The 72,089-nt window shown below is 39.2% G+C and overlaps 3 protein-coding genes and 2 long non-coding RNA genes across 8 annotated transcripts; 1 reads left to right on the top strand and 4 right to left on the bottom strand.

Annotated features, from left to right (window-relative positions):
* Nucleotides 1-1,691: 1,691 nt before the first annotated feature.
* On the bottom strand, nucleotides 1,692-17,473 carry LOC117289971 (steroid 17-alpha-hydroxylase/17,20 lyase-like). 3 transcript variants are annotated; one of them, XM_033771175.1, is made up of 9 exons: nucleotides 17,093-17,473; nucleotides 12,151-12,330; nucleotides 10,049-10,142; nucleotides 9,074-9,232; nucleotides 7,187-7,395; nucleotides 6,233-6,358; nucleotides 5,052-5,291; nucleotides 2,312-2,410; nucleotides 1,692-2,059 (listed from the first exon to the last, which is right to left on the bottom strand). In XM_033771175.1, the coding sequence occupies exons 1-9, from the start codon at nucleotides 17,256-17,258 to the stop codon at nucleotides 1,782-1,784; spliced, it is 1,551 nt and encodes a 516-aa protein (XP_033627066.1). In that variant the 5' UTR covers nucleotides 17,259-17,473; the 3' UTR covers nucleotides 1,692-1,781. The 3 variants fall into 3 exon arrangements, with proteins under 3 accessions (XP_033627066.1, XP_033627067.1, XP_033627069.1); XM_033771176.1 differs by having other exon boundaries at nucleotides 5,052-5,294; nucleotides 6,236-6,358; XM_033771178.1 differs by lacking the exon at nucleotides 17,093-17,473 and adding an exon at nucleotides 12,591-12,668.
* A 5,106-nt stretch (nucleotides 17,474-22,579) lies between these two features.
* LOC117289970 lies at nucleotides 22,580-27,701 on the bottom strand. The gene is made up of 3 exons (XM_033771174.1): nucleotides 27,524-27,701; nucleotides 25,266-25,520; nucleotides 22,580-24,727 (listed from the first exon to the last, which is right to left on the bottom strand). The coding sequence occupies exons 1-3, from the start codon at nucleotides 27,627-27,629 to the stop codon at nucleotides 23,178-23,180; spliced, it is 1,911 nt and encodes a 636-aa protein (XP_033627065.1). The 5' UTR covers nucleotides 27,630-27,701; the 3' UTR covers nucleotides 22,580-23,177.
* A 6,411-nt stretch (nucleotides 27,702-34,112) lies between these two features.
* On the bottom strand, nucleotides 34,113-36,312 carry LOC117289969. The gene is made up of 3 exons (XR_004519012.1): nucleotides 36,277-36,312; nucleotides 35,596-35,654; nucleotides 34,113-34,217 (listed from the first exon to the last, which is right to left on the bottom strand). It is a non-coding gene; the product is annotated as an uncharacterized LOC117289969 (long non-coding RNA).
* Nucleotides 36,313-36,496: 184 nt separating this feature from the next.
* On the bottom strand, nucleotides 36,497-53,175 carry LOC117289967. Of its 2 annotated transcripts, XR_004519011.1 has the most exons (5): nucleotides 53,036-53,175; nucleotides 48,517-48,575; nucleotides 47,018-47,139; nucleotides 45,605-45,751; nucleotides 36,497-36,562 (listed from the first exon to the last, which is right to left on the bottom strand). It is a non-coding gene; the product is annotated as an uncharacterized LOC117289967 (long non-coding RNA). The 2 variants fall into 2 exon arrangements; XR_004519010.1 differs by lacking the exon at nucleotides 36,497-36,562 and having other exon boundaries at nucleotides 45,514-45,751.
* A 7,296-nt stretch (nucleotides 53,176-60,471) lies between these two features.
* Nucleotides 60,472-62,239, top strand: LOC117290211 (fibroleukin-like). The gene is made up of 2 exons (XM_033771470.1): nucleotides 60,472-61,306; nucleotides 62,223-62,239. The coding sequence occupies exons 1-2, from the start codon at nucleotides 60,472-60,474 to the stop codon at nucleotides 62,237-62,239; spliced, it is 852 nt and encodes a 283-aa protein (XP_033627361.1).
* The last annotated feature ends 9,850 nt before the right edge of the window (nucleotides 62,240-72,089 follow it).

The raw sequence follows: 72,089 nt of genomic DNA, 5'->3' as shown, positions 1-72,089 counted from the left end.
CAAGAAGTTATATTGTTCTATTATAATAAGCTAAATTTGAACTAAACAGCAATGTTGTTATTTTTATCTCAAGTTCGTTCACAACACTCCTTTATGGCTATCACTGGTTTTGCCAAGTCTTTATCATCGTTGAGGCTGTGATAAACCACAAATGCCAAAGCCAAAATCCGCACAACCTACTACGCTGTAAACCCTTCTCTAGAAACCTGTCTAACCAATGGATCGCAGGACTTTGCAGGCTTTCATATACTAAGTCAATCTACCATTCTATAGTGAAGGATGCTGATGAATGGGCAGACAGTAGAAGGGTTAACTGTGTTTTAATAATAATAATAATAACCGTATTTATAACGCGCCTTTTGCCAAAGGATACAAAGCGCCAGGTATTATTACTGCAAGGAGTGGGGGCGATTTTTGAGATAATATAAGACCTAATCCTTAAGCACAATGTAATGGTTTACAAGGTGCTGTGGCGCAATATGCTGCCAATCCAGCCAGGAACACCGGGGCGAACCCCTTCTCTTTTCGACAAGTGCACTGGGTTCTTTTACATGCGTTTAAACAACACATGGGACCAACGGCTTTACGTCCCATCCGAAGGACGAAGCAATGGTAATGTGTCTTGCTTAAGGACACAGGTGTCACGGCTCCCCTCACCTGGAATGCACTCACCATCTCAATCAGGGAATCTGACTCTCTACGCACATTTAAGAAGTATATCAAACATTATTTATACCCAACCTAATGCGCTGCGCTCTTGACGTAGTGAGACTTTACAAATGCCTTATATGTATGTATGTATGTACATTGTATGTACTGTGTAGATGCAATCACAACATTATATCAAATTGCAAGCTTGCTTGGTTTAAACCACAGTGAATGATATTGACTGTTTGTTTAGTTTAAAGATGCTATGTCAGATTTTTGGCCCCAAACATTAAAAAAAAAGATTTGTTGGGGTGAATGGTATTTCAAAGAGTATCACCCGCTCTAACGAAAAAAAGTATAACTTTTACTTTTAATGGTCAGGAACCATGACAAAAACTGAAAACGTTTCTTATAAAACACATAAGAATTGGTCACTTGATATATTGTCGGGATCCCGACAAAAACTAATTTTGAGCACTTTTTTTCACTGCTACTAATAATTGGCGGACTTTTTCGAGCAATGGCTCAAATGAAAGCTTGTAACTTTCTCGACCCCCATCAAAATACCTATTGAATTTTAAACCAAAATTTTTGGGTAAAATCGGCAAAAAAATCTGACATAGCATCTTTAAATGATGATAAAAAACACAAATTGAACTTTGTATGTGGGTAAAAGAATTATAAGCTGGTAGGTTGTGTAGTACAAAACAAACTGTATAGAACTTGTGAGAAAAACAATTGTATATATACTGTGCATGAAAGATAATCTGTTAATCAAACTTCATAATCATAATCTTGGTTCCAAAACAATATTCAAATCTAACATGCAAGTGGCTTATTACCAGTTGTTACAGTGCTGGGCACTATTGGTAACTACTCAAAGTAATTGTTAGCATTAAAACTTACGCAACTTGTGTGACAAAGGTGTTTTTTTCTTCCATTATTCTCTTCCAACTTTGACGACCAAATTGAGTAAAAATTGTCACAGATTTGTTATTTTACACAAATATTGGGATAAATCAAGTGAGAAGACTGGTCTTTGACAATAACCAAGCGTGTCCAGTGCCTTTAATTTAAGCTCTTCGAAAGTCGCGCCTAGCAAAAAAAAAAAAACAGGTCAAATTTCCATCACACTATTCTACAGTCTCGAAGCGTTTCTTAACACACACCTCAATCTCATCAAAAGGTTGGTGGACAAAGCCCGAGGCCTCTGTGGGCTTCATCAGCGAATCTGCAGCCTCCTTCCCAGGTACTTTGTAGAAGGTGTACCGGCTGAACAGCCAGGTGAAGATAAGGAAGAGCTCCTTCTTGGCGAAGTCTTCGCCGAGGCAGACGCGACGGCCGCAGCCGAACGGGAGGAAACTCTCAGGCAGTTTAGCGAGAAGTTGCCCGTTATCATTCAAAAATCGCTCTGTTGTATTAAAAAATAATAAAATTAAAAAAATGGGGGTTAGGGTTATCATTAGCTTTCTACTCTACCAGCAAGGCTTCTGATGGATGATACCCAAGCCTATACATATGAATTGTATAAGGGGTAACCCTGTTACAGCCAGATGAGTAGGTGGCAGCAGCCCCTGGAAAAATAGTTGATTTGTAGCCCACACCTTGAAGTGGCCTTCAGGCCTTGTGTGTCTGGCTCCTTGCACAAACAAATCTAACTGACCTGGTTTAAACTGCTCAGGCTGGTCCCATGCCTCCGGGTCAAAGTGAAGACCTCTGTGGTTGATCATCACTGTCGTTCCTTTCTGAATATTGTAACCATCTAATAACGAAAAAGACGAGAATAATTTAGCTGCACAAAATGTACTTACTTTAGGTAATACTCCACTGTTTGTACACCTAAGACTGAACTAAGTGGACACTACTGGTACCAGCATAAAACCTCATTTGGTAACGAGTAATGGGGAGAGGTTGATATAGTATAAAACATTGTGAGAAACGGCTCCCTCTGAAGTGATGTAGTTTTCAAGAAAGAAGTAATTTTCCACGAATTTGATTTTGAGACCTCAAGTTTAGAATTTGAGGTCTCGAAATCAAGCATCTAAAAGCACACAACTTCGTGTGACAAGGTTGTTTTTTTCTTTCATAGTTATCTCGCAACTCCGACGACCAATCGAGCTCAAATTTTCACAGGTTTGTTATTTTATGCATACACAATTTGTTGAGATACACCAAGTGAGAAGACTGGTCTTTGACAGATACCAATAGTGTCCACTGTCTTTAAACTGAAACACACTTGGTTCAGTTGGTGACAAGCAATGTTGAAGCCAAACTACATTGTACCACCCTGCACAGATTCCCTCTATAGAGTAAATCAAACTAGTTCCCATTGTGCATTGATCTGAGAAACAACTAATGATAGGGAGTATCACACGTCACCAGAGCCAGAACACAGTCAAATGGCCATTCAACTTTTTTTGCAACAAATGGCCATTCAACCTTTTGCATGGCCCCATTAAAGGCAGAGGACACTATTGGTAATTACTCAAAATAATTATTAGCATAAAACCTTTCTTGGTGACGAGTAATGGGGAGAGGTTGATGGTATAAAACATTGTGAGAAACGGCTCCCTCTGAATGAAGTGCCATAGTTTTTCGAGAAAGAAGTAATTTTCCACCAATTTGATTTCGAGACTTCAGATTAAGAACCTGAGGGCTCGAAATCAAACATCTAAACGCACACAACTTCATGTGACAAGGGTGTTTTTTTCTTTCTTTATTATCTCGCAACTTCGATGACCGATTGAGCTCAAATTTTCACAGGTTTGTTATTTTATGCATAATGTTGAGATACACCAACTTTGAAGGCTAGTCTTTGACAATTACCAATAGTGTCCAATGTGGGTTGCCCTAAAATTTAAATCGTTCCATAGTCACGCCACACATCAAACATGTCTGCGCCCAGGGTGGCTTCAAAACGCAGAGCAAGTTAGCGCTCTAGTCAATATATATAGTTCTACGGTTTAGCCATACGATTGATACAATGAATAAGATTTAGAATAGGGTACCCGCTTCCAAAACATAGGATTCGAACTGCCTCTAGCTCCTGGGCAACCTCGATAGTCCAGTTGGTAAGGCACTGCTCTAGAAATGCAAGGGTCGTGGGTTTCGCATCCCACCCAAGTAATATGACTGTGATGTTTTTTTACAGGACTCTGGGAAAGTACTGAGTATACAGTGCTAACACACATTGATGTAAGGGTGAAACCAAAATCCAATGTACACATAATGCTACCGCAAAACTCACCTACTTTGTATGGGGAGGGGGTAATTAGGGAGAGGGGAGGGGGTTTAAATCAATTTCTTTATCCCTGGATTTTTGCCAATGGAGAAGCAAAAGGCCTTTTCGCACTATAAAAAATCTCTGTGTTGGAGACGGATACTATCCGTGTAATGTGGACCGACCTTTTCACACTACAACTTTTCAACATGGTGTCGATCTGGATAGAGTGCTGTATCCCAGCTAAGGAGGTGGGTTGAGATATCTTGATCCGAGTCAAAAATTCCAAACACGCATCAAAAGCCGTAGTGTGAACACCTCTGGGTTCATTCTCATTTTGTGTTGAGTATTTATGACGCAGTAGTTGATAAGAATCAGTGTTGTAGCTACGGTAGGCGTTGCTGGGTGAGCGTTGCTGGGTGGGACTGCCCAGAACCAGCAGGTTTTGGCCAGCACTCTGAGCAAAATACACTGTGCTGCCCAGCACAGATTTCCCCTAGATTGCACTTCAGCAATGATTGGCCCCATATCTAAACATGAACAATGTTGTTGAACCATCTTCCCTTGGTGGACTAAATAGGATTTAGAGCCCACCACTAAAATTGGTCTAGCTACAACACTGATCAGCTGGAAAAGAAATCGCTGCAAAGCATCACAACGCATCACTATGAATCAAGATGCACCGTGATTCATCACTTCTCGCTGCGTCCCACTTAGACCAGTCTAAGACCTTCCAATGTGAAACGACCACATAAAACACAGATTCACAGTAACACGTGTTACCTAACGGCATATTTCACGCAGAGCTAGTGTGAAAGCGTAGTAGTTTGTATCCACGTTGAAATTTTACCAAGTCAACCTGGACTCGAACCGGATAAGTTTTGACACGGATCGAATATTGATAGTGTGGAAAAGCCTATAATGGGTGCGTTCGATTAGCTTCCCCGAGTCGACCCCGGTACGCTCTAATAGCTTTGACGTCATTCCAGGGGCTCCCCCGGGTCAGCCCCAAGTACCCTGCTTGTGGAACGGTCACTTAGGGCTAGGCCAGGTGCATGACGTCACCACGAGAGGGTGAGTGATTGTTCGATTAGCTCTTGTCAGGGGCTCATCCGAATGAGCACCGAGGGTCGGCACTGGGAAGCTAATCGAACGCACCCATTGAGGTCAATTGGATACTCACTCAGGGAGGTATCAGTCAGCACAGCATGTGGAACACCTAGTGGTACTACAGAACCATAGCGCAAAAGCTCCAGTAAGGTAGCCTCTGTGTACGGCAAGGTGCCTTTATCGTCAAGAGAGGGCAGTCTATCGCGACCTATGACGTCATCAATCTCCTGGGCAATCCTCTCTTGGATTTCGGGGTGCTCTGCAAGCGCAGCGACTGCCCAGTGAAGAGTTAAGGTGGTTGTCTCTGTTCCGGCTGTTTGGAAACGAAATAATAATAATGATAATAACAAAAATAACAGTGGCTATTTATAAAGAGCGCATATCCGTCACCCAGTGAGGCTCCTGGCACTGTAACACAGTTTTTCCTGCGAGGTATGAGGGACTACGTTTCAAGGTATGAGGGCCTACGTTCTCCTCCTCATTCCCCCCCCCCCCCCAGGGAGAACAGTGTTTTTACACTGTTGGGACTACCCTGTATAAATAATACTTAATAATAATAATAATAATAATAATTATGAGACCTAATCCTCAGCACCGTGTAATGGTCAACAAGGTGCTGTTGAGAATATGATGCTGCCAATCAGACCAGGAACACCAGGGACGAACCCCTTCTCTTTTCAGATAAATGCACTTGGTATTGTTTCACGCTTTACACAACACACAGGACCAGCAGCTTTTATCCCATCTGAAGGACGAAGCAATGGTTAAGTCAAACCCACACTCTGCTGATCAGAAACACCAGAGGTTGAATTCAGTGCTCTTAACCGCTCCGCATCGACACTTCTACAAATTATTATTATTATAATAGGTTGCTCTGATTCTGTAGAGTGTCGCGACCGAGTGGTTAAGAGCATCGAATTCAAGTTCTGATGCTAAGTCACCGGAGTATGGGTTCGAATCCTGGTCGTGACACTTGTGTCCTTGAGCAAGATACTTTACTATAATTGCTTCTCTTCACCCAGGGGTATAAATGGGTACCTGCGAGGGTAGAGGTTGATATTGTGAATGAAAAGCTTTCGGAGCGCCACGGCAGCTCGGGGCTGTATACTCCCTAATGGGAGCTGAGAAAGATTAAAGGGATGCTTATTGGCCCAATGACCAGGGGAATGTAAAGCGCATTGATACGGTTTATTGTGAAATGCGCTATATAAGAATTTTTTATTATATTGTTATTATTATTCTATTTCTTTTTACCATCAAACAAATCCATGACAGTCTGAACGAGGTGGGTGTCTGTCATTAGCGTGGCCTCTTCCTCCCCGGCTGCTATGGCCTCCTTCTGGGTCAAGATCAGGGTGTCTAAGAAGTCCTTCACATTCTCTGAACATTGAAAAGCATAAACAATTTTACAAGTTATTTTATATAAAAATATAAATAAAACCAATAAATAAAAAAAACTATACTCAAAGACACTAGACACTATTGGTAATTGCTCAAAATAGTTGTTAACATAAACCTTACTTGGCAACGAGCAATGCAGAGGTGTTGATAGTATAAAATATAGTGAGAAACAGCTCCCTCTGAAATACAGGGATGTGATAGCTCGCTTAAAAGAAAGCCTGAAAATAAAAAAAGTCTTGAAAAGCAAATAACAATTCAAAAAGACTTTACCAGGGGCAATACAGAAATGGTCATCGCTTTCATTGCCAACAACCTACATGTACATTACATTTAAGAAGATATTCTTTTTGTTTCAAAGAAGATACGCTTCCGTTCCCTCAATATATGCATTAAACTCCATCAAGGCTTAAAGACAGTGGACACTATTGATAATTGTCAAAGACTAGTCTTGTGCATAAAATAACGAACCTGTGAAAATTTGAGCTCAATCGGTCATCGAAGTTGCGAGATATTAATGAAAGAAAAAACACCCTTGTCACACCATGGTCACACGAAGTTGTGTGCTTTCAGATGCTTGATTTCGAGACCTCAAATTCTAAATCTGAGGTCTCTAAATCAAATTCATGGAAAATTACTTCTTTCTCAAAAACTATGTCACTTCAGAGGGAGCTGTTTCTCACAATGTTTTATAATATCAACCTCTCCCCATTACTCGTAATCAAGAAAGGTTTTAAGTTAATAATTATTTTGAGTAATTACCAAAAGTGTCCACTGCCTTTAACACACTTCCTCTTAGCATCCCTTTACCTGGGTCAAATTTTTCACGGTGACTTTCAAACTCGACGTAAAACAGCTTGAAAAATGTATTGAGCATCCCCTCAAACTTTATGTCATACGGCAGTTTGATGTACTCGAAGATCGGAAAGAAATCCGACAGAAGACCGTTTCCTAAAGCTGCTGTAACTTCATTGTTAACATTGATGAATTCCAACAGATCCGGATCATTAGTTTCATATCTGTAGGAAAATAACGCAAAATGTTTTTTTGCGATTGATTATTGTTTAATAGATGAAAGATTAAGTTTTGACCCTGTTTACAGTACACTAATGTGTGATAGCACTGTACATTATACTCAGTACTTTCCCAACCTCTGTGGAAATAATCACAGGCATATTACTCAGGCGGGATCTGAACCCATGACCTTGTAATTCTAAAGAAGTGTCTTACCAACTAGACCACCAAGATTGCTTGGTAGCTAGAGGTAGTTCAAATTTTAACAGCGGGTACCACAACGGTTCAATCTTGGTGGTCTAGTTGGGAAGACACTGCTCTAGAATTAAAAAGGTTGTGGGTTCGAATCCCACCAGAGTGATATACCTAAGATTTTTTTCACAGAGCTTGGAAAAGTACTGAGTATACAGTGCTTACGAACATGGGTGTATGTGGGTAAAACCAAAAATAATATTCTTTATCCCTGATGCAAACTTTGATTCTGGTTAAAGCCACTGGACATTAATGGTAATTGTCAAAGACCAGTCTTCACAGTTGGTGTATCTCAACATATGCATAAAATAACAAACCTGTGAAAATTTGAGCTCAATCGGTCGTCGAAATTGCAAGATAATAATGAAAGAAAAAACACCCTTGTCACATGAAGTTGTGTGCTTTCAGATGCTTGATTTCGAGACCTCAAATTCTAAATCTGAGGTTTCGAAATCAAATTCCTGGAAAATTACTTCTTTCTCGAAAACTACGTTACTTCAGAGGGAGACATTTCTCAAAATGTTTTATACTATCAACAGCTCCCCATTACTCACTACCAAGAAAGGTTTTATGCTAATAATTATTTTGAGTAACTACCAATAGTGTCCACTGTCTTTCATATGAACTTGGAAGATTCCAGACCCCGTGTTTACACAAACGTCTTCCATTGACTTATAATAATGGCTTCTTATATAGCGCTCAGGTCCGTCACGCAGTGACGCTCATGGCGCTTCAACATTATTACCCCTGGTCACTGGGCCTTAAATCATTCCTTAAACCATCTCAGCTCCCTGGGGAGTATACAGCTTGTGCCGCCAAATATGTAGCGCAATCAAAGCTAACCTAAGAACACAAGAACCAACTCTTCCCTCACAGGTACCCATTTACTCCTGGGTGGAGAGAAACAATTAGAGTGAAGTGTCTTGCTCAGGGACACAAGTGTCACGACCGGGATTCGAACCCACACTCTGCTGAACAGAATCACCAGAGCTTGAATTCGGTGCTCTTATCCCCTCGGCCACGACACCCTGATTTTCAAGTGGAAGTGCCCTTTGCAAACTGAAAAAGGCATTGCCCTTTCAAAGATGACATTCTTGAGCTGAAAGTTCTTTGTAGCAAAATATGCAGACCATACTTTAAATGTGACACAATCAAACGATTCGGGTTTTTGAGATAAAATTGCTCTTGCACTTGTTTAAGACATTAAATTTAACCTGAAGTCGGGTTCGAGACTTGTAATTCTTCCCCCAGTAATATGCCTGTGATTTTTTCACATGACTCGGGAAAGTACCGAGTATACAATGCTTACACACATCGGTGTATATGGGTAAACCAAAATGAATATTCTTCACTGTTATTTATAGGTATGTATTTTTACCCAACAGGGGATCTTTATTTTTTGTAAACACCATGAAATATCCTTAGCCTTACTGTTTTCCGAAGCACATTGTCGCAAGGATATTGTAAACTGCTTGCCCAATGGTATACTTTGGTGCAAAAGGCTTGTCTCCTTGTTCGTCCAGAATTTTACCCACTTTTGGAGTCACTGCGAACACCAGCTTTTCCAAATCTTCCTTGCGGGTGAATCGTCTGGAAAAAAAAAGAGAGATAAAAAATACACTGTTAATTCTATGTTTTAAATTTGTTTATGCAATTTGCCTTACACACAAGGTTTCGAGGCCACTTTCAGGTGTGGGCTTCAATCAACTTTTTGTCCGGGGGGGGGGGGGGGGGAGTTGCCACCTACATGTACTCCAGGGGCTGCAACAGATGCCTGCCTGGTAAAGCAGACAGCACTACCTCAACAAATTTACAGAGCAATCACGGTTAAGTGTGTTGCTTAAAGACACTGGACATTATTAGTAATGTCAAAGACCAGTCTCCTCATTTAGTGTACATAGCTCAACATATGCATAAAATAACAAACCTGTGAAAATTTAGCTCAATTGGTCGTCGAAGTTGCGAGATAAAAATAAAAGAAAAACACCATCGTCTCACAAACTTGTGTGCATTCAGATGCCTGATTTTCTGAACTCAAATTCTAAATCTGAGGTCTCAAAATCAAATTCCTGGACAATTACTTCTTTCTCGAAAACTACAACACTTCAGAGGGAGCCGTTTCTCACAATGTTTTATCGTATCAAACTCTCCCCATTACATGTTACCAATAGCAGGTGTTATGCTACTAGTTATTTTGACTAATTAGGGCCTACCAATGGTGTCCACTGCCTGTAAGAACACAAGTGTCCTGACTGGGAGTCAAACCCACACTTTGCTGATCAAGCACCAGAGCTTGAATCCGGTGCTCTTAATCGCTAGACCATGACACGCCACTTGCCATTGAAAGTTTTCTTCACATGTTTGCTCCCTAAAATTATTTGAAAGAGACCAGGGAGAATGTCTTACCGGACTGCAGAATGAGCTATCTTTCGTTGGAACTTCCACTGTGGACCATAATCCCCTAAAACAATATCCTTGTACCCCTGTGAGAACAATCTAACTGAAGAAAAAGAGAAGAAGTTAAGATTACACTTTAGTTTCTTCCTTTGGTTTGTCTCTTTAAGTTTGTTCAAGTCTTTTGAGTTAAGTCTCCAGTGCTTCAAGTCTTTAAAGACACTGGACACTATTGGTAATTGTCAAAGACCAGTCTTCTCACTTGGTGTACCTCAACATTTGCATAAAATAACAAACCTGTGAAAACTTGAGCTCAATTGGTCAGCAAAGTTGGGAGATAATAATGAAAGAAAAAGACCCTTGTCACACGAACGTGTGTGTTTTAGATGCCTGATTTCGAGACCTCAAAATCTAATTCTAAGGTCTCTAATAATCGTTTCCTGGAAAATTACTTCTTTCCCGAAAACTCTGTTACTTCAGAGGGAGCTGTTTTTCACAATGTTTTATACTACCAACAGCTCCCCATTACTTGTTACCAAGTAAGGTGTAATGCTAATCATTATTTAAAGTAATTACCAATAGTGTCCAGTCCCTGAAGGTCAAGTCTCAAGTCTTTTGGGTCAAGTGCCAAGACTTCCAAGTCTGAACAGAGTCTCAAACTAGTCTTTCAGGTTTTAAAGGGTCTGTATTACGTTTGGTAATGACTCTGAAAATAAATGGCAATATAAACTTTTGTGGTAAGAAGTAGCCCTACAGCAGCTTTGGATAGTATGCATTTTGAGAAACATTTCGGGGGAAAATATCACTTTGTATCCCCAAAATTTGAATAAAATGTGTTTTTATGTGTATTTCTACAGGAATATTCTTCCTGCGTGGACATATTTGCTCTGGAGTTGCAGCGATATCTAACAAACGTGACCACCTTTTGGTATGAAATTCTCACACGTTAACTTTTATTGTATACAACTACATGTACATACTATAGGACTAAAATAATGGAACATTTCCAAAAACTAAAGGTACATGTATGCATTGACTTTAAGCCTCATGTGCATGTATTGTCCAGCAGTCTCGTCTCAATTGTTTTATCTCAAGTCTCAAGTATATTATAAGTAATAATATTCATTAACTTAAAAATAAAGACAATGTAAACAAAAAAAGCATCAGGTCAAGTCTCAAAGATTTTTAGATGAAGTCTCAATTTTTGTTTAGGTTAAGTCTTAAGTCTTTAGGGCAGAAAGTCCAACCCCAAAACAATACAACTAAAGTGAGGCCCAAGTACGACTTTGAGTCCCAGGGCCTTGTCTCATGAGGTAATTTTTGTGGGCAACCTGGAGCAACCAACTGCAGTAATGCATGCTCAAGTGCCACTTTGATGCAATGAGCAATGGCTTTATAATAACAATAACTTTCGATTTATATAGCGCCTAATAACTAACACTTAATTCTCTAAGCGCTTTACATTAGTGCCCTGGTCATAGGGCCATCAACATCCCTTTTTTTTTTAATGGTTCTCAGCTCCCTTGGGAGTATACAACCTGGGCAACAGTTTATATCGCTCCAAAGGCTTTTTCATTCACAATATCAACCTCTACCCTCGCAGGTACCCATTTATTCCCCTGGGTGAAGAGAAGCAATTATAGTAAAGTATCTTGCTCAAGGACACAAGTGTCACGACCGGGATTCGAACCCACACTCCGGTGAAAACGCACCAGAACTTGAATTCGATGCTCTCAACCACTCGGCCATGACACTCTACTTTTCACTATTTTCTCTTGATCCTGGACCCAATTTCATAGAGCTGCTTAGCATAAAAATTTGCTTAGCATAAAATTTATTCCTTGATAAAAACAGGATTACCAACCTAATTTCTACGTGATTTTCAGGATGAGCAAACAACAGCTGAGTAACAGTACCAAGCAATATGCAACAAATGGAAATCTGGTTGGTAATCCTGTTTTTATCAAGAAATTTCATGCTATGCAAATTTGTGTGGTTAGCAGCTTTATGAAATGGGCCCAGATGGCCAATCAATCTCAAAGTTCTACAGGTTTGTCAGTTTATGTATACATGTATGGTGGATCACATAAAGTAATTTTTATAGAGAGACTTACCAGAATTTGACTTGGGTCTTCCTGCAAACTCCACAGCCTGTTTGACCATTGCTTCTTTGACAACATCAATGGTGTTCAATATCACGACATTCTTTGAGGCAAACTTGAGTGAAAAAACGGTGCCATATTTCTTTCTCAGATCGATGAAGACGTCATGAAGTGTCCTTTTGCTCATGAAGGCTGTACAAAGGAAAGAAAGAGTGTTCATTAGATTTCAATTTGAACATCAAAAGTAAATTTTCTGGTAGTTTTTACAAATTGTTTGGTCAAAGATCATCTATGTCATGGTGTACATGTATGTGTTGACCACTCGCACGCATGTCACATTTGATTCTCACAATGCAATACAACAGGCATTACCACATCACTTTCACAGTAGGCTACTGGCATGGGGAGAAAAAAATCCCCAAACAAAGAAGACAAGAGAAAATTTGGGTTACCAAATTCACAGTGCCATTTGTACTGTTGGGTAAGCGCGCCTGGCGACTACGACCCAGTAAGTACTATCTGACTATAGATTGTGTTGAATAACCCCTTTTTTTCTTGTAGGGCAAACCGAATGCGTGTCCAAACGCGTACATGTACATCAATGAAGCATGCAGCACGCAACATTTCCGGTTTGATTTCTACAGCACATGCACGCACACATCCAAGTACACATAAGCCATGTTGTAGGGCAGATATTTGAATGGTGACTTCATATTCAATGCGGTCTATAACAGAAATGTAGAGAAACACAGCACTGGGTTGTTGTGTGCATTGTCTGCACACCAGCCCACTGTGCAAATGACCTTGGTAGACATGAGTAGAATTGGGCATTGTACATGTAATAGGCCTACTGGCTAGAAAAGTAAACATCCTTTAAGTGTTTTTTGTGGGTGTATGGGAATTTTTGGCTGCTGTCTCAATAGATTTTATAGTCTGCTCTGTAAGCCTGGGCTACTAGTGTGACTTTAGTCTTAAGGGGTGATGTGATCCCTTTGGTGCATAAAATTTGACTAAACTGGGATGGTGTGGCATGGCATCACAGCCGTATTAAAGGCAGTGGACACAATTGGTAATTACTAAAAAAAATTATTAGCATAAACCTTACTTGGTAACGAGTAATGGGGAGAGGTTGACAGTAAGAAACATTGTGAGAAACGACTCCCTCTGAAGTGACGTAGTTTACGAAAAAAAAGTAATGTTCCACGAATTTGATTTCGAGACCTCAAGTTTCGAATTTTAGGTCTTGAAATCAAGCATCTGAAAGCACACAACTTTGTGTGACAAGGGTGGGTTTTTTCCCATTATTATCCTCCCAACTTCGATGACCGATAGAGCTCAAATTTTCACAGGTTTGTTATAATGTTGAGATACATGTACATGTACATGTACACCAAGTGAGAAGACTAGTCTTTGACAATTACCAATAGTGTCCAGAGTCTTTAAAGGCACCTGGAAATAGGATTTGTTTTCTTTTAAACATAAGAGTATATATGTTTATTAACAATAAAACAATTTTTTGAGTTATTGTTTGTCACGATTTATATGTTAAAAAAATTAATCAAGTGCTTGGGGGGGTTGACTCCGCCTACCCCTTTTGTGACACGATTTTTTGTTGGAACCGCATGCGATTCACCGTGCGTGCAGGTCCTATGTGACCGTCCGCACATTATACAGCAGCCATAGTGCGTGCGTGCAGTCTGCTCCGTGGCAGTATTTCTATAATAATACGTAGGCAGACCCACATCTTACAACCCATTTGGTCACTAAAAAGTCGCATAGTTAAATAAAAATAGCAGCAATAGCTTTTTTAAAAACCACTAGGCGTTCAACATTTTAGAGTTTCAATGTACGTATGTGTGTAAAATCGTGTCTAAATTTGTTTTGATGTGCCATGTTCCCAGACGTAATGTACTGGGGCCTGACTACAAATAATTTTCTCTTCAAATATCGCGCCTTGAATTACGTCACAAACAGCGCCCTCTCGAGTCGGGGCCTACTCGTAAATTTGTAAATACAATCAAAACTAATATTTTTAAACCTTAGTTAACTTTTTATTCACATTCCTCTCATAAAAACACATATTTTAGTGACAAAAGCTTTATTTAAAAAAAATACCACTTCCAGGTGACTTTAAGGTGCAAGTGAAGAAAGAAAATAAACAAAGTGGGGGACAAAAAGCACAAGAAGTTGACAAAATCCAACATACATTGTAACTAGGGTGCAGGTTAAAAAGCTAGTGTTGAAGTCGCGTCTATCCTTGAAGTCATGACTACTGTTTTTCAACTGCTCTGTTAATCGTTCCACCACAATTACTACAAAAATAATCATGACTTCCTGCTTGGTGAACCAATTGTTTTGGCGGCAGCTCTTTAGAAATTGTGAAATTTCTCCGGGTATCCTCCCTCACTTTTACCCTTAAAAAAACGAATGAAAAGGTGTCTGTATCCTGCAAACTTTTTTTTCACGTTTTTTGTTTTAAAAATTAAATAAATTAGTAGGATAGGCTGGTATCAAAATGGGTGAAAAGGTGGCTGGTTGCCATTAAATAATATAATAGTTATAAAAAAAACTGAAAGTTTTCAGTTTTGTCAGGGAGTTGTGGCCAAAGAGCATCGGACTCAAGTTCTGGTGTATTATCTGGATGTGGGTTCGAGTCTGGTCGTGACACTTGTGTCCTTGAGCAAGACACTTAACTATTGCTTCTCTCCACCCAGGGGTAAATGAGTACCTGTGAGAGCAGAGATTGTTTTAAATGTGAATGATTGGCTTGGAGCGCAGTTAGTAACTCGCAGCACCAACTGCACTCCCCAGGGAGTTGAGATGGTTGAAAGGCACTGGACTCAAAATAATTGTTAGCATAAAAACTTACTTGGTAAAACAAGCAATGGAGAGCTGTTGACAGTATAAAAAATTGTGAGAAACGGCTCACTCCATGTAGTACATATAACACAGTTTTTGAGAAAGTAGTAATTGTCCACTAGAATATTTAAATTTGATTTCGAGACCTCAGAATTAGATTTTGAGGTCCCAAAATCAAACATCTGAGAAAAGCACACAACTTAGGTGATAAGGATGTTTTGCTGCAACTATTATCTTGCAACTTCAATGACCAATTGAGTTCAACTTTTCACTGGATTGTTATTTTGAGTATTATATGTTGAGATACACCAAGAGAGAAGACTGGCTGTTGTAAGCACTTTGAGATGCCCTGTGGTATGTGTGTGATAAAGCGTTAAATTTATTATTATACAAACTTATTACATTATTTTCCATTTGATTCACAGTTGAGTTGAAGTTCATTGTGGGCCCTTGAAGTGTTTAGTCTCATCTTGGAGCTGTATTTGATTTGATTTATTTTATTTTATTCAACATCCAACGGCAACAGCGCAAGCGCCAATTACAGGTCGGATAAACAAATTAATATTCAAACACATTAAAAACGGTAAAGTATAACAATAAATTAAGGAAGTAAACAAAACATAAAAATACACACATGGCAAGAAGGGAAAACTCCCCTTAAAAGAACCAACAGAAAACATGAAAGACCCAGGGGGAGGGCTGGGGTCGATTTCACAAAGAGTTAGGACTCGTCTTATCTCGAGTTAGGACGACTTAACTTAGGATTAATCTTAAGGTCTGCATGCTACAGTGCAGGGTTGGGACTCGTCCTAAGTCCTAAGATTAGTCTTAAGTTTAGGAAGAGTTTTGTGAAATCATTGGCTGGAGCACTTGCTTGACTTGGACTTTGAATGCAGAGATGGATTGGTGAAAATGTCCATGGAAGGGTTGTTTTGGTTTGGGTGATTGAATTATTTAACAGGAAGGTGAGACGGTGTATGAAGCCCTTTGTAGTGGCATTTACCCTGTTTTTAGGGACAATGAACAGACCAGGGTAACGGAGGTTATGACTGGGGACTTAAACTTTGGGGGAAAAGTAGCCCCACTTGTGTGGCCAAGGCTAAAGGATTCAGCTAGCATTTTTGCGAAACGGGTCAACTCGTACCCAAGTCAACTCGTAACCAAGTCAACTCGTACCCAAAATATTGTACCCGAGTCAACTCGTACCCAAGTCAACTCGTACCCAAAATATTGTACCCAAGTCAACTCGAACCCAAGTCAACTCGTACCCAAAATTTTGTACCCAAGTCAACTCGTACCCAAGTCAACCCGTAGCCAAGTCAATTCGTACACAGGTCAACTCGTACCCCAGTCAACTCGTACCTAAGTCAACTCGTACCGTATAGTAGGCATTGTATGCCGAAACGGAGAATTTCCGTGAGGCGTGATTTTATAAGCGGTAGGAAATAAATGATGTTCTATACTATAAATAATAGGCTCACGAAATTTGTTTTAAATTTAAATGTTAGATGTTCATCTCAGACTGGATTAAACTTTAAAGACATAAACCTAAAAAGGGAAAATGTCATGGTAAAAATTCATTCAATTCTAATTCATTTGCGTATATAATTATCGCTTTTCGATTCAATCCTTAATCAATTAAAAAACTGACATTGTTTCATTACTTTTTCCAACCCAATACAAATTTGCGTAAGTTCTGATTATCTTTTTCCGAAAGAAAAAAATTCATTCAAACAAGCCAATCGCAATAGACCTTATGCACATGACGTCATTTTAGTACGGCGCCCCCGCATTGAGTTTGAGGTCAAAAGGAGATTGTTCATTGGTCAATCTATGTGCGTTTTGATTGTTTCGTCACCGTTTGACCTCAAAGATGGCGGCTGGATGACGTCAATGCATAAGGTCTATTAATTTTTTTTCTTCTGATAAATTTTCCCCACAGTAGTAAAAAAGAAAACATTAGGCCTTCATCGGGTTGGATACGTCTACGAGTTGACTTGGGTATGTGTGAGTTGACTTGCGTACGAGATGACCCGAATTCACACAAGAATACACACAAGTGAAGTAGGGCGAAGGGAAAAGAGAAGTAACTTACTGGTAAGATTTCCAAGGATTGGCATTGGGGTCGGGCCAGGCGGTGCGCCGGCAGGCCTCCGAGTGCTCCTGTACAGAGCAATGGCAACCAGGGTAGTCAACCCAACCAAAACGGTGGTGATGTTCAAGAAGTTCGTGTCGGTACTAAGCTCCTCAGTGGAGGCCATCTTCAGTCAGTAGTGTTGCGCTTCAAACTTCGCGAATGACTCGACATTTGCTGTTGCTCTGAGCTGAGAATCTTTTGTTACGTGGTGATGAATCCCAGTCACGGGATTCAGTCACGGGATTGCACATCCAGCCAGCAGTCGTGTGTACACGTTATAATTGATCCCTAAATAAATAAAGATTATTTCTGACAATGGCGCTGCATATCCATTAGGGTTAGGAGAGGGGGAAAGAGTGCATGCGATGTGCCCGATGCAACAAAAATAACAACATATGGATATTAAACATGGAGGGCGCTGTGACCAGTGGTTTTTTTTTTTCAACCGGCCGCAGGTGGTTTTCTGCACTACGAAATGACCCCTGTCGTACGCGAGTGCTTTTCAACTGAGAAATTGTTTCTTCTCTCGTCGTAATCGATTAAAAAAGGAATCCTTAAAAAAACACAAGTTTCCCTTTTTTGTTTAGGATGGCAATTTTAAACAGCAGAAGAATGTGTTCCCGAAACCGGCCATTTTTATATAGGCCAGCATTCATGCAATGGTTGTACTTGAATTGAAACGGAATGCCTGATGGCTGAAAATATTCGATATAAATCTTCAAGACGAGGCTAGTTGAAAGTGAGAGCCTTGAAAAAGTTGGTTTTAGTATTCTTGAACATTAATTAGTATTGTTCTGATTGCTATGAGTATTATAGCGTAGTGCGCCCTTTTGGCCGCTTTTAAAAGGACATGTTGCCTTGGTTCCGGCGGACGGCCGGTCTTTGAAAAGCGTTTATAACCGTTGGTTATAAAACGCTAAATGGTTGGAAAGAAACACTTTTTTTATAGGGAAACATTCTGTATTCGTCCTTTTTCTCGAAATGTCATTTTTTTGAGTTAAGCTAATCTGCAATAAAAAAAAGTAAAGAAAGTGTAAAAGAAGACCAATGTATATTTTAATCACTGGATCGACTTTGAAATGTCACGAAAAGCGCCCTTAATTCACCAAGAGCACCCATCTCCCAAAGCACACAGTGCAAAATGCTAAATATTCAAAAAATACACAAAAAATACTTTAAAAGTCTCACAGCTTTTAACTTGAAAGGGAAAATTATTAATTGACTCTTGAACTTTTATTCTCTGCTCAATTTTATATGGGGAGTCCCTGGTCCCGTCAAGTTATTTTCCCTCCAAGTAAAAACACCCCTTCACAGGTCTAATTTTCAAAACGTCCGGGCATCAATCTTGAATGTCCCTACACCTCTCAGCAAAAAAAGAACCATTTATTTCAGGGCCTATGTTATCCAAAATACCTCAAGCTGGAAGTCAACAACCCCCAGGTCACAATTGGGCAACATTTTTACACTGAAACACTTTCTGTGGGCTCTCAAATCTGTCTATAGAATATTTTGAGGGCCTACAAAATATTAATGAGCTCGACGCTCTGTTTTCTCCTATTTGGTGGGGTGCACCCGTCGCCGGTAAGCATCCTATAGCCTGAACATCTGAGCCACACTTCGAATAGCGGCCTCTCTGGGTATCCTTTCCAGGGTAATTAGCAAAACTTCCCAACGGCTGCTGGCCTACCAAAATTGGAAGGAACAGTTCAGTTGTCTGAAAATATATCTGGAGGCTGAGAGACTATGAATATTATGTTGTTGAATATTTAGCAAAATTTTTTGATCTAATGACAACTGAGGGTATTATTTAAAAAATAAATTAACTACAATCAGGATTTTATTTTGATAGCTTTCTGTTTATTTGCAAAGTTACTTCATAGCTTATTAATTGATCCAAAAGTTACCAATGAAGTAGAAATAGTTCTCGATACTTTTTAGTAAAATTTATAAAACTTGCTTAATTATAAGTGAGTAGGCCTACCAATGTAAAATAGCACTTCGGATAGGCTAAATGCTGTAAACTTGGGTAAATCTCCTTGGTCTTCGCGAAATCTGTAGCAAATTATTACAAGACACTGCTACATATTAGTCGTGCTGGTATGTATGTTTACACACAATAATAAAATTAATGCAAACAATTATTTCAAAAATCACACAATTTAACATAATATCCTTCCTCTTGTACAGATGCACACAACAAACAAATAAAACAACAAAATTGTTGGGATCCCCAGAACACAATTTAAGACACACTACGGGTACTTCATCATAATTAAGCACAACACGTGTTATGATAGGTGTCAAGGTGTAGCCCTCCCACCCATTGGTGCACCCTCTTTTATGTGTTCTAGTTATCTCAAATATTTTAAAGGCAGTGGACACTATTGGTAATTGTCAAAGACTAGTGTTCACTTGGTGTATCTCAACATAATGCATAGAATAACAAACCTGTGAAAATTCGAGCTCAATCGGTCATCGAAGTTGAGAGGTAATACTGAAAGAAAAAAACACCCTTGAAAAGCCCGGTTCATACTTCCTGCGAATGCAAATGCGATACGAATGCTGACGTCACAAATTCGCAACGAAAAGTTCGCAGCAGTTGCCCTCCGCTCAACTCACCTGCGAATATCGCTGCGACAGGAGGGTTGTGACGTCCCATTCACGTTAAATTCGCTTCGCATTCGCATTCGCATGAAGTATGAACCGGGCTTCACACGAAGTTGTGTGCGTTTAGATGGTTGATTTCGACACCTCAAGTTCTGAATCTGAGGTCTCGAAATCAAATTCGAGGAAAATTACTTCTTTCTCGAAAACTATGGCACTTCAGAGGGAGCCATTTCTCACAATGTTTTATACCATCAACCTCTCCCCATTACTCGTCACCAAGAAAGGTTTTATAATAATAATAATTGTTATGAGTAACTACCAATAGTGTCCACTGCTTTTAAGGGTTTCGAGGGTCGAGGGGAGTGTGTTAATGCAACATTTGTTTTGTTTTTTCAAGGGGGGGGGGGGTCCAGTGACACAAATCAAGCATAACACTTACAGTTTATTTATACAATGTAATTATAGTTCTAATTAATCTTCGAAATAAGAATTATATTCTTTAGAATTAAATATATAAGTTCCCATAATAAACGGTTATGAAGTACACTGTTGTACACTTAAATTAAAAGATATATTTACATACACCACGATACATACAATTGCAAAGAAACGGGTAAATTATAGCTAGGCTTAATACCCCGTTGTCACACAGCACTACGAAAAAAAATTAGCAACTCGTTTTGGGGCACTATCAAGTTTTTCTTTACTTTTTCCCCACAGATTTGGGTGGGAGAAATGTTATGCATAATGTTTGACGTGATGAAGTGTTGGCCAATAAGAAGACGCAATACCCACGACACACACACACACACACATAATGGGTGCGTTCGTTTAGCTCCCCTGGGTCTACCCCGGTGTGTGGCGTGTTTTTTTTCCCAGACGTGTGCAGATAATTACCCACGTACGTCATGGGAAAAAAAACCGCCACAAACCGGGGTTGACCCAAGTAAGCTAAACGAACGCACCCATTGGTGCACTAAAAGGTCACGTGATAAGGACAACTTATAGAAGGTGCATATATGAATAACTAATTAAATAAACGAGTTGCTAAAGGCGCTTCGCGGCTTCGCCGCTCGCGCTTGTCTTTTTTTTCGTGCGTGATATCTGGGGGTGCCGCCGCCGCGTGCGCCTTGATTAAAGGCTAACCGCACCCTTCGCTCGTCCCCAGCGCCTTGCTTTAACCAAAGGCGCTGGGATGGGCAAACGTATCATGCACGCTCATTGGTTTAACAATGCGCAATCCCATCATGCATTACACTCACACTGCGCCATATTTCTATGCCCTGTACGCATGACGTACTTAGTGAACAAGAATCTGTGCAAGCTGATTAGCCCATCCCAGCAGTCCTGGATAGACTGGCCGCTGGGGCCAAGCGAAGCCGCACCCACGTTTCCTTTAAAATGTTTTTTTTTTTTTTTGTGGCCACCGAGTACCATCGTCATCGTTGGACCAGCAGATCAATACATAACATATTATAGTACATTCAAATAATACACATTGCAGCCTTAAAATGCAAACCTACTACATAGCCTAATGAAGCATAAAATTACGGTACATAAACACATTTATTTCTAAAAAGCAGATACCCTCATCCCTTGAGACACATAGTATTAAACACACAGTAAAGTAAATTTTACAAAGAGTAAATTTTTTTTAAACTCAATAACCAAATACAGACTAAAATGCCTCCCCAAACAAGCGAGATTCTTATAATACTAGTTTTGCAATAGCCCACCCCATGTTCACCAGTTGACCTCATCACCAAATCGCAAACCCGAGTCCCGCCTCTCAAATAATAATACAATGCAGCCTTAAAATGCAAACTTACTACATAGCCTAGTGAAGCATAAAATTACGGTACATAAACGCATTTATTTCTAAAAAGCAGATACCCCCATCCCTTGAGACACATAGTATTAAACACACAGTAAAGTAAATTTTACAAAGAGTAACATTTTTTTATACTCAATAACCAAATACAGACTAAAATGCCTCCCCAAACAAGCGAGATTCTTATAATACTAGTTTTGCAATAGCCCACGCCGTGTTCACCAGTTGACCTCATCACCAAATCGCAAACCCGAGTCCCGCCTCTCAAATAATATACATTGCAGCCTTTAAATGCAAACCTACTACATAGCCTAATGAAGCATAAAATTACGGTACATAAACACATTTATTTCTAAAAAGCAGATACCCCCATCTCTTGAGACACATAGTACTAAACACACAGTAAAGTAAATTTTACAAAGAGTAAAATTTGGTTATACTCAATAACCAAATACAGACTAAAATGCCTCCCCAAACAAGCGAGATTCTTATAATACTAGTTTTGCAATAGCCCACCCCATGTTCACCAGTTGACCTCATCACGAAATCGCAAACCCGAGTCCCGCCTCTCAACAAAACTGTACATTAGTTTTAATACAGAATGTAAATGTGTCAGAAATCAACGCATACAACCATATCCTGCCAAACCTCCATATTGAAGTAGTGCCACAGTAACAAGATTTTTTGTCTTTAAAGAGACTGGACACTATTGCTAATATTCAAAGACCAGTCTTCTCACTTGCTGTATCTCAACATATACATAAATAGCAAACCTGTGAAAATTTGAGCTCAATTGGTCATCGAAGTTGCGAGATAATAATGAAAGAAAAAAACACCCCAGTCACACGAAGTTGTGTGCTTTCAGATGCTTGATTTCAAGACCTCCAATTCTAAATCTGAGGTCTTTAATCAAATTCAAGTAAAATTACTTCTTTCTCAAAACCTGCGTTTCTTCAAAGGGAGCCGTTTCTCACAATGTTTTGTACTATCAACCTCTCCCCATCACTCATTACCAAGTAAGGTTTTATGCTAATAATTATTTTGAGAAATTACCAATAGTGTCCACTGCCTTTAAGCGCCTAATAAAGAATTAGGTAACGACAATGCTACGACGACTTGTATAGTCGCTCTTAATCATTTTCTATAGCAAAAGATGAATTACACGAAAAAATGCTTTAATAATATTATTAATGTGGCCTCTTATAAGCGCCCAGGTCCGTCATGCATGACGCTCAAGGCGCTTCACAAGCTAAATTTATACAAATACAAAAGAAAGTACAATAATTGAACGAATCATTATTATTCATGATGGCAGAGTCGCACATGGTTCAAGCGCTGAGTATAGGTCAAGGTACGGCTCACTCGCGACGTACTAAAAGTTCACAAAATTGATCGAGTCCTTTTGTCACGTATTTCCGTATTCTTAAAATGGAATCACCCTACCCTAAAATGAAAAAGACATAGAAAGAAATGAACTTTCTCCGTAAGAATAGAGTAGGGCCATATGAAAGTAAAGTCCTCGGCAGTTCGGATGTTCTTTAGAGATATAATTTGCATTTGGATGATATCCGGTCTATATTATTGGTTATATCACATAGTAGTAAACTATATAGTGTCCCACTTCTTTAGTTTGCACCATTGGGCGAAGTGCTTGCAGTTATTTAGTACCAAGGAGTACTCGTAAACACGGTGCGCACTCTTGGACCTAGCCCTTTCAAGAACTCTGTCGGGTGGGAAACAATCTTGGTCATTGTATATTACTCTATACACGGGATCACGGAAATCAACCTCTTCCTCAACTATACCTTTCTCGTATGTACTGTGGATAACCATGACTTTCTTGGTTTCTTGATCGCATGAGACAACTATAGCATGGTGTCTCGGATGGAAGAGATTTGTGAATATAACAATTTGGTCCCCCGGGTTCAGGTCCACGATGCGCACGTCTGTGTCGTCTGTACCAATTGCCCTGGCAATCGCACGACCAATTGGAGGTCCAATGAAGGAACCAGCTGATTTGACTGCAGTTTTACTAACTGAATCACCAACAAACCATCCAATAAACCCTCCTATGCTCATTGCTAAGCCCGGGAATTGGAACGTCCAACCATCAGCAGGCCCTGCCACACCCCCGCGACCCAAGTATACAGCTAGTCCGGCACCGACCAACGCTGCAGACACTTTAAGTGTGACGATTTGGGCGAAGTCTTTCAGGGACAACTTATCTTGTTTCCTCTGTTTATAAGACTCACTCAGGTCCAAAACGCACGCGAAACCTGCCATTGCTATAATGATATAAGCTTCCGTTTTGTTCAGTGAGAGTCTAGCCAAAGTCTCTTCCAGCGTGATACCAACTTGCCTCTTTGCATTCACAACCTGCTCTACTAATTCCCAAGCAGCCAAGTTTCTCACATCGCCAGAAATATCCCCAATGTGTAACAATACATGCCCTGTAATTGCCTTTATTGATTTTTCTGCCACTTCTTTTACCCTGTCATAAAACCATTTTTTCTGTGAGCTCTCTGCCACACCTATTTTACATTGAGAAGCAAATGATTCGCAGTTATCGTTTGCAACACTGTATCCGTCATCACCTACTCTGCACTTGGCACGAGCCATGACGAGCTCTGTTGGGTTAGCATTGGTCATTTTCTCCCCATACTCGTGGCGATGTAGCTTACCTTTTTGATCGTCCAAATGTATCTTTTCTTCCATTATTTGTTTTGTACAGCATCCACATTTTACCTTATTCCAGTGAATCACACTGATAACTCCAGGAGTGTCTTTATTAATTCCCGATACTATGGCATGATGCCATATCAAGTATGGACGTTCCCATGCGATGTGGTCCCCTACCTGCAAGACATCTAACAGTCCGATTTCCTGCCGAAAACCATTTTCCGGAAATATCGGGCTCTCTTCTACAGGTACTTTAAGCTGTTTCTTGAGGGTTATTCCATCTACCTCAACACTTGAACGTTTATTATTTAGATCTGGATGGAACAGGTATTTATCTTCGAGCCATTCCTGGCCGCAAGGGACGCAACAGATGCCAATAAGTGGAAACTGCTCATTTTGACGGTAATCGAAGTAACGCCTGAACTTCAGAGATTTAACATTACCACACGGGCAGGGAGGATTTTGCTGCAATGGTTCTGTAAAGTGCGAAAGCAAAGTTAATCACAACCAGTCAAAACACATAATATTGTATTTGTTTGTTTGTATATTGTGATTGCTGTTTGGGAGTATCGTGATTCGTACTCAGAATGTAGTCACGATGTTCAATATTTCAGACTAGGGATTCGGACTCAACGATCAGGACTCTGTATAAGGAGAATGAACGGGAAAGACTACAAATACTTTTTGTTTCCATTGTTTTATAATAAACCAAATATCAGGTTTCTGTGGCCCAAATGGCTCGGGACTCGAACTCAACCCAAAGTTATTTAGACTTGGAATCAAACTCGACCCTTGGGACTCGGGACTTAGAACCGAACTCGACCCAACGTTATGGGGACTTGGAATCAAACTCGACCCAAAGGACTTTGGAGTTGTAATTGTAATCGAACTCGACCCAAGCTACTCTTGACTTGGAATCGAACTCGGACTCAAATTTGCACTATATGACGACTCATAAAAATAGTTTTCAAAAGTTTACACAATGTTTCCTCTTAAATATTTTTAGGATCTTACCTAGTTCTGGTGAAAGGTCAATACCAACCGCTAAGCCAGTTCTCCATAAGAACCTTACAGGGTCCAGTCCGATGTATGTCTGCTTCCATGCTTCTAACATCTCCATAGCCTGATCAAAAGGGTCATCCTGTGAGTCAACTGAATATTTGGTGACAGTTTGAGCATTAAGTTGTTCGGCCATATCCCTCAAAGTTTCCTTCCCAAATTTTCTTGCCACTTTTTTCATGGTTTCATCATCATCCAGAACTTCTACGGCTGGAGGTAAAACAAAAATAAATGTTGGTTTTATCCATATCGATGCGTGTTAGCACTGTATACTTAGTACATACCCAAGCTCTGTCAAAAAAATAACAGGCGCATCTCGGGTGGAATTCGAACCCATGACCTGTGCAATTCAAGAACAGTGTCTAATCAAGTTGCATGGATCTATGTGGTGGATAAACGCCTTCCGAGTCAATATTATTTCCTTCACCACGATGAATGAATAAATAAGGGAATAAAAGTGTAGCGACGAGTTCTTACACGGCCGTTTGAAGCCGGCAGGGTCATTGCCGTGTGATAAAGGCCCGAGCCGCAGGCGAGGGCCTTTAGCGCACGGCAACGACCCTGCAAGGTTTTCGGACGTTTAAGAACGAGTCACTACTCTTTTTTTCTTCTTCTTTTTTTTCTTATGAGTGTAGCTCTAAGACTCCGTCCGTTTATTCGTCACCAGTGAAAACAAAGTACAAACAACTTCAGTGGAACATTAACACATACTGTTAGATAAATACATTAAGGATACAAGAGGCTAGTTAAAAGACAACGAACAAAGGGTGATATTACATACCAAACAACAAGGACATCAAAACATGATAAAAAGCAAATTTAAAACGTTAGACTTAAAACGAACGTCAAAGACAGTAACTGGGAAGATGAAATTTGATTTAAATCAAAACGTAAATTTTGGAGTCTGGTCTTCATTGAGGACACACAGAGATTTGTACAATTTGCCAAAACTACTTGTTCTGAGCCTACTTCTCTCCCTTAGTAGAAATGATCTGAGGGCTTCTTTGTAGATATTGATGGTATTATTTGTGAAAACTTTGCCCTCATTGAAGACCAGATCACACCGGGTTCTCCAAATAACATTGATCATAACGCTGACAATGGACCGATCCGGCCTGTCAATCAAACTGTGCGCGTTCACCCATTTTGACCAATCACAGCAATGATTGTGGTCGGACAAACTCGGTCATGCGTGCGCGTATATTTGGCACGCGCGGCAGAATCGTGCAGAATGTCATTGGGAGTGCTCGTACACGTGTCTTGCTCACGTGTGCGGTGGGCGGAGCTTAGTGGAAAGCCGGAACAGTCCATTATCATAGATACAAACGACAAATTCATACACAAAATTATAATACAATCGCTTAAACAAAAGAAACGGCAGCCAGTTTGTTTACTAATTAAAGATTCTATGTATAACCAGGGTTGAACCATCTTGTTACAATATAAAAGCAAATGTTCGACCGTTTCTGTGTCGGACTTACAGAAAGGACATTCTACTCTTTTATTCCCATTCATAATGCCCTTTTGTAAAATAAAAATAAAAACGTTAAAATATACAATTACAGACACTTTGACAGTTGAAAATTCGAGGTTTGAAATTTATTTGTTTCAATAACTTTGTGAAATAGATTACGCGCTGTAATAGGAAATTACAAGAGAATGTTCACACGAATGTCATGTGTTTGTGCACGGAAAGTGTGGTTTTACATTGCCCTCATTCTAATGATTTTCCTGCCAATTTTTTCTAATAAAAATCTCATTATGAAGCTGCAAATCTTTTTATTTTCACCCTCAATATATTTGATTTGAAGGGGTAGGCCTAGCTGTCAGCTATACGAGTCGGACAACTTCGCGATCTCCCTTATCACAGCCTAACTTCACGCCGTGCACAACGCAAAATCCACGGCGCGTGAGCTCGCTCAAACCTCAGTAATTATTACGTAGTTAACCATAATCCGAAAAGAAACCTCTTTTGTAGTGAAATACTGGGAACATCAAATAGCAAAATGTGATTTAAATCAATGTCACAATATTCAACTCCGTTTTAATAGTTAAAAGTGTTATTTAATGAAAATACAGCCAATTATGGTCCATCGGTACGAGTCTTCCCATGTCTTTACTGTGTAGCTGTGTTTTTCTATACCCACTATAGGTCAGGAGATCACAATCATTGGTAGCGCAATCGGTCTATAGGCCTACTGTATTTCCCATACCTTTCGATTTGAACCTTTTCCGTGGTATTCCATCATCTGTGTCCGTATCCCTATCCTTGAACCTTTTTGGTGGTCTTACATCATCTGTGTCCGTATCCTTATCCATGTTTTGAAGGCAAAATCACTCTAAGATAAGCGTGAAAGTTGCGATGAATGTTGCTCTAAATTTACCAACACTAATATTGCAATAACGTCACAAATTATTGTTCCGACTTCCGCCACTTGGTGTTTTTTAGACTTGTGGACAAGTCGTCAATGGTCTGCCGCGGTAATGCTCTCGCGAAATCACTGCGATCGCGCGAACTGTTGGTTGCCGATTACTAACTCCCCCCCCACGCTTAATGGGACCGTAGTCGTTGGAGCAGTAGTCTCGAGGATACCGCAGGAATCGCGGGAAGATTCGGAATAATAGTTGGAACGCCCACCGCGACAGACGTCAATTTTAACGACTTGTCCACAAGTCTAGGTATTTCTCACAATGCGATTATCCATTAATAATGGGGTTAGGGCGTTTCCAGTAGCTACCGGTGATATTTTTTTCAGCTCAGTAGGGCCTACCGTTAGACTTGTGGACAAGTCGTTAATTGTGTGTGATAGCGTTCCGACTCTCCCTGCGATTCCCGCGGTATTCTCGCGAAACTACTGATGAATGGACCAGTATTACTAGAACTTGACGCTCGGTCAATGTATGAGGAAACTCTTAAGACCCCTTGCAATACGCACAGCGTACACATGTGCCTATCCTGGGTGTCATTTTGGGTGTATATAGACGATGTGACCTATGTTTACATTCAAACCGCCCTCTGTTGACAAAACACTATTACGTCATGTTTCGCCGGGCACTGAGTTGCGTAGTCATAGTAAGATTGCGTTTACTTTCTAGCTGGCTGCCAAAACATAAAGGTTTTGCCCGGCGGTACGGTATGCGCGCGAATCATGTTATGGTTTTCGTGTGACGTCAGAGGTCACATCGTCTATAAGAACAAACATGCACAAAAGAGAGTTGACACCATAGAGTTAAACTCTATGAGTTATAAACTCTATGTTGTCAACTCTCTTTTTTACATGTTTGGTCTTATACATACACCCAAAAATATGCGCATTGTTCGGAGGCGTGTTCTGCATTGTGGAATAGCGAAACTGTCTGGGGTATTTATAAATAGCTTTTTATATCAGCTAAACAGAAAATGGTAATAAGTTATAAACATTATATTCTACAGTTATAAAAAAAACATCAATTGTAAATTCAGTATTGTTTACAAATCGACTTAAAGGAACACGTTGCCTTGGATCGGTCGATTTGGTTTGAAAACGATTGTAACCGTTTGTTATAAAATGCATTATAGGTAGAAAGATGGTGTAAAAGTAGAACACAATGATCCACACAAACATGCCTCGAAATTGCACGGTTTTCCTTTTACCTCGTCGCCTAACACGGTCGGCCATTTATGGCCGACCGTGTTAGTTCGCACAGTAAAATGAAAACCACGCAATTTCGAGGCAAACTTGTGTGGATCAGTGTATTCTACTTTTAAAACATCTTTCCAACCATATGCATTTCATAACAAACGGTTACACACGCTTTTTGTAGACCAACTCGTCCGATCCAAGGCAACGTGTTCCTTTAAGGCGAAAATCGTTAAAATAAATGTATACACATAATCTCAACTTCTGGAAAAATCATATCCATGAGTGTTTAGCCGAGGTTGGACTTAAAGGCAGTGGACACTATTGGTAATTACTCAAAAAAATATTTAGCATAAAACCTTCTTGGTAACGAGTAATGGGGAGCTGTTGATAGTATAAAACATTGTGAGAAACGGCTCCCTCTGAAGTGACGTAGTTTTCGAGAATGAAGTAATGGGTACTTCCACTTGATTTAGAATTTGAGGTCTCGAAATCAAGCATCTGAAAGCACACAACTTTGTGCGACGAGGGTGTTTTTCTTTCATTATTATCTCACAACTTCGATGACCGAGTGTGCTCAAATTTGCACAGGTTTGTTATTTTATGCAATACAGCAAGTGAAACAAATGGTCTTTGACAATTACCAATAGTGTCCATGCCTTTAAGCTTTGTTGATGCCGTCTGTTTCTAAGGTGTTGTTATGGACATAATTGAAGATCAAATCAAAGGGGGAGCCGCGTTGGCTGATTCGGACACGGCCTATGACGAGGTGAATGTAACTTTAAAAGTTCAGCCGGCAAGGCAATGCACAAATTGACATACTACTTTAGCAGCTCAAATACAAAACAAAAGGTCAGATTTGACCCGGATTCCGGGTCCCAGTTGACCTAACCCATATCCGAGAGGGTAAACTTTTCTTCGGTACGGCAGTGAGATGGAATAGCCCATAAAATTATGCATGTCCCGATGCGCATGATCAGAAGCGCCCGAACCACCATTTTGAAGCAATGTGGCCGGTACACAACCTGGCATATTTATATTTAATGAAAACTTCTACATGGCGTCCAGATTGGCAGGTTGAATGTTTGTGTTTAACTCTAGGCCTCCTCAGTTTCCCAAGATGGCGGTAGTGTATGCCTATGACATGGGCTCTAAGAGACAGACCGATTGCGCTACCAATGTTTACATGTGATCACGTGCCCTATAGTGGGTATAGAAAAACACAGCTACACAGTAAAAACATGTGAAGACTCGTACCGATGGATCACAATTGGCTGTATTTTCAATAAATAACACTTTTGACTAAAAACGGAGCCCTTTTTATAAAGTTGAATATTGTGACATTGATTTAACTCACATTTGCTGTTTGATGTTTCCAGTATTCTACTACAAAAGAGGTTTATTTTGAGAGTAGGGTTAGACTACGTAAATTACTGGGGTTTGAGCAAGCTCCTCACGCGCAGTGGATTTTGCGTTGTGCACGGCGTGAAGTTGGGCTGTGATAAGGGAGATCGCGAAGTTGTCCGACTCATAGCTGACAGCTACCCCCCTTCCAATCAAATAATATTTTAGGGTGAAAATAAAGGGATTTGCAGCTTCATAGTTATATTTTTTTGTTGAAAATATTGGCAGGAAAATCATTAGAATGAGGGCATGTAAAACCACACTTTCCGTGCACAAACACATGACATCGTGTGAAGATTCTCTTGGAGTTTCCTATTTGGTGGAACTTTGTTTACCCTCAATGGCATTGTTTAGCCATTGGTAAGGTCTCATATGACATACTCCGGAATATACTTCAGTGATTTCAAGAATTGAGTCTCTATTGAGCCAAAAATGGCAACAGTAATCGTGTCTTCTTATAGCACGTTTATATGCAGTACGCCGTGTTTGTTTACATTTTACCCACTATTGTCACGTGAGGCACTGAGCGCAATCGGTCTATTGATTATGACCATGAAAACATCAGTTTTTAAGCACCAACACTGTAGCGCAGTGCGTAAAGGTGCTGGGACTGTTTCAGCAACTCGGATCATCCGGTCCGGGTTCGAATACCGTCTGTCTCTAATATAGATTCAAGGCTTTTTGCTGCCCCTGATGGGACAGTGTGATTGGGATCTGCCTTGCTTTCTCCCCTAAAGGGACAGGGCCCGCGTAGTGGCTAGGGTTCGAGGCAGGGGGGGATGTGCTCTGGGTCGGATGCAAGTCCTGAAGGGTCCTATATGGCAATGGGGAGGGGCCAGTGTGTGCCATTAACTGAACCGGCGCCTGAATGCCTGACACTTCCGGAGCGTAACCTTTTATATTTTTCCACCAGATTAAATAATTTGTATTACTAAATTTCTTGACTTAGTTCGGGCACCCTCGGTAGTCTAGTTGGTAAGACACTGCTCTAGAATAGCAAGGGTCCTGGGTTCGAATCCCTCCCGAGTTATATTTTTTTCGCACAGGACTCGGGAAAGTACTGAGTAAACAGTGCTAACACACATCGGTGTATGGGTAAAAACCAAATTTAATTGTCTTTATATATTTATATATATATTTATTATTTATTATTACCCTATTCATTATATATTTATCATTGTATGGTGTTATTATTTATCACGCATCCTAGTAGGACTGGTATCTGATCTCAACTGGGTGTTCCAACATTTGTTGTGATTCACTTAAAGAATTTGTTTCAATGAAGACGGGAATAAAACTGAGATTGGGAAAATCAAATTTTATCTATCTCTCTCGCAAGACGCGCTACAATTATAGATGTGGTTTTCACTTAGACACACACACTTCCCTCCCCAATTAGTTCGGAATTTGCAGTGCGCCGTGTTTGTTTACATCCAATACCCACTATACACGTAGGTCATGTGACGCAATCGGTCTGTTGTTAACTCTAAAAACTGACAGCCAGCATCGTGTCTCTTCACTTCTTTAAAATTCTAAAAAACAGTTTACAATAGTTGAGGACTAAAATAACACATAATACATTAATACAAATCGTACATTATTATAGTCAACGGCGACTTCCAGCATTGATGCCCATTTATCGTGCCTTCAATGTGTGCTTGGAAAATCAGGAATTCTTTAGAGAATTGGCAAGGGGGGTGGGTACTTATGTACAAGAGGACAATAGTGTGCTGGTAAAATCGGGAACAATGGGGATTGGTTGGGGGGGGTACCCTCTGCCCCTATATGGGGCATGTCATGCTTTCCATAAATGAGATCACTTGGACGGGTACCCTGTATACTATTGCCTACAATCATTGGGTGCGTTCGTTTAGCTTCCCTGGGTCGACCCCGGTGTGTGGTGTTTTTTTCCAGGACGAACGTGGGTAATTATCTGCACACGTTCGTCCTGGAAAAAAACCCGTCACACACCGGGGTCGACCAAGGGAAGCTAAACTAACGCACCCATAGAATTGAGAGGGCTCAATCTACTTTCGACAGTCGGCTGGTCTTTTCGAAAAACGGCTTTTGCAGACTCTGACTTACAGTAGATGCTTCTTAAAACCAGCGTTGTCTGCATAGTGGCTTCAAAAGACCTGACAAGATTTAAGTTGGAACCGAAACCAGAGCCAAAGTTACCATGTTTCTGCTTAGGTCTAGACCTATAATCTTAAGGACAGACTATAATAAAGTCATACATAGGAAGGTGTTATTATTATTATTATTATGGACCCAAACATTTTATTAAAATGTAAACGCCTTCTCCCAACAAACTTGTAACTGGAGAAACAAATCTTCAAAGGAAGACTAATAAAAAGAAGTGCTATTATGGCAAGAATAATCGCAAACAATGTTTTATACGTTGATTATCTTCTTTGCCACCCCAGATTTCCCTTCCATGTCCGGCTCGACATTCTCGGCATCAGCGGTCGGGACGATCTCCCCTTCATCCTCCAAGAACGCCTCGTTTGAGATACCATTGTCCGGAGCGTCAACCCCGGGCTCTTGCGGCTTATCGGAAGGTGCTACTACCGGGGCGATCGGAGGCTGGACCCCCGTTCCATTCGGGGTGTTGATCAGCAAAAACATGGCACAACATGTTTTGTTGCTACTTAATGTCCAATTCTCATACTGAGTTTAACATTCCTATATGACCTACGAATGGCCGCCGAAGAACTTTCAAACTTGAACACCTAGTTTTTAGCACATTTTTGCTCACTAAAGATTGCCTAAAATAACGTTTTTCCCGTTTACTCTTCCATCCCTCTTTCAGTCACAAGACGAACATACCTGGTTTGGGCGGCACACCATTTCTCATGTATTTCGACAGCAGGAAGGATTCCATGGTCTGACAAGCGACGCCCCCAACGGCAGAAGGTGGTTCGTCAAGCATCTCCAACGCCACGGTATTCTTATCAACAGGAACCAACTACATGTATACGACCTTGTTTCCACAAAATTATTTCAAAAGTTATTTCAAATTATTACACATTTTTTATATTGTCACTGACGCCATGAAGTTACAAAGCTTGAAAAGCATTCCTTTTGTAAATAAGATTTACTTTTGCAACTGAGTGATACCTGTGAAGATTTATAGTCAGTACACCTAATTATTTCATAAAGTGAGTGAAACGCATACAAAGTGAGTGAAATAACGAGTTACAGCACTATGACAATTAAAGGCAGTGGACACTATTGGTAATTACTGAAAATAATTATCAGCATAAAACCTTACTTGGTGACGAGTAATGGGGAAAGGTTGATGGTATCAAACATTGAGAGAAACGGCTCCCTCTGAATTATTGTACGTAGTTTTTGAGAAAGAAGTAATCTTACACGAATTTGATTTCGAGACATCAGATTTAGTATTTGAGGTCTCGAAATCAAGCATCTGAAAGCACACAACTTGGTGTGACAAGGGTGACTGTTTTTTCTTTCATTATTATCTCGCAACTTCGACGACGATTGAGCTCAAATTTTCACAGGTTTGTTATTGTTTTGCATATGTTGAGATACACCAACTGTGAAGACTAGTCTTCGACAATTACCAATATTGTCCATTGCCTTTAATGTACACCAAATATATTAAATTAACACTAACTGCACACACAGTGGTGTTATTTGGGTATCTATATGTGGCACAAAAACACATGGTGCCAATTCTAATACCCCTGTTTTTGCAGTATTAGGTGTGCTACAAAGAAAAGGACAAAAATACATACTTGTCGGATTCCTTTCCCATGGTAGAGAAACGACTAAAACCACACCCAACAATCAGCACCAGTAGAAGTAAAACAGCGATCCCAGCAGCTGCTATAATACCAATAATTATTATAAGCGTTTTCTGAAAGAGAAAATAAATACAGAAAACATAACCTTTTGCTTCGAAGTTTAAGAAAAGGTATAATAGCCACCATATCGTGCGTCCTTAAGTTTGGTTGAAACAACCGAAATCAGCAGGGTTTTTTTTTAGGCTTTCAAATACAGTTTTCTCAAAAACGTCTTAATTTCAGACAGAAATATTGCACAGATTACCAATCAATCGAAAAGGTAAGCAATCAATCAAATAAATACATCAACCAATCAAAAGTCATTTATAGAGTGCCAAAGTCAAAGGTTTGCTCCCAGGCGTTTGGGCACAAGTTAAAGGCCTAATGGGAGACTTTCTGGGACGATAGAGGGCAGCAGACTTACCGGGTAAATCCATTGTTCTCAGAATTATGCGCATGTTCAGAACTACGTAAACAATGGAAATTTACCCGGTATGTCTGCTGCCACCTAGCGTTGGAAAGTCTCCTATAAACCTGCTAGAACAGAGTGTGTTGAATGAGGTAATGGTTCTACCTTGATGAGCTCAGAGGAATGACTTGACCTACCATTGCGCATGCTTGTAGAATGAAATTCCTGTTTCTGTTTACTGTTTATATTTATCGGCTTGTTTATTGAGAATATTCGTTGGCGCTACATCAATACTGTTTATAAAACAAAAACCACAAACATCCCACTTACTTGCAAATAATATAATTATTGTTCTCGTGACAGTCACCGTCATTGAGACAGTAACCCTTGTTGCCAGCACAAGTAGACTTGCAACTAGTCCCCACGGAGTAACATTTCAATAGTTATTATCAATAGTGTCCACTGCCTTTAAAGGCACTGAACACAATTAGTAATTACTCAAAATAATTGTTAGCCTCTCAGTAAATTCCAGTTGGCATCTATAATGATGCTGCCGTTTACTGAAATTAGAGTACAGTAAAAATCGAATAATTTATTCGATGGCTGTTTTAATCCAATGAAAGTTGTGATAAAGATGCCAACGTATGACAGATATTTCACGTTTTGGTTCACAGTTAGTTTTAGAGGGTCTGAACAATATTGGTATTTACTCAAAATAATTGTTAGCATAAATAACTTACTTAGTCACGAGCATTGGAGAGATTTTGATAGTTTAAAACATTGTAAGAAATGGCTCCCTCTGAAGTAAAGAAAAGGGTAATTTCTCACAAAAATAATAAAAGACATCAGGCTGAAGTCTTTGCATCTGAAAAGCAAACAAACTTTTGCAGCAAGTGTGTTTTTCTTTCACTATTCTCTTGCAACTTCGATGACCAATTGAACCCAAATTTTCCCAGGTTTGTAGAAGACTGGTCTTTGACATTTACCAATAGTGTCCAGTGCCTTTAAGTCAGTCTCTTGTTACTAACAAAGTGAACACTTACCGTAAACTCGTAACTGTTGCAGCTTTTAATTTGTTGTAGTCCGAATACATGCGTTCAATCTGCAAAATAAACAGATTAAGAAAAATCTGTCAAGTATCTATTTATTATTTTAATTTCAAATCATCGGACATAACTCTTTCTTGGCAGGGGCCGTCAAGGGTAGGGCGTAAGCAAACAAAAAACCGTCATCAAAGCCTTCCCAGACCCCGCCAACAAATGGCATACATACAAATAATTCTAAAAAATAAAAGTAGCATTTCCCCCTATGATTGACCTCTCTCTAAAGGTGTCTCCGATCAGAAATGAGCAGTTTTGCTTTGTTCAAGGAAATAATAATAATATTAACATGCATTTTCTATAGAGCTTAATACCAGGTTTCTATATAAGCGCTGAACAGTGTATGAAAACAAAAAAAAATACAATTAAAACAACCCATATTCTGGGGTTTCATGAAAACATCATACGTTTCATTTTCTCATTTCCATTTCATCGACCTGTAAGGCGTTTAAAAACAACCGTCAATAATGAAAAAAACAAAACAAAATAATCTTCTTACTGTGAAAGACAGAGTAAAATACAACAGTAAATTCGAATCAAGGGAAAATATGAAAAATATTTCGAATCAAGGGAAAAGATTATAAATATGAAAAATAACAGACAAAAGAACATGGTTGTCTTGACCTCAACAACAAGCTGATCCCTCAGCAGCTGTTCATCACTCTGCTCCTGAATTAGACTTGTGGACAAGTCGTTAAATCTGCCCCACGCGCTGAGATAGTGGTCTCGCGAGATCACTGCTCTCGCGCGAACTGATGGCTCCCCGATTTCGACTCCTCATTAACTCGCGAGACCACTATCTCAGCGCGTGGGGCCGATTTAACGACTTGTCCACAAGTCTACTCCTGAATATCACTCATTTTCATGTTGGTGATTGAAAACTGAATGTCCATCGTCGACCCCGGAATCTCTGAAAAAGGAGAAGGAAAAAAAACAGATTAACAAAAAAACAAATGCGTGCAAAACCGTCTTTCTTCAACTTCGAAATGTAATGCCCTGGTTTTTTTTCCGCGCATGAGGGCGTTTACAAACATTATGGACTGTAACTACGAAAGCCGTTTATCTTTATACTCTGTGTAGTAAATAGACATGGATAAATCCAAGTTACACCTTCCTTAACACCTGAATTAAACATGTCTTACGAAATATCTCAAATAGTTGCTTATTACATGTTTAACATAGGATAGTCTAAACTTATTGACAGTGGTCCCTATTGTTAAATACATGTAATGTAGATAGAGGATTGCGCAACATGATGAACATGTATGATACGCCTCAGTATAGAGAAATATTCAGCAGGTCGTTACTTCGATACTCTACAGCCATGGCTGATAAAAGGCAAACGCAGTGATAATTTCACTGCTGACGATAGGATGGCTCTCGTTGAGACCATGAGGGACTTCATTTCCATTATTATTGACTAACAATGTGACACGGATACCCAAAACAATTATTGGAGACTGAAAAACATTACCACCACAGACAACATATTCATCACGGACAGTAAGAATTTTAAAGGGGCCGTTACAACCCACCTCTATAAAACAGCTTAATAAAAATATACGGCACAACATAAGTGATCGAACGCGGATTAAAACTGTGCAGGACGAATCGCGTAAATCCCGAAAATGCAATAACATGTGGCTGCTCTAGATCCATTAGGACCAGACAAATTTCTGGGTCAGGCTGACTGTTTTCTGTGTCAGGCTGACCCTGAAACTGGTTACAAAGAGATTTATAATTGTAATATGTGTCAGTTTGACCCATTTCTGAATAATTTTGAAACAGAATCCGGGTCAAGTCGGACCAGGAGTTTTTAGAGTGATTTGTATGGATATCTGTGTCTGTACATTCAATTCCGAATCGTATGATCAATATTAACCCTTTAAGTACCGCTGAGCCAGATGCGCTCAAAAAAGCATTCTACTACGTGACCAATGAGTCCCTATGGCACCTGACTATTTTCTCTCTTGTTTACCATGGAGGCTCGCTCACTGGCACACCACCAAAAATTATAGAGCGCCGAAGGCGCAAGATGCGGAACTGAAGCTTTATCTATTGTTGGAACGTGAAATACGCATGGGCGCCATTTCAGCAAGTGAATGTTTTGTTTTCCATTGATAGAAACGGTCATTGTCTGCACTAATCTGCACTAATCTATTGTTGTATCAAAAGAGTTACATGCCGAAATGGCGTCCAGTGGGATTTCACATTTCAGCCCGAGTTCCGCATCTTGCGCCTACGGCGCTCTATAATATTTGCACACCACGAACAGTAAATTCGCAAAATATAAATTGCGCCCTCAATCGCATGCAGGCCCCGCGTGCGTGTATCAAGGAAAGTTTTGTCTGTGAAGGTTTAAATAGAGAATATTTATACATAATGGAAGTAAATGCTAGAAATAACACATATGTAAACAGAATAAAGTTACTTACGGGAGATGGCTACGGAAAATTACATGTCTGAGACCTGAGTAGAACTAAAATAAACTCGATCAGAACACAACGGAATCAGGAACAGAACACAACGGAATCAGGAACAGAAATGAGCTTGTGTTCGCTGCAAGCATAAAATACGCAGCCAACACCCACTACGTTGGTACCCGGGCATACTAAACATTCCAAAGCAATACAAAGTAAATACCAGGAATGCAGTGGTTGAAATAAATGAAGGGGAAGGCGGGCGAAACAATAATAGAAATACCTTGGGATAATACCATGAAGCAATAATGATTATACAATACAACAAACACACTTATCGGCGGAGATAACATCTCCTCTTTCGGGATTCGTCAGTCAACAGATGCAGTTCGCAGTTCGCAGTTCGCACGAACGCGGCCTGATAACGAGAGGTGATCGATGTAGGCCTACCGATGAAGTTGGCACCCTCGAGTATGCCGAATGCGGAGAGACACAGACGGCCGACCATTTTTGACAACCGCCCCTTGTACTCTCCCCCGATTAAATAGAGAATATTTATACATAATGGAAGTAAATGCTAGAAATAACACATAATGTAAACAGAATAAGGTTACTTACGGGAGATGGCTACGGAAAATTACATGTCTGAGACCTGAGTAGAACTAAAATAAACTCGAACAGAACACAACAATCCGAGTCTACAGATTCACCATCAAGAAAGTGGCTGACAAAATGGCTCCCTGAGGCTTTTTCACGGACCTCGGGGAGTATAGGCCTATACATTGCTAACATACATCGGTATGGTTACCAAAATAAATATTCATTATCCCTGATGTAAAAGTTGGATAAGCAGTTGTTGTGCTGGTTAAAGACAGTGTACACTATTGGTAATTGTCAAAGACCAGTCTTCTCACTTGCTGTATCTCAACATCTGCATGAAATAACAAACCTGTGAAAATTTGAGCTCAATCGGTCATCGAAGTTGCGAGATAATAATGACAAAAAAACACCCTTGTCACACGAAGTTGTGTGCTTTCTGATGCGTGATTTCGAGAAAATCCGAGGTCTCGAAATCAAACTCGTGGAAAATTGCTTCTATTTCGAAAAGTACTCCACTTCAGCGGGAGCCGTTTCTCACACTGTTATAGGCCGTGTCCGAAACGGCGACTTCGGCTACAGCTACGGCTAGATCGCGCGCGTCTGCCTATTCTTCAACACTGGTAGACGCGCTGATCTAGACGTAGCTGTAGCCGAAGTCGTCGTTTCGGACACGGCCTTATACTATCAACCTAACCCCATTACTTGAGATTTGATTCAAGAAAAACACAAAGAATCCCTTTAATTTTTTTTGGAAAAAAATATGTGGAGCAAATACTCTTGGTGTCGATCTACTCGAGAGAAAATTACTTCTCTCTCAAAAACTAGGTTACTTTAGAGGGAGCCGTTTCTCATAATGTTTTATACTATCAACCTCTCCCCATTACTCAGTTTCAAGTATATAAGGTTTTATGCTAATAATTATTTTGAGTAATAACCAATCGTGTCCACTACCTTTAAGTAGCTCTTCGTTTGGGTCCTGGCTTATGTTTGGCCGATATGTGATAAACAGGAGTTTTATGTAAAGAGCAAACAGATTGATTTCAAACAATAAACTAACATAAACATACTCACTTTAAGGATATCATTATTCCAAATCACACAACGTGACGTGAGTTCTTTATTTAAAATAATAATAGCTACAAGCAGATTGTTAGAGTATTTAACAGCATACTGTACAATATTAAGTTTTCAAATACAACTTGATAAAGTCACAAAATTAACACTGAACTTAGGTTATACATAAGATATAATCACCAGTGAATGGTTTTTACACACAAGCCTGGAATTACATAGATGCCATGGAGGTCAATGTCTCTGTTGCCCTGGTCTGGCCCTCCTTGGTGTACCTTTAAACGTTTCCCATAGGTTTTAAGGTATTTTCCAACGAACCCTTGCAGACGCACGGCCGCGGGGCGGAAGGCACCTCCGCACACTTCGCATCCACAATTTCCATCATCTTGCTTGAGACACGGCTATAACTACGCTGCTGGAAGGCACCTCCGCACAATTCGCATCCACAATTTCCATCATCTTGCTTGAGACACAGCTATAACTACGCTGCTGGAAGGCACCTCCGCACAATTCGCATCCACAATTTCCATCATCTTGCTTGAGACACAGCTATAACTACGCTGCTGGGGGGCACATCCGCACAATTCGCATCCACAATTTCCATCATCTTGCTTGAGACACAGCTATAACTACGCTGCGGAAGACACCTCCGCACAATTCGCTTGAACACAGTGATAACAACATCGCTGAGTGAGAAGAAGAAACAAGTCTGACGCTTCATGAATTTACGACTGAGGATAGTATTCATGTCCACACATTAGTAGGGGGAAGCTCTGTACACGTGTGTCATTGAAAATAAAACGTAACGTAACAAGCAAACTTACTTAACTATAATTATTTTTCTCTCTCAGAATATTTTATCACTTGCTATACGGTTGGCTAATAAATCGCATGCATGCTATACTCATTAAACTTTACACTGACTACAAGATCTTACTTAAAACAATTACGTTTGGTAGTTAATTTTACACGTGTATGTGGTTCTTTACGATTTCAAAAGCAACTGTTGCGTCCTCGTATCCGTGGGCTAAAATGGCACGGCGAGATCGATCAACACTGGGAACGAGGTTGTGGGCTAACCCGCACAAATGCTATCCGAAAACAACCGGTTATAACCAGCCCCAGATGGTCATATCAACCGTTTAAACACCCCACGTAACTTGCTCTCCACCAATAGGAATAGCGAAACTGCCAGGCGTATTTATGAACATTATAACTAAGGGAATAGTGGGCAACTGTCCCGGTTGCTCTCGGCCGATAGGAATGAAGAAACTGTCTTAAGCACAGATGTAATTTTAACTTTTTACTGGTTATAAACAAAGGTTTATACACACCCACGTGACGCGCTCTCCTCCAATAGGAATAGCGAAACTGTCTGAGGTATTTATAAATAGCTTTTTATATCAGCTAAACAGACAATGGTAATAAGTTATCAACATTATATTCTCCAGTTATAAAAAAAAAACATCAATTGTAAATTCAGTATTGTTTACAAATCGACTTAAAGGAACACGTTGCCTTGGATCGGTCGAGTTGGTCTTTGAAAAGCGATTGTAACCGTTTGTTATAAAATGCATATGGGTAGAAAGATGTTGTAAAAGTAGAATACAATGATCCACACAAACATGCCTCGAATTTGCACGGTTTTCCTTTTACCTCGTCGTCTAACACGGTCGGCCATTTATGGCCGACCGTGTTAGTTCGCACAGTAAAAGGAAAACCACGCAATTTCGAGGCAAACTTGTGTGGATCAGTGTATTCTACTTTTAAAACATCTTTCCAACCATATGCATTTCATAACAAACGGTTACACACGCTTTTTGTAGACCAACTCGTCCGATCCAAGGCAACGTGTTCCTTTAAGGCGAAAATCGTTAAAATAAATTTATACACATAATCTCAACTTCTGGAAAAATCATATCCATGAGTGTTTAGCCGAGGTTGGACACTATTGGTAATTACTCAAAATAATTATTAGCAAAAAACCTTCTTGGTAACGAGTAATGGGGAGAGGTTAATAGTATAAAACATTGTGAGAAACGGCTCCCTCTGAAGTGACGTAGTTTTCGAGAAAGAAGTAAATGGTATTTCCACTTGATTTAGAATTTGAGGTCTCGAAATCAAGCATCTGAAAGCACACAACTTTGTGCGACGAGGGTGTTTGTCTTTCATTATTATCTCACAACTTCGATGACCGAGTGTGCTCAAATTTGCACAGGTTTGTTATTTTATGCAATACAGCAAGTGAAAAGAATGGTCTTTGACAATTACCAATAGTGTCCATGCCTTTAAGCTTTGTTGATTCCGTCTGTGTCTAAGGTGTTGTTATGGACATAATTGAAGATCAAATCAAAGGGGGAGCCGCGTTGGCTGATTCGGACACGGCCTATGACGAGGTGAATGTAACTTTAAAAGTTCAGCCGGCAAGGCAATGCACAAATTGACATACTGCTTTAGCAGCTCAAATACAAAACAAAAGGTCAGATTTGACCCGGATTCCGGGTCCCAGTTGACCTAACCCGTATCCGAGAGGGTAAACTTTTCTTCGGTACGGCAGTGAGATGGAATAGCCCATAAAATTATGCATGTCCCGATGCGCATGATCAGAACTGCCCGATCCACCATTTTGAAGCAATGTGGCCGGTACACAACCTGGCATATTTATATTTAATGAAAACTTCTACATGGCGTCCAGATTGGCAGGTTGAATGTTTGTGTTTAACTCTAGGCCTCCTCAGTTTCCCAAGATGGCGGTAGTGTATGCCTATGACATGGGCTCTAAGAGACAGACCGATTGCGCTACCAATGTTTACATGTGATCACGTGCCCTATAGTGGGTATAGAAAAACACATCTACACAGTAAAGACATGTGAAGACTCGTACCGATGGATCACAATTGGCTGTATTTTCAATAAATAACACTTTTGACTAAAAACGGAGCCCTTTTTATAAAGTTGAATATTGTGACATTGATTTAAATCACATTTGCTGTTTGATGTTTCCAGTATTCTACTACAAAAGAGGTTTATTTTGAGAGTAGGGTTAGACTACGTAAATTACTGGGGTTTGAGCAAGCTCCTCACGCGCAGTGGATTTCGCGTTGTGCACGGCGTGAAGTTGGGCTGTGATAAGGGAGATCGCGAAGTTGCCCGACTCATAGCTGACAGCTACCCCTTCCAATCAAATAATATTTGAGGGTGAAAATAAAGGGATTTGCAGCTTCATAGTTATATTTTTTGGTTGAAAATATTGGCAGGAAAATCATTAGAATGAGGGCATGTAAAACCACACTTTCCGTGCACAAACACATGACATCGTGTGAAGATTCTCTTGGAATTTCCTATTTGGTTGAACTTTGTTTACCCTCAATGGCATTGTTTAGCCATTGGTAAGGTCTCATATGACAAACTCCGGAATATACTTCAGTGATTTCAAGAATTGAGTCTCTATTGAGCCAAAAATGGCAACAGTAATCGTGTCTTCTTATAGCACGTTTATATGCAGTATACGCCGTGTTTGTTTACATTTTACCCACTATTGTCACGTGAGGCACTGAGCGCAATCGGTCTATTGATTATGACCATGAAAACATCAGTTTTTAAGCACCAACACTGTAGCGCAGTGCGTGAGGTGCTGGGACTGTTTCAGCAACTCGGATCATCCGGTCCGGGTTCGAATACCGTCTGTCTCTAATATAGATTCAAGGCTTTTTGCTGCCCCTGATGGGACAGTGTGATTGGGATCTGCCTTGCTTTCTCCCCTAAAGGGACAGGGCCCGCGTAGTGGCTAGGGTTCGAGGCAGGGGGGGATGTGCTCTGGGTCGGATGCAAGTCCTGAAGGGTCCTATATGGCAATGGGGAGGGGCCAGTGTGTGCCATTAACTGAACCGGCGCCTGAATGCCTGACACTTCCGGAGCGTAACCTTTTATATTTTTCCACCAGATTAAATAATTTGTATTACTAAATTTCTTGACTTAGTTCGGGCACCCTCGGTAGTCTAGTTGGTAAGACACTGCTCTAGAATAGCAAGGGTCCTGGGTTCGAATCCCTCTCGAGTTATATTTTTTTGCACAGGACTCGGGAAAGTACTGAGTAAACAGTTCTAACACACATCGGTGTATGGGTAAAAAACAAATTTAATTTTCTTTATATATTTATATATATATTTATTATTTATTATTACCCTATTCATTATATATTTATCATTGTATGGTGTTATTATTTATCACGCATACTAGTAGGACTGGTATCTGATCTCAACTGGGATATCCAACATTTGTTGTGATTCACTTAAAGAATTTGTTTCAATGAAGACGGGAATAAAACTGAGATTGGGAAAATCAAATTTTATCTATCTCTCTCGCAAGACGCGCTACAATTATAGATTTGGTTTTCACTTAGACACACACACTTTCCTCCCCAATTAGTTCTGAATTTGCAGTGCGCCGTGTTTGTTTACATCCAATACCCACTATACACGTAGGTCATGTGACGCAATCGGTCTGTTGTTAACTCTAAAAACTGACAGCCAGCATCGTGTCTCTTCACTTCTTTAAAATTCTAAAAAACAATTTACAATAGTTGAGGACTAAAATAACACATAATACATTAATACAAATCGTACATAATTATAGTCAACGGCGACTTCCAGCATTGATGCCCATTTATCGTGCCTTCAATGTGTGCTTGGAAAATCAGGAATTCTTTAGAGAATTGGCAAGGGGGGGGGGGGTGGGTACTTATGTACAAGAGGACAATAGTGTGCTGGTAAAATCGGGAACAATGGGGATTGGTTGGGGGGTACCCTCTGCCCCTATATGGGGCATGTCATGCTTTCCATAAATGAGATCACTTGGACGGGTACCCTGTATACTATTGCCTACAATCATTGGGTGCGTTCGTTTAGCTTCCCTGGGTCGACCCCGGTGTGTGGTGTTTTTTTCCAGGACGAACGTGGGTAATTATCTGCACACGTTCGTCCTGGAAAAAAAAACCGTCACACACCGGGGTCGACCAAGGGAAGCTAAACTAACGCACCCATAGAATTGAGAGGGCTCAATCTACTTTCGACAGTCGGCTGGTCTTTTCGAAAAACGGCTTTTGCAGACTCTGACTTACAGTAGATGCTTCTTAAAACCAGCGTTGTCTGCATAGTGGCTTCAAAAGACCTGACAAGATTTAAGTTGGAACCGAAACCAGAGCCAAAGTTACCATGTTTCTGCTTAGGTCTAGACCTATAGTCTAAAGGACAGACTATAATAAAGTCATACATAGGAAGGTGTTATTATTATTATTATGGACCCAAACATTTTATTAAAATGTAAACGCCTTCTCCCAACAAACTTGTAACTGGAGAAACAAATCTTCAAAGGAAGACTAATAAAAAGAAGTGCTATTATGGCAAGAATAATCGCAAACAATGTTTTATACGTTGATTATCTTCTTTGCCACCCCAGATTTCCCTTCCATGTCCGGCTCGCCATTCTCGGCATCAGCGGTCGGGACGATCTCCCCTTCATCCTCCAAGAACGCCTCGTTTGAGATACCATTGTCCGGAGCGTCAACCCCGGGCCCTATATGCGGCTCATCGGAAGGTGCTACTTGGGGCGATCGGAGGCTGGACCCCCGTTCCATTCGGAGTGTTGATCAGCAAAAACATGGCACAACATGTTTTGTTGCTACTTAATGTCCAATTCTTATACTGAGTTTAACATTCCTATATGACCTATGAATGGCCGCCGAAGAACTTTCAAACTTGAACACCTAGTTTTTAGCACATTTTAGCTCACTAAAGATTGCCTAAAATAACGTTTTTCCCGTTTACTCTTCCATCCCTCTTTCAGTCACAAGACGAACATACCTGGTTTGGGCGGCACACCATTTCTCATGTATTTCGACAGCAGGAAGGATTCCATGGTCTGACAAGCGACGCCCCCAACGGCAGAAGGTGGTTCGCAAGCATCTCCAACGCCACGGTATTCTTATCAACAGGAACCAACTATACGACCTTGTTTCCACAAAATTATTTCAAAAGTTATTTCAAATTATTACACGTTTTTTATATTGTCACTGACGCCATGAAGTTACAAAGCTTGAAAAGCATTCCTTTTGTAAATAAGATTTACTTTTGCAACTGAGTGATACCTGTGAAGATTTATAGTCAGTACACCTAATTATTTCATAAAGTGAGTGAAACGCTTACAAAGTGAGGGAAATAACGAGTTACAGCACTATGACAATTAAAGGCAGTGGACACTATTGGTAATTACTGAAAATAATTATCAGCATAAAATCTTACTTGGTGACGAGTAATGGGGAAAGGTTGATGGTATCAAACATTGTGAGAAACGGCTCCCTCTGAAGTGCCATAGTTTTCGAGAAAGAAGTAATTTTCCACGAATTTGATTTCGAGACCTCAGATTTAGAATTTGAGGTCTCGAAATCAACCATCTAAACGCACACAACTTCGTGTGACAAGGGTGTTTTTTTCTTTCATTATTATCTCGCAAGTTCCATGACCGATTGAGCTCAAGATTTTCACAGCTTTGTTATTTTATGCATATGTTGAGATACACCAACCGTGAAGGATAGTCTTTGACACTTACCAATAGTGTCCACTGCCTTTAATAATAATATACTGAGACAAAAAACATTGAATGCAGTTTGTTTCTTTATCATTGGAACAGCCTAGGTGGTTTGGCTGGCTAGTTTTTATAGTTGATTGCTTCCAAAAGCTAGTGGACATAATTGGTAATTACTCAAAATAATTATTAGCGTAAAACCTTTCTTGGTAACGAGTAATGTAGAGAGGCTGATAGTATAAAACATTGTGAGAAACGACTCCCTCTGAATTATTGTACGTAGTTTTTGAGAAAGAAGTAATCTTACACGAATTTGATTTCGAGACCTCAGATTTAGAATTTGAGGTCTCGAAATCAAGCATCTGAAAGCACACAACTTGGTGTGACAAGGGTGACTGTCTTTTCTTTCATTATTATCTCGCAACTTCGACGACGATTGAGCTCAAATTTTCACAGGTTTGTTATTGTTTTGCATATGTTGAGATACACCAACTGTGAAGACTAGTCTTCGACAATTACCAATATTGTCCATTGCCTTTAATGTACACCAAATATATTAAATTAACACTAACTGCACACACAGTGGTGTTATTTGGGTATCTATATGTGGCAAAACAACACATGATGCCAATTCTAATACCCCTGTTTTTGCAGTATCAGGTGTGCTACAAAGAAAAGGAAAAAATACATACTTGTCGGATTCCTTTCCCATGGTAGAGAAACGACTGAAACCACACCCAACAATCAGCACCAGTATAAGTAAAACAGCGATCCCAGCAGCTGCTATACTACCAATAATTATTATAAGCGTTTTCTGAAAGAGAAAATAAATACAGAAAACATAACCTTTTGCTTCGAAGTTTAAGAAAAGGTATAATAGCCACCATATCGTGCGTCCTTAAGTTTGGTTGAAACAACCGAAATCAGCAGGGGTTTTTTTTAGGCTTTCAAATACAGTTTTCTCAAAAACGTCTTAATTTCAGACAGAAATATTGCACAGATTACCAATCAATCAAAAAGGTAAGCAATCAATCAAATAAATAAATCAATCAATCAAAAGTCATTTATAGAGTGCCAAAGTCCAAGGTTTGCTCCCAGGCGTTTGGGCACAAGTTGGAGGCCTAATGGGAGACTTTCTGGGACGATAGAGGGCAGCAGACTTACCGGGTAAATCCATTGTTCTCAGAATTATGCGCATGTTCAGAACTACGTAAACAATGGAAATGTACCCGGTATGTCTGCTGCCACCTAGCGTTGGAAAGTCTCCTATAAACCTGCTAGAACAGAGTGTGTTGAATGAGGCAATGGTTCTACCTTGATGAGCTCAGAGGAATGACTTGACCTACCATTGCGCATGCTTGTAGAATGAAATTCCTGTTTCTGTTTACTGTTTATATTTATCGGCTTGTTTATTGAGAATATTCGTTGGCGCTACATCAATACTGTTTATAAAACAAAAACCACAAACATCCCACTTACTTGCAAATAATATAATTATTGTGCTCGTGACAGTCGCCGTCATTGAGACAGTAACCCTTGTTGCCAGCACAAGTAGACTTGCAACTAGTCCCCACGGAGTAACATTTCAATAGTTATTATCAATAGTGTCCACTGCCTTTAAAGGCACTGAACACAATTAGTAATTACTCAAAATAATTGTTAGCCTCTCAGTAAATTCCAGTTGGCATCTATAATGATGCTGCCGTTTCTGAAATTAGAGTACAGTAAAAATCGAATAATTTATTCGATGGCTGTTTTAATCCAATGAAAGTTGTGATAAAGATGCCAACGTATGACAGATATTTCACGTTTTGGTTCACAGTTAGTTTTAGAGGGTGTGAACAATATTGGTATTTACTCAAAATAATTGTTAGCATAAATAACTTACTTAGTAACGAGCATTGGAGAGATTTTGATAGTTTAAAACATTGTAAGAAATGGCTCCCTCTGAAGTAAAGAAAAGGGTAATTTCTCACAAAAATAATAAAAGACTTCAGGCTGAAGTCTTTGCATCTGAAAAGCAAACAAACTTTTGCAGCAAGTGTGTTTTTCTTTCACTATTCTCTTGCAACTTCGATGACCAATTGAACCCAAATTTTCCCAGGTTTGTAGAAGACTGGTCTTTGACATTTACCAATAGTGTCCAGTGCCTTTAAGACAGTCTCTTGTTACTAACAAAGTGAACACTTACCGTAAACTCGTAACTGTTGCAGCTTTTAATTTGTTGTAGTCCGAATACATGCGTTCAATCTGCAAAATAAACATATTAAAGAAATCTGTCAAGTATTTATTTATTATTTTAATTTCAAATCATCGGACATAACTCTTTGTTGGCAGGGGCCGTCAAGGGTAGGGCATAAGTAAACAAAAAAGCGTCATCAAAGCCTTCCCAGACCCTGCCAACAATACAAATAATTCTAGAAAATAAAATTAGCATTTCCCCCTATGGTTGACCTCTCTCTAAAGGTGTCTCCGATCAGAAATGAGCGGTTTTGCTTTGTTCAAGGGAATAATAATAATACTAACATGCATTTTGTATTGCGCTTAATACAAGGTTTCTAAATAAGCGCTGTATGCAAACAAAAAAATGACAATTATAACAACCCATATTCTACACAGTAAAGACATCGGAAGACTCGTACCGATGGATCACGTGAGCAGGCACCCATTAGAAATTGACGTACACTGTGCGTGTCTACAATGTTTACAAACACACGGCGCAGTCTGGAATCCAACCAAAAATAATAGTAATTCAAAAATAGGCCCGGACAATTAAAAACTTTCAGCAATGCTCTGGAATAACTCTGAAACTAAAAATGCTAGAGAGATGCAGTTTGTACCTTAGTCATCCTAGCATGTCCCTGCATCAATTTATGTAAAGGTTTAAGGCCACTTGCACACTTCTTGATAGCAAAAAAGCTCAAGTATGCGGAGTTGCTCAGAAACGATTTTAACAACCTAATATTCTATATTAGACAGATTTGAGAGCCCCCAGAAGGTGTTTCAATGTACAAAAATGTTGCCCAATATTGTGACCTGGGGGTTGTTGACTTCCAGCTTGAGGTATGTTGGATAACTTAATCCTTGAACTAAATGGTCCTCTTTGCTGAGAGGTGTAGGGACATTTTTCAAGGTTGATGTTCGGACGTTTTTAAAATTAGACCTGTGAAGGGGTGTTTTTACTTGAGGGAGAGTAACTCGACGGGCCCAGGGACTCCCCATATACAGTTGAGCAGAGAATAAAGATTTCAAGAATCTATTAATACCCTTTCAAGGCTGTAAGACTTTTAAGTATTTTTGGTGTATTTTGGGGTGGGTGGCACCCTTAACTTTTCGGTGTGTTTTATTCAGTTTGTCATAATTTTTACATGAACATGTGCAGTTATACACTTTGAACAACAGTCAAGATAGTGTATACAGTTTTTACCCGGCGAAAGTGCATTTTTACGTCAAAATCAAAATGGCCGCCGTTTTCCCCCTGAAACCGTAAACAAATCTCTCATTGACATAACTACAAAGAACAAGCCGACTCTGCCAAAATTTTGCTAATAAAATTAGGTTGGTACTTTTTTACACTTAAAATATTTCAAAATTCAATATGGCCGCCATTTTGCATAAAAATAGGGGGAGGAAAATGTGGGCAAATTTTTAGGCAAATTAATTTGGTAAGAAACAAAACTAGGAATCTTTGTTAAAAATCACGATCCAGCTGTTTACAATGATATTCATTCAAAAATTGGTCCGATAAAAAAAAATATTTCAGCCATGCTGAGTAATTCTGGCATGTTCCTGCATCCGATTTTCAAAAGTAAAGGGCGACTTATACACTTCATGATAACAAAAAGCTCCAGTAAGCGGGGTTGCTCAGACACGATTTCAACAGCCTCCCCTAAGGGAGTTTTGTGCACAGAGCTGTCTGACAAAAAAACAAACAAACATTTTCAACGGGTTAATTCGATCCCAGTTTCATGCTCAATCTTAACAATTTTACCACAATCGGATCGCCATTTTCAAGGGCTTTCTTCTCGTATCAAAGATAAATTAATGACGCATGAACTGTGTTTCGTCATCATCAAACCTTGTTTTTTGACAGAAATTAGTATATTTTTTCCGCAAACAAGCAATAATCCTGTATTTCTTTAAAACAAAATTTTTCCTTTTAATATCAAGGGCCCCCTTTTGATCTTAATTAAAATCAAAATAGTTGCTGGCAGTGTAAGCACTTTATGTAGTCCACCATATACATAAACTGACAAATCCGTTAAAGTTTCAAATTGATCGGCCATCTGGGTCACGAGAAATAGTAAAAAAACGATTACACATTTTGCATGACATTGATGCAAACAAAAAAATTAACAAAACGCCCACTGAGCGATAAACTCCAAACGCAAAGTTAAATTATTTATTTATTATCAAATATGAGATTTCAGACATATATAGTTCAAGGGATGCTTTCAACCATCATTATCATTAGACCGTGTAAGTTTTATGTAAATCTGTGATTTTCACGATTTTGTTTCTTACCAATTCTGTAACGTTCCTTTAAACAGGATACTATTCTATACACAAAAAACAAGAGTTTCCAACAAGATACGAAAACAATGTGTTTTCACTAAGGCAGTAGCTCCCTCCTTTTCAAACAAAAGTGAACCCGCCTTCGTATTAGAGAGAACAAGTCTGACCTAGTTAATTAATGTAAACACTGTTTAAAACAATTACCAGATACATACCAGTTATACCAGTATGCGTGATAAATAATAACAACAATAATAACGTATACAAATAAATATTATAGAGAAAATTAATTTTGTTTTTGACCCATACACCGATGTGTGTTAGCACTGTAAACTCAGGATACTTTCCCGAGTCCCGTGAACAAAAATATCCCGTGAACAAAATATCATGTTCCTCGGGTGGGATTCGAACCCGGGACCCCTGAAGTTCAAGAGCAGTGTATTGTCAACTAGGCTACCGAGGTTGCCCGAAAACTAGAGGAAGTGGCAGCAAAAAGCCTTGAATCTATATTAGAGACAGACGGTATTCGAACCCGGACCGGATGATCCGAGTTGCTGAGACAGTCCCAGCACCTTACGCACTGCGCTATTGTGTTGGTTCTTAAAAACTGGTGTTTTCATGGTCATAATCAATTGACCGATTGAGCTCCGTGCCTCACGTGACATAGTGGGTAAAATGTCAACAAACACGGCGTACTGCATATAAACGTGCTACAAGAAGACACAATTACTGTTGCAATTTCTGGCTCAATAAAGACTCAATTCGAAGAATATTCCGGATTTTGTCATGTGAAACCTTACGGATGGCTGAACAAATGCCAGTAACAGGTAAAACCAACAGTCGCCCAACTAGGAAATTCCACGAGAATGTTCACACGATGTCATGTGTTTATGCACGGAAAGTGTGGTATAATTGCCCTCGTTGTAATGATTTTGCTGCTAATATTGTAAATACAAATCACCTGAAGCAGCTGCAAATTCATTTATTTTAAATTGGAAGGGGTAGCTAGAGTCGGACGTCTTAAAAATTGCGGTCTCGGCCATTGGTCCAGCCCGACTTCACGTCGTGCACAGCACAAAATCCACGGCGTGTGAGCTCGCTCTAATAATCTAACGTAATCTAACAATACTCTCAAAAGAACCCGTTTTGTAGAAGAATACTTGAAATGTCAAACAGCAAAAGTGATTTAAATCAACAGCACAACATTCAACTTAATAATAGGGCTTCGTTTTTAGTCGAAAATACAGCCGATTATGGCCCATCGGCGCGAGTTTCCCCATATCTTTCCTGTGCAGCTTTGTTTATCTATAACAAAGTGAAAATAATATGATACAAAAAATCACAAAAACAAAAACCTGGCAGAAATGTACAAACAGTTTGACTACATATATTTAAAGGGTCTATATACTTTTTGTAGACCAATAAAACACAATGTCCACATATTTACATTATACTGACACAGTTTAAAGAGAATTATAGTAGAAAGCTTCCCTGAAGTTATTACCTCCTGAATTGTTGTAGTTTTTGACAAACGAGTAAAACAATGTCATGAAAATAATTTTCAGTGATCATGAGACGAACATTATTTTAGCATGTAAAAACGTAATTCCATGACATTGTTTTACTCACTCAAAAACTACAGCATCTCAGCAACTATTACCATTATCTTCAAACGGTGAAAGTTTAATGTAAATCTGTGGACACTGTGTTTTGTGTACAAAAAGTACCCAAACCCTTTAAAACCAGAAAATTTAGCAAGACATTAAAATGGTTTTAGGTGTTGAGGAGCTTGGTGAGGTAGGGCAAGGGGCTATTTTGATATATGTTGGTTTTACAGCTAAACAAAGCAAACTTGGCTATTTGGCACAATTGCAGGGACGAGTTGTTTTCAGACGCAGTGAACCACCTCGAAAATTTCACAGAATCTCACATAATTGTGTGCTATGTGTAATCATGGATGAAGACATTTTAACTCGCACAACAAGTTTTAAATGCGACAATTGCCATGCCCTCACGTACAAAAACATAATGCCGTATTGCACTTGCACCCTTCAGCATCTGTGCGCCCCTACCCAGCATCTGCGCCCGTCCCAGCATCTATGGGTGAGACCAGGGAGCTTGAACCCAGCAAACTGTGTCCCTTGTGTGCCAAAGCAAGGGCTTGCTCTGTGTCCAAATGAACAGAGGAAACTTACCAAAGACAACAAAATTTATCCAGTTGAATATTGAAATAAGGACTTCACATCATTCGGCCGTCACAATCCTGTCCACTTGGGTTACCTTTCTGACCATGATGTTGTCTTTGTTTCCTCGTAACTCAAATGTACAGGTTTTACGAAAGATTACCATCAAAAGTACCATAAAGAACTGGGAAGCTGACCGTAATACATACAGTGACCTCGAGAGCATTCACCCACCTGAAGCACGATTTAAGATGAACAAGTATTGTAGTAAATTAACTTCGCCATTCTTTGTATAACGAACCAAGAATGTTCTTTTGTTAAGGTTGGCATACTGCACAGCCATTTGGTGTTTGAGATGTATGTATCCCCCCCCCCCCAACACCCTCCTCATGTGTCTCCATTGTGTTCTGGGATCTCATGAATGAACTCCTTCGAGGATTATTTTAGAGGGTTTGGTATTTTGTGTACAAATGGGAAATAGTGTGTATTAGAACCATAGGGTCACCATCTGTCACATACCAGCAGTGTTCAGCGTTTGGTTTCTTGCCAAAGTGGTGGCAATTCAATGGCATACGCCAACACAAAATTGTCATGAGTGGTGGACTCCCTGTGAAAGCAATCGCAAACCCTCCTTTCTTCTTATTGTGTTTTCATTATGTTCTGTGTATGTCGATGATTAATTATTTCCATGAGTTTACAGGTTGTGAATTGGTCTGTACAAGAGTAGATAGTATGTCAACTTATGAGATCATTATGGGCACACCTCCTGCCAAATTTCGGCCCGTGCAAAGTGGCGGCATTTCGTGTCAAACGCCACCACCAAATCATGAAACAGTTATGGTCGACTAATTGTAAAAGCAATAGCAATTACCCCCACCCCTTCAATGCAGAGCCATTCGTTGATCGAAATATGTGTGCCCCCCCCCCCCATATTTTGTCTTCGCTGTGTTCTGTGGAACTTAGAAATTAATTCTTTCGGGGATCTTAGAAAGGGATTGGGTAATTCTGTACATGAGAAAAATAGTGTGTTAAAGATTTTGAACATTGTGGACACACCCTCTTCAAGGCACACCCACCCCTTAGGCATGTCGGGCAAAGCTCAACTAGGTTTCGGTTGCTTGCCACAGTGGAGGCAATTCGTGGCAAACGCCGAAATTTATTTTTAACAAAAGTGTTGAATCAGGGGGGGGCTATAGGCCCCGCCCCAAAAAAGTTTAAGGTTAAGGGGAATACGGGTAAAAACAAAATCAAATTCAAGCTGTTTAAAATATCTAGCAAAATTCAATATGGCCGCCATTTTAAGTCCTAAATACGTTTTTCCTTGAAGGTTGTGTTTAAGTAGGTTTCCCTGCGCAAATGTATAGTACACACGGAATGGGATACTTTCAAGGAAAATGTAGCTGAACTGTTGATGTAAAGTTTCACGCATAAATATTACCTTATAGCAATTAGGTAAATCCGATATGTTATGGAAAACACTCGAATGTTGTCATTACCTGGATGCATGTTCTAACATTTGTTGTATTCACTTTTGAATGCTTTTTTTTATGAAGACGGGAATAAAACTCAGACAGGGAAAATGAAATTCAATCTATCGCTCTTGCGGGTTGCTCAGAAACGATTTCAACAACCTCCACTATGATACCGAAAATTTAAAGTAGGCGGCTGTTTTAACAGTTTTAGAGCGGCTTCCAGACTTCTTGATACCGACAACTAAAAGTAGGCGGCTGTGCTCCGAAACGAACTCAACAAGCCTCCCTACGGGATTTTTGTGCACAGAGAAAATCAAAGGGCCAATTTGACCCATAATCATGGCTCAATCTAAACCAGTTTAGCACCATTGGATGGACAATTTCAAGGGCTTTCCTCTCGTACAAGAATTAGTGCTATGGGGATTTTCAAAGCGACGCTAGAGGCCAGGGAGTAGACCCGACACACCCCATAAATTTGGGACATTTAATGCATGATACACACGGCATGTGGTGATTATTGGAGAAAACAAACATATGCGTTGAAAAAAAAACCCGGACTTATAAAAACTTTCAGCTATGCTTTTGAATCATTCTGGAACTAAAAACGATAGAGAGACGCAGTTTGTACCTGCGTCATCCTGGCATGTCCCTGAATTAAAATTTCAAAGTTTTAGAGCGGCTTCCAGACTTCTTGATACCGAAAATTAAAAGAAGGCGGCTGTGCTCAAATGAACTCAACAAGCCTCCCTACGGGATTTTTGTGCACAGAGAAAATCAAAAGTACAACGGGTCAATTTGACCCCAAATCATAGGTCAATCTAAACAAGTTTAGCACCATTGGATGGACAATTTCAAGGGTTTTCCTCTCGTACAAAAATTAGTGCTATGGGGATTTTCAAAGCGACGCTAGAGGCCAGGGAGTAGACCCGACACACCCCATAAATTTGGGACATTTAATGCATGATACACACGGCATGTGGTGATTATTCGAGAAAACAAATATATGCGTTGAAAAAAAAAGCCCGGACTTATAAAAACTTTCAGCTATGCTTTTGAATCATTCTGGAACTAAAAACGATAGAGAGACGCAGTTTGTACCAGCGTCATCCTGGCATGTCCCTGAATTCAAATTTCAAAGCTTTAGAGCGGCTTCCAGACTTCTTGATACCGAAAATTAAAAGTAGGCGGCTGTGCTCCGAAACGAACTCAACTAGCCTCCCTACGGGATTTTTGTGCACAGAGAAAATCAAAAGTACAACGGGTCAATTTGACCCAAAATCATTGCTCAATCTAAACAAGTTTAGCACCATTGGATGGACAATTTCAAGGGCTTTCCTCTCGTACAAAAATTAGTGCTATGGGGCTTTTCAAAGCGACGCTAGAGGCCAGTAAGAAATCAATAGGAGACTTTCTGAGACGATAGGTGGCAGCAGATTTACCGGGTAAATCCACAGTACGGCAACTTTATCGCAACAGCAACCTATCAGCAAAGAAGGTCACATTAATGATGGGAATACCCATTGACGGTGACGCAGTAGAGATTTGAACAATGATCTGCCGGATTCTGCCCCCGGTACGTTCGAATGTATGCTTTGACGTCATTGCAGGGGCTCAACCGGGTCAGCCCCTTACTCCTGGTCAGCCCCAATAATGCACTGCTTGTGGAACGGGTCTTGGGGCTGGCCCGAGGTGCGTGACTTCACCACGGGAGTAGACTTGATTCAAGTCCCATTCTCGAGTGAGAGGTCCCTAAGCATATCACGTCAATTTACAACGAACCAACCCGTAGCACAGTACAGTGCGCGCTCGCCGTCAAAATGTGGTCCCGAGAATGGGACTTGCCGAGGTCGTTTCTTACTCTGCACGTTGTTATTGGAAAATCTTAACACACAAAAACAGCAAAATGAACTAGTCTTCTTTTTGGGTGCGTTTGATTGGTCAACACATATCACGCAGCAATGTTACATATTCATAACCATTAATACATTTATATATCATGCAGGCAAAACATCGTCATAAAGTCCCTGTCCCGCGTGCGGAACAGGTTTTGGGACTTGGGACTTGAGTCAAGTCTACCACGAGAGGCGAGTGATCGTTCGATTAGCTCTTGTCAGGGTCCCAACCGAGTGAGCACCGCGGGGTCGACCAAGGAAAGCTCGAACGCAATGAATACTTTCAGAGGCCCTTTTCGAAACCGCGGCTTCAGCTTTGGGTTCGGTTTCAGATTCCGTTCTCTCGTCTGAAGCCTAGAGCCCGCACGCAAAGCACGTGCAATTATCAAAGCAACTGCGGGGAGAAGCTTACATGAGCTGAACTGGAGCCGAAGCTGTGGATTAAAAAAGGGCCGTAGCCGTTTTTGTGATCGTGCATATTAAGGAAAAAAATATGTACAAAAGAGAAGCCTATACATCGACCCATCCAAATGCTTTCTGAGATGATTTTGTAGGTTAATGTGTAGGCGAGTTTGGATTAGAGAGCACGTGGTATAGACCCAACAAGTTTTACCGTTTGTACTTTGTAGAAATGTTTAAACATAAATCATTTTATTTTAAATAATACATTTTATATTAACGATGCATGCAGCGGCAGGCCTATACTCTTTTAAATGTCAAAGTTAATTTTGTGCAACATACCAATTGGGTGTTGAACAAGGTACCGTTTGTCAATTTCCCATGTAAATTAGTACACGTTTTAGATTAAAGGCATTCACACCGACTATAAGCATGATTAAACACACAACAAAAAAGTCGCTAAAAGTCACGAAAAAAAGAAGTAGCCGTGTAAAAAAAGGTCGCTGCGAGGGAAACAAAAGGTGCCGTGTGAACATTGTTGTACAATAAATAGCCTGTAGGTGTCCTTGTCTAGAACACGTTTGATCAACTTGAACGTGAACAGAATATTGTTTATTAATTTAAAAAAATATTTCGAGAGGTTTTTTGATGAAAACTTTTACGTTTGTGTACTAAAATTTAAAGGCAGTGGACACTATTGGTAATTACTCAAAATAATTATTAGCATAAAACCTTTCTTGGTGACGAGAAATGGGGAGAGGTTGATAGTATAAAACATTGTGAGAAACGGCTTCCTCTGAAGTGCCATAGTTTTCGAGAAAGAAGTAATTGTCCACGAATTTGATTTCGAGACCTCAGATTTAGAACTTGAGGTCTCGAAATCAACCATCTAAACGCACACAACTTCGTGTGACAAGGGTGTTTTTTTCTTTCATTATTATCTCGCAATTTCGACGACCAATTGAGCTCAAATTTTCACAGGTTAGTTCTTTTATGCATATGCTGAGATACACCAACTGTGAAGGCTAGTCTTTGACAATTACCAATAGTGTCCACTGCCTTTAAGTCTCAGAAAATGTCTATTTTTGTTAGTTTATTGAATCCCCGCAGTAGATTTAAACAAAATGTGTGGAAAGGTTATTTCTTCCTTTATGCAAATCACTTATTTATTTTGTATGATGTTACAGGAAATAGTCAGGGTCGCGGCAAACGTACGGAGTGTGCCGTCTCCGTTGTATTTACCGGAGTAACAAGGTTCTGAATAAAATGGCCAAAGCGCAACAATCATGACTTGTCATTTCCTTTTATTGTGTTAAAGTTTTTTAAAGGTTGGCAAACTTTTGAGTTAAAATTTCTGATTGGCCAACCAAGAATAGTTCTTTTTATTCAATTCAATACACATTTATTTCCACAAAACATTTCCACAATATTATAGTAATACAAACAGGTATATATTAATGATAGGAAAAAAGTAATAAACTGGCGGAAAACGCGTGGAGGCAAGGCCCAAAATAAGCCAGGTATAGCTATGTTTAGAATTTGTTAAGATAGGAGTTATTTTTAACGGGAGTAGAAATTTAGGTGTGTCACATTGCACATTGATATATCCGGGGAGAGGACTCTGTCAGCCTCGACGATCGAGTTATTGAGAACTCTTGTATCTCTTAAGGGTTATTGAGAGCCCCAAGTATACAGTTAAATTGAACACTTGAGTATTAAATACAGACTTGGTTTAAGAAAAAAGCTCATTAGGATCTAAGATAACAGATTTACATAAAAATTACACTGTTTATTTGTGCTGATAGTAGAAAAAACCACTTGAAATAATTATTTCTTTCTGAAATGTTATTTATTGATGAGAAATAAAATGAACTAATTCCCCGTTTGGTGTTTATCGCTCAGTGAGCGTTTCATGCACAAATTTGTAATCGGTTGTTGACTTTTTTTTCTCGTAACCCAGATGGCTGATCGATCTGAAACTTCAACAGGTTTGTCATTTTATATGTATGGTGGGTTACATATTAAAAGTGCAATACACTGCCAGCAACTGTTTTGTTAGCAAAATCCAGTTCATAGTCCTGTATGATCAAACAATCATCCTTGAGATTGTTTGGTTTTATAACCGAAGATTAATCCAATAAACGTAACAGTCACATTTAAAGGATTTGGGTACTTTTTCAAAATGTCCACAGATTTACATTAAACTTAAAGGGTTGAAAGATAATGATAGTGGAAACTTCCTTTCAAACTATTATTAACTAAAGTTCTGTAGTTTCTTAGAAATGAGTAAGACAAGCCACAAAATAATTTTCGTCTCAGTGAGCTGAAAATTATTTTAGCATGTAAAATCCCATTAACCAGTTGTGATACTATACCATAAACATAGAATAACTGGTTAATAAGTTTTTACATGCTATAAAATATGAGACGAAAATTATTTGTTTTACTCATAAACTGCAGCACCTCGGTAAAGAAACATTTCTAGGGAAGCTTTCTACTATCATAATCTTCAAACTGTGTAAGTTTAATTTAAATCTGTGGACATTGTGTTTTTTTGTCCTACAAAAAGTACCCCTACGCTTTAAACCGAACCTCTTGGAACTATCACGTTGTCACCATCTTAGTCATGTTCCCTGATCCAACACCAGTAATGGATGCTATTTTTTGTTGTACAAAAAGGAACCAGACTAATTCTCCTCCCAGCCTCAGTTTGGTTACATTGATATTGAATGGAAGAAAATCAAGATGGCCGCTACTGGATAAAGGTCTATAGGCTCTGCCCATCATCTTTATTTTTTACAGATTCACGTGTATTTTTCCAAACGCGGTCATTGCACAATCATGGTTGACTGTTCCCCTTTAATTAAACGTGTTGCTCTCCCTGGTTTCTACCTGTAGTTCTAACTAAAAAACACCAAAACCATGTTGCTCTTTATCTAGCTTCCACCTATTTTTAGAGCATGCAAAAGCAGCTTCCTTTGTGTTTCTTCCAGAATCAATAAACGGTGCATGCAGTATTGGGAAAGGGTGCTGTTGCTATAGTTTCACCAACACATAATTCACCATTAAGTGAATTCCTTCAGGTGGATCTCTGCACATGACGTCACGTATCCCACAATCCTCTCTGAATGGCACAACCTTCGTCATCTTTGAAAATTCATTTAATCATGAAAATTCTTTGAATTTTATTTTTTTTAGGCCGTGTTCGAATTTGCGGCTACAGCTATAGCTACAGATTGTTGTGTCATCATGCGTTGAGGAATATAGGACATCCTTAACAACGTCCTTAACAACAGCCATAGCCGTACCGTTGTAGACGCCGATTCGGATACGGCCTAATAAGTTGACATCAAAAGAAACACGTGACAGTATACTGACCAATCAAACTCTTGCACGTTATAGTTTCAACAATAAAATCGCTTTTAACAAGGGTAACAATTTCAGCTGCGTCATAACGAAAAACGATATCAGACTCAGTGGTTTCACTTCTGCGTTGACACTCCGACCATCACATGTATAGATTTATTTCAAATCATCATCTATGTGTAGTGTACGAAAGAAGCGATATGCAAATATGACACACGATGGGAACTTTCTAACTTTTGGAACTACAGTTATTTTAAAGCTCACCGTCGAAGTAATCATAGTGATTGCTATTTTTCGTTTGTGTTACTGTGGTAACCTGATGCAAACATTCAACGCTGCAGAAGATCGGGCACTTCAGTATTGTATATATCAGAGTGTCAACGTCAGTTCGCGTGTCCGCTGTGTTCGTAACTGTCATTGTGATTATCCTAACTGTAAATCAGTAAATTATGATGACATTCATCACCTTTGTGAGCTGAATAATGCCACCATTGCCCAGTTTCCTGATAACTTGATTACACACTTTGGTAGTGTGTACTACGATGGCAATACGGACACACCTCTCCTGTCCCATGCACCCCCTGATACAACCGTCTCCTCTATGCCTCGTTACAGCAGCTGCCAGGAGCTTCTTCAGGCGGGTCAGAAAGTGAGTGGTGTCTTTACAATATTTCCTGCCCGGTTTGCTGGTGGTTTGCAAGTGTACTGCGACATGGAGACTGATGGCGGAGGCTGGATCGTCATCCAGAGGCGTCAAGACGGCAGTGTTGACTTTTATCGCAACTGGGCCGACTACGGCAATGGTTTCGGCAACTTGGATGGGGAGTTCTGGCTTGGCAATACTAACTTACGCATCTTGACTGAGTCCGGCCCAATGTGGCAGCTGCGTGTTGATATATTGGATTGGAAGGCTGCAGAAGTTTGGGCTGTTTATGGAGATTTCAGGGTTACAGGAGAACAGTTTCAGCTCCATGTCGACTTGTACAATGTTGAGAGTACAGCAGGTGATGCCCTTATGTATACTCTAGGGTTGAACTCCCGATACTTGAACAATGGTATGCTCTTTACTACGAAAGACAACGACAATGACCAACGCTTTGAGGCAGGTGGGGATCCATGCACTGAGCTGAACTGTGCCATCTACGGAAAGGGAGGTTGGTGGTATAATAACTGCTACCAGTGTAATTTAAATGGCCTTTATTATCATGGAGGAACCCACTTTTATAATTCATCATTGTGGTTCAGTGGCAAGAAGCTCTCAGGGGAAACTTACGAGTATTTCTCAATAAAAGAATGCACAATGAAAATTCGGCTCAAGATTTAAACCGATAAGATGCGCGTCACAAAGAAGCATAGGGTAATTATGAAGACTTCATTCTCTTGTTTTCCTTCTTATTTGTGAAGAGCAATATTGTAATCATGAGGTGTCCTCTAAAAACTAAAGAGTTTAATCCAACACCTGCATGAGTTTGGTGAGTGACTACACTTGAAAAGTGTTGAATCCAGCATTTGTATGTACTCGGTCAACCATTTTAAGTGCCAGTTTAACGTTTAAAAAGCTGATCCAACAATTCAAATGAGTTTGAGAAATGTTGAAACAACACTTAAAATGTTCAATTAACCCTTTTTGCGATGGATCAAAAATTTAAAATGCTAGATTTAACAAACAAAACGCTGGATCCAACACTTTCAATGTAGTCACTCACCGAACTCATGCAAGTGTTGGATTCAACTGTTTAGTTTTTGAGTGTGTGTATACGCATAAATAGAGGCAACTATAAATTCATGAAGTCCAAGCGGAACGAATTTCAACTGAATGCGCTTAAACATGTTGCAGGTGAAATTAATTTGCTCGTACATAGCTTCTTTTGCAAGAAAGCAAGTTTTTCTGCCAAAAGTCCCCCATATGATCATGTACATCCGATGAGAGAAGGGCAAGGGTTAGGGTACAATGTATTTGGTCATAAATATATTTGTTGTTTTCCTTCTTTTTTTCTTCTTCTTTTTTGTTTTGTTTAAAAATAAATTTTATCTAAAATTCATGTATTGTTGCAATTTTGTATCCTTTAGACGTGATAGAAGTGTGACTTTTGTTCAGATTGGGCGTTAAAAGATGACTTAAAGATGCTAGGTCTAATTTGTAATTTTTTTTTTTTTTTTAATGAGTAAAAATTCAAAAGCACAGGCTCAACAAACAATTTTGGGGTGAAAATAAGGCCACGCAACTTTAAGTTCCAATTAAGTTGTAGTTGTTATTTTAATTATTCATCAATGATTGATCCAATATTCAAACACTGATACAGTAATCAATTGAAAATCTATCGGAACCTAAACATTTTTTTAAATACGAGTGTAAGCTATAATTATGTAGTGGAAATGTTGATTTCCCGTCATTCTGGATCCATCAATGATGTCTAAGCTATGTACTAATTCTCACTCGGAAATTTAAGTTGATCAATACCTATTACTCTACAAACTCACTGCGTCAGACTTGACCTGGTTCCCGGGTCACACTTGATAAAATCCTTGGTCAGCCTTAGTCCGGATCCCTAGTCAGACTTGGCAAAATCCTTGGTCAGATTTGACCCGGAACCAGCTCAGACATGACCCGGAACCTGGGTAAGAATTGATCCAGATCCAGGGTCAGACCTGACAGAATCCTTGGTCACACTTAAGACGGATCCCACCTCAGACTTGATCCTTGCTTAGACTTGACCCGGATCCCAGCTCAGACTTGACCCGAATACATGGCTCTGACTAGACCCGAATACCAGCCCAGACTTGACCAGAATCCCAGCTCAGACTTGACCCGAATCCAAGCTCTGACTTGACCCGAATTCAAACTCAGACTTGACCCGAATCCAAGCTCTGACTTGACCCGGATTCCGGGTAAGAAATTAACCGGATCCCCGGTCAAACCTGAGCAGGACCCAGCTCAGACTTGATCCGGAATTGATTGTCAGACTTGGTCGTCATTTTGACCCTCTTTGGGTCGCTTTTGACTTATATTTCAGGTCAAAATGACCCTAACACATGCTATATATTATTGCTTTAATGTCTAATTCAATATTCATGTATTACCTGTTTTTCTTGTTGACGTGATTAGTTTAATTTTCTAAAAAAAAAACACGAAAGGTAAAAAAAAAAAACCATACAAAAATTGTGAACAGTTCTTTATCACTTAATTGTATGCAAGTTGTTTGCATGGACAAAGTACTTGAATGTAACGGTAATGTATGCGACATTTTATAATGTTTTACTAACTCTCACAATTATTTGAGAATACTTAATAAATCATTGATTGATCCAGCCCACATGAAATAAATAAAATATAAAATTAAATTTCTGATGGAGAAAACCATTCAAAACAAAAGTAGACGAATTCATCTGATAAGGTTGGATCTAGAAAATTAGTTTTTAAGGAATTATCAAAAGTGATGAACAAAATGTAACTTATTAAAGTAAAAAAAAAAAAAAAAATGCCGTTGAGTTGCGATTTATGAGCCAGTCTGGATCCATCAATGATTTTCATGACCTCACTCGAGGATTTGTTTTTTATCTGTAATCACATTTTAAATGGTTTGATGTAGATAACAGCGTCATTTAGTTTCACCGTCAAGTTTTGGAGTAGTTTCATTCATAGAAAAAACCATTTCGCGTCTATACAGTTCCAACACAAACCAAAGGTTGCATAATACATTGATAACCTTAAATTAATGATACACCACACCGGAGTAAAGCCTGTTGATTTTTCCCAAACAGAACCCTAAAAATATTTGAGCATACAGTACCGGTGTGTGGGCAAAAACCGAAAGTATTTTTTATCCCCGATACAACATTAGCAATTATTATGAAATATTTGCGATACCCGCTGCTAAAATAAAACTACACATTCTGCTCTACCATCGCAATAAGCCATTTTGAGATAATGGTAAACACATTAGAGGGAAAGTACACGTTTGGTAATTACTCAAAACAAATATTAACTTAAAAACTGACTTGGTAACGAGCATTGGAGAGCTGTTGGTAGTATAAAGCTTTGTGGGAAACGACTCCCTCTGAAGTAACGTAGTTTTTGAGAAAGAGGTAATCTCTCACTCAAATAATAAAAGACTTCTTTTATTCCTATCTCGACAGCACACAAATTCGTCCAACAAGGGTGTTTTTTCTTTCATCATTTTCTCGCAACTTCGATGCCGATTGAGCCCAAATTTTCACAGGCTTGTTATTTTATGCTTATGATGGGATACACCAAGTGAGGACACTGGTCTTTGACAATTACCAAACGTGTACAGTGCCTTTAATATGACACTGTTGGGTTTGGGTAAATTGTCTGTTGCACCCGAATGATGTGACTGAATTATTTCTTTAATCAGAACCTGAGAAAGTACTGAGTTTACTGTGCTTTTATCGATATAAGAGCCACCCCCTAAAAAAAAAAGAACAAATATTGATCAAAAATTACTGCTACATGTATCTGAAAAAGACGATAACGAGATTGGTGAATGGTGTACAGTTTAAATTGTGTGCACATGCTGTTGTTGAGATGTACAACGTATTTTATTGTAATGTTTGGATTAGGCTATAGGTGAGTGACATTTTGTAATGTGAAATAAAACTATCCTTAAAATAACAAAACGATAATTCATTGATTGATCCAGCGTGAATGAACAAAAAATAATAATATACTTATAAATATTGATGATAAAAACCCTTAAAATAAAAGTGGATGAATTCGACCCACAAAGACAAAAAAGAAAGAAAAAAAAGTGATAAAGTATTTTGATTGAAGACAAAAACAACTAAAAACGATTCTTGGCCGTTGATTTTTTATTTACCGGCCAGTCTGGATCCATCAATGATTTTCATGACCTCATACTCGAGGATTTGTTCTTAAAGGCAATGGACACTATTGGTAGTTACTCATAATTGCTAGCATAAAAACTTACTTGGTAACAAGCAATGCATAGTATAAAACATGGTTGTGAGAAACGGTTCCCTCTGAAGTAACGTAGTTTTTGAGAAAGTATTTTCTCACTAAAATAATTGAATTGAATTTGAGATCTCAGATGAGGTCTCGAATTCAAGGCATCTGAAAGCACACAACTTGTGCGACAAAGTAGTTTTTTTTCTACCATTATTCTCTCGCAACTTCAACAACCAATTTGAGTTCAACTTTTCACAGGTTTGTTATGTTATGCACATGACGTTGAGATACACCAAGTGAGAAGACTGGTCTTTGACAATTACCAAAGGGCTCAGTGCTTTTTAACATTATTTTCAATTGCTCAGTGTGGATAATAATGTCATTTCGTATCTTAATGTGTGCAGTAGTTTCAAACTATGTCGCGTCTTGGTAGTCCCAACTTCAAATCACGTATAGCCCAATATTATATAAATTTCAAAGATAATCAATTGTTTTATAAGTGATACAACATCAGCTATTCGAATATTCGAGGGGATTTCTTCGAAAGTCTTGGGATAAACACCTCATTTAAAGCCACACACTAAATCTCGAATCAAGGAGCAATATTTTTACACCTAAAGCTCCGTGAAAAAAAACATTGATAACGCTTACAAAAAAAACAAGATTACTGAAATACATTGAGTTTATTTGTTATCCAAACAGGGTTGGAACTATCAATGGTGTCTGTGAACAAAATGTAAAAAACGTCGATGTATAGCGGTGTAAAAAAACTGACTCTCAGATCATACCTAATGATTCACACTTTGAGTTCGAATTAATTTACAACTTGTAATAGTATACTGATCGCAGTACTGTCTGCATTTGAAATAAATACGTTGATACATGTCAGGTATGTTTTGCTTCTAAAAACTCGTGAATAATTTCTTGTGCGTTGTTTATTTGTATATTTTTTACATTTTGCAGTCCGCAAACCATCGCGGCTATTTTCTCTGATTCTCACACACTTTGCCAAACACTTTATTAATTGATCATTACAGAGAATTGGTTAAAAATAACCTCGTCTTAGGTCACAGATTGAACTTACCTACACGGTCTAAGGATGATGATATAGTAAAACATCCCTTGAAACATTTCTGTCTGAAATGTCATATTTAATGAGAAATAAATAAAATTAAATTCCCGTTTGAAGGTTATCGCTCAGTGAGCGTTTTATTCATTTTTATTTTGCATCTGTCATGCAAAATGTGTAATCAGTTTTTCACTATTTTCTCGTTATGGCCAATCGATCTCAAACCCGTACAAGTTTGTAAATAAATTACTTACACTGTCAGCAACTGTTTTGTTAGCAAAAAAAACAATTATGTAATGTTCCTTTAATCCATGTAAATGTATTACATGAGTCATGTGCATGAGAAACAAAATATAGAAATATTCTTTAACCTGCCCTTGAGTAGTTGGCTCCATGATCAAGCGTCAAAATCAGTCTAGGCTTTGAGACAACAGTGTCTTGGTTTCACTAACATCAGGGACCAAATTCATAAAAAAATTATAAGTAGCCGTTTTGTGCTTACGGAGCGTCCCATAGCATAACTTCTATTTCATAAAGCTTTAAGCAAGGGTAAATGCTGCCTAAGCACACGAGTAACGTAACAATGCAAATCCACGGTGAACGGGCATGCGCGCCTAGTCATGTTATGAGAAATCATGGTGAAATACGTGTATGCTTACGCAAAATTTTCCCGCTACAGTAAGCACAAAAAATTGCTTACCGGTAAACAGCTTTATGAAAGTGGGACACAGGTATGAATTATCGATAAAAATAAGCAATTCTTTCATCTTTTCATATAAAAGCACCGAAGAGGCAGCTCGTCAAAAGCGACGACCCTGGAAATGTATATAATTTAATTAAAAACCAACCTGTTGCGTGCAACTACAAAGGGGCATTGGAAGCTGAGTTGATGCTTAAGTAAATAACGTTAGAGTTATTGTCGCGGGTTTGTTGATATTAATAAACAGAGACTGTTAAAGACACTGGACACTTTTGGTAACTAGTCAAAATAATTATACCAACTCACTTGGTATCAAGCAATGGAGAGCTGTTGATAGTAAACCACATTTTGAGAAACGGCTCCCGCTGAAGTAGCATAGTATTTGAGAAAGAGGTTATTTCTCACTCAATAACAAACTTTCAGTTGAAACCTTTTAAGCATCTGAAAGCACACAAAATTGTGCAACAAGGGTGTTTTTTCTTTTATTATAATAATCTCTTGTAACTTCGATGACAAACTGTGCCCAAATTTTCACAGGTTTGCCATTTTATGTATACGTTGGGATTGGCCTACACCAAGTGATAACACTGGTCTTTGACAATTACCAAAGGTGCCCAGTGCATTTAAACCATCAGCTTACAAACCTACCCGTCTAAGTAAGATGGATGTTTATCAATTTGCGTCAACAGCGCCCTGAGAAATGAAAGCAATCAATGTTTTCATAATTCTATTGTACAGTCCCACATTGTACCTTGCCGGGAAAAAACTGAGTGTTGAAGCACCCTTGAGCGCCACTGAGTGACGGATTTGAGCGCTATATGAAGCCGCTATAGTATTATAGCAATCAACATATTCCCCAACGGTGGACTCCATAATGACATTAAGGTCATCGTTTTTTAAATAATGATTCCGGAATGTGAAAATATATCAGTTGATCAATGACAATGTTTTAAAGTCACGTTACCGCACACCAACTGAACTATTCAGCTTTACGTTGTGGTCATTTCGTAAAAATAATCCACAGATTCCTGACACGGATAATACAAAAATAGATTTCCTTTATTTTTTATCATATCCGTCACCATCATAAAACAATCATTAATAATATATATGCAAAATAGTTCCAAGATGCAAACAATAAAAATTTTGGGGGAAAATTACAAATAAATAAACAACACTTTGTGGTGTTGTAGCTAAATAAATACCTTGTGCCAAAAGGCGGAAGAGATCAAAACAGTAAAACAGATCCTCCATGATCTAGTTTTAGAATACTTCGTGGTTTAGTTTTAAGATACTTCATGGTCTAGTTTTAAGACACGTCATGATCTAGTTTTAAGTCACTTCATGATCTAGTTTTAAGTCACTTCATGATCTAGTTTTAAGATACTTCATAGTTTAGATGTAAGACACTTCATGATCTAGTTTTAAGACACTTCATGATCTAGTTTTAAGATACTTCATGGTCTAGTTTACTTCATAGTTTAGATTTAAGACACTTCATGATCTAGTTTTAAGATACTTCATGGTCTAGTTTTAAGATACAAAATGGTAAAGTTTTAGAAATCACTCAAAATCCAGCTGCGATAGAAAATGAATGCACATGAAATCCCCAAGAGTCCTAGGACTAATCCTAATTAGGACTTTCTATGTGAAATCAACCTCCGGAACAGTTACTCGTCCTAACTTAGGACTAGCCTTAAATTGTTAATAACTCATAAAGAGTCGTAGGACTAGTCCTAAGTTAGGACTCGAGAAATCGACCTCCGGAACAGTTACCCGTCCTAACTTAGGACTAGCCTTAAATTGTTAATAACTCGTAAAGAGTCGTATGACTAGTCCTAAGTTAGGACTCAAGAAATCGACCTCCGGAACAGTTACTCGTCCTAACTTAGGACTAGCCTTAAATTGTTAATAACTCATAAAGAGTCGTAGGACTAGTCCTAAGTTAGGACTATTTTTGTGAAGTCGACCCCTGGCGTGTTACTGCTTCCAACAGTGAAGTTACCACTAATTGGTTCCTAGGTTAAAACCCTTTAACTGCTTATTTATCTCAATATAGTTATTTCATGAAAGTTTTTTTTCTGATCTGAATGGATGTTGCCTTCTCCATTAAACTGATTCCAGATACCAAACAAAATTTTAAAAAATACCCCAACAATCAAGTTACCAAACACGAATCGACAAGAACTTGTCACCCAACTAGGCCTAAGTATCTGCACAGGCAAGTAAACACAAATATAATAAAATCATATGTAATAAACTTAAGCATATAATAAAAAAGAGAATTAAAAAGTAGATTCATCGCCCATTAAAAATCGTATAACTTAAGGAACATTACAGATTTGGTTTGTGCTAACAAAACAGTTGCTGGCAGTGTAAGCACTTTATGTAATCCACCAGTGACAAACCTGTAGAAGTTTGAGATCGATCGGCCAACTGGGTCATGAGAAATAAGTAAACAACCGATAACACATTTTGCATGACATCGATTAAAAGGACAATGAATAAAACGCACACCAAACGGGAAATTAGTTTTGTTTATTTCTCATCGACATTTCAGACAGAAATATTTCAAGGAATGTTTTCTACCATCATCATCATTAGACAATGGGAAATTTTGTGTTAATCTGTGATCTTAACAATGTTTGTCTTACCAATAGGAGACTTTCCAACGCTAGGCGGCAGCAGACATACCGGGTAAATTTCCATTGTTTACGTAGTTCTGAACATGCGCATAATTCTGAGAACAATGGATTTACCCGGTAAGTCTGCTGCCCTCTATCGTCCCAGAAAGTCTCCCATTCTGTAATGTTCTTTTGAACATAAGTAAAGCCTAATAAAATAGAGTTAAAAAGATTCATCGCTCGTTAAAAAAAAATCGTGTAACTATATAAACATAAGTAAAGCCTTAGTAAAACAGAGTTAAAAAGTACATCCAGCTCCCATGCTTACTTAGATTATTAAATCGTCCAATGATTATTCATTGATTTATGAACCTGACTATTAATCGATCTCAATATCAGTCGATCATTCAATCGAACATCGATTGATTATGAATGATGAACTATTATGAATAATACAAAAAGTTAAGAATTACAGATAATATACTGGCATCATAATCTGTACTACTCACAACAATTACACAGCAGTTATAAAGGCGCACTGAATCTGATAAACAAAACATTCAAAGGCGCCGGTTATAAGATGGAAAAGAGGGAATTCTTAAGCGGTAGGAAAGGCAAGTGTGAACAGGTGTGTCTTAAGTTGCTGCTGACGAAGAGTGAGATGTTGTGTATTTCTCTGAGGTTTTCAGAAAGTGAATCCCAGAGCCTGGTTGCATTCCAGAGCCTGGGTGCTAAAATTATTTCCAGTTATATTTCATGTTATTTGCTTTAAAAGCACAAGTACAACTATCTCCATGAAAAAGAAAGACACTCTGGTGACCAATTCTTAAAACAAATTCAAGCACTAATGTTCAAAAGTGAATATTGCCTTTACAAAAATATGGAATTTGGAGAGAAAAGAATGAAATAACATGGAATGTATTTTGAGGTTTCACAAAACAAGTCCCCATAGATTAAATTTTGCTTAATATTGATAATGTGTGGTTAAACAATTTCTGTTTGTATTAATTTCAGTTAAAATATATAATGTTCTTTTCTAACACTTGACAAAATAAAGACATCGGCATCCTCAACATAGACCAGAATCAGAAGGGAATGGTTCAGCCAGTTTTAAAGCTACAAAGTATTAATTTGGTTTGTACATGTTAAAGGATTTAGGTACTTTTGGTAACACATACCACAATGTCCACAGGTTTACATTAAACTTACACCTTTTGAAGATAATAAAAGTAGAAAGATTACCTGAAAATATTACTTGCTGAGGTGCTGTAGTTTTTGAGAAGTGAGTAAAATTATGTCACGAAAATACCTTTTTCAAGCTAAAAATTTTGTCATTTTGTTTACTTATTTCTAACAGCACCCCAGCAGATGATTTTTTTTAGGGAAGCTCTCTACCATCATTATCTTCAAACTGTGTGAGTTTGATGTAAGTCTGTGGACCATGTGTTTTGTGTCCTACAAAAAGTACCCAGCCGTCGATTTCACCAAACTATTCCTAACTTAGGAATCATCTTAGAGCGGGTTCAGTTCTGTATTCAAGTACGTAGGACGCATTGAACTCATCCTAAGTTAGGACGGGTTACTCGTCCAAACTCGAGATAGGATTGATCCTAGCGTTTCGTGAAATCGGCTGCAGACCCCTTTAAAATGTTGTACAATCCCATTATTACAAAAATTAACCGAACATTTTTATGAATTGGTAAAATAAAAATTGTTTACTCATATAAGTTACACACTGAAAAACAATTAATAAAAGTCAGCCTCAAGAGCGCTTATTAATCGCGAAATAAACATAATTTAAAAAAATGAAAGTACATCATTGCTTTGCATAAACAAAAACATCCATTAAGATCACAAGCATTTCTTGTCACATCAAAACAATACACAGGAAAGGCCCAAGTCCCCTTGTTAACATCCAGTGTTTTAAAGGCACTGGACACTATTGGTAATTACTCACAATACTTGTTAACAAAAAAAACTTACTTGGTAACGAGCAATGGAGAGCTGTTGATAGTATAAAACATTGTGAGAAACGGTTCCCTCTCTGAAGTAACATAGTTTTTGAGGAAGAGGTAATTTCTCACTCAAATAAAAAAAAAAACTTCAGCTGAAGCCTTTTATTATGCATCAGGGGCGGATTTCACAAGGAGTTAAGACTAGTCTTATCTCGAGTTGGTTACTCGTCCTAACTTAGGACGAGCCATACATTTCTTATATCTCCAAGACTAGTCCTAAGTTAGTGAAATCGACCCCTGAAAGCCCATGCACAAAGTAGTGCAACAAGGGTGTTTTTTCTTTCATTATTCTCTTTGAACTTCGATGACCAATTTAGCCTTCACGGGTTTGTCATTTTATGCATATGTTGGGATACACCAAGTGAGAACACTGGTCTTTGACAATTGTTACCAAACATGTCAAGTGCCTATGACACAATTCATGTTTCGCAACAGGAAACTAATGCGCTCCATTTATATCATAAGTACTCTACCACTTTCTTCCCTTTTGTCTTGTTTTTCTATTATTTGTGGATACATCACTGAGAACACTGTGCTGCACGAGAATGTAGGGCCGTTGTGGCAAGAGATTTTTATTTGTTTTGATAGCGCCCTCTTTTGAA

This window comes from Asterias rubens, chromosome 5 (genome assembly GCF_902459465.1).
Source record: "Asterias rubens chromosome 5, eAstRub1.3, whole genome shotgun sequence".
In the NCBI taxonomy this organism is placed as follows: domain Eukaryota; kingdom Metazoa; phylum Echinodermata; class Asteroidea; order Forcipulatida; family Asteriidae; genus Asterias; species Asterias rubens.
The sequence above is the reverse complement of the archived record's forward strand: the minus strand, read 5'-3'. Positions and strand labels throughout refer to the sequence as shown.

Bases quoted from the DNA above. Each gene is read 5' to 3' on its own strand.
- LOC117289971 (XM_033771175.1), bottom strand. From the start codon at position 17,258: ATGGCCTCCACTGAGGAGCTTAGTACCGACACGAACTTCTTGAACATC. The intron at 9,233-10,048 runs GTAAGACATTCT...TTTTTTTTCCAG, and splicing joins ATAGCTCATTCTGCAGTCCG to ACGATTCACCCGCAAGGAAG. The intron at 2,060-2,311 runs GTCAGTTAGATT...TTAATACAACAG, and splicing joins GCCTGAGCAGTTTAAACCAG to AGCGATTTTTGAATGATAAC.
- LOC117289970 (XM_033771174.1), bottom strand. From the start codon at position 27,629: ATGGATAAGGATACGGACACAGATGATGTAAGACCACCAAAAAGGTTC. The intron at 25,521-27,523 runs GTATGGGAAATA...TTTTACCTCCAG, and splicing joins GAAAAGGTTCAAATCGAAAG to CCGTAGAAGTTCTGGATGAT. The intron at 24,728-25,265 runs GTAAGATCCTAA...CGCACTTTACAG, and splicing joins TGACCTTTCACCAGAACTAG to AACCATTGCAGCAAAATCCT.
- LOC117290211 (XM_033771470.1), top strand. From the start codon at position 60,472: ATGCAAACATTCAACGCTGCAGAAGATCGGGCACTTCAGTATTGTATA.